Source organism: Aedes albopictus, chromosome 3, assembly GCF_035046485.1.
Source record: "Aedes albopictus strain Foshan chromosome 3, AalbF5, whole genome shotgun sequence".
Classification (NCBI taxonomy): Eukaryota; Metazoa; Arthropoda; class Insecta; order Diptera; family Culicidae; genus Aedes; species Aedes albopictus.
The window spans coordinates 434,569,872-434,641,960 of NC_085138.1; the positions used below are offsets into that span (position 1 = coordinate 434,569,872).

The following is a 72,089-nucleotide window of genomic DNA, read 5'->3' on the forward strand; positions in this document are numbered from 1 at the left end:
CCAGGAATTCCTGTAGGAATTATTCCAGGAATTCCTCCAGGAATTCGTCAAGGAATTTCTTGAGGTATTAGTCCGGGAATTTCTCCAGGAATTCGTCCAGGAATTCGTCCAGGAATTTGTACAGAAATTCTTCCAGTAATTGCCTCAGGGATTCCTACAGGAATTCCTTCAGAAAGTTATTCAGGTATTTCTTTAGTCATTCCTCCAGGCATTCTTCCAGACATTCTTCCAGAAGTTCCTTTAGATGCTCCTTTAGGAATTGCTTTATAAATTCTTCCAGAAATTTCTCCAGGAATTTCTCCTCTAGGAATTCCTCCAGAAATTCCTCTAAAAATTCCTCCAGGAATTCCTCTAGGAATTCTTCCAGAAATTCCACCAGGATTTCGTCAAGGAATTCCTCCAGGAATTGCACGGGAATTTCTCCAGAAATTTATCCAGGAATTCCTCCAGGAATTCTAGCAAGAATTCCTCCAGGGATTCGTCCAGAAATTCTTCCAGGAATTCCTCCAGGAATATCTCCAGGGATTCCCCCAGGAATTCCTTCTCGAATTTCCCCAGGGACTCTTCCAGGAATTGCTTTCACCCGGAATTCTTCTAGGAATTCTTCCAGGAATTTTTCCAGGAATTCTTCCAGCAATTCTTCCAGGAATTCTTCCTGAATCTGCTTCAGTGGTTCTTTAAGGAATTTATTACTTGTTTTTCTTATTCATCAAATTTGCTAGTTTAGTGGCTCAACTTAATAGAAACTTAACATCTCCCCATAAAGCAGAGGAATGCCCATTGAGTGAGCGAGACCTGTTGCACTCAGTGTTCTTGCCCGGCTAAGCACATCAATAGGTTTGTGAGGTGCTCGAGCAGTCAATGTGGCTCAATGATTAAAATGCACTAAATTTTCTCGGTACACGTATATTCCCCCCATATTGACATCTTCTTCTTCTTCTTAAGCTAGTATTCTCTTAAAACTATGGTACCTTGGTGCTTCTTCGCTGGTAGCTGCTGCTGCTGGACGGGGCCCCGTTGTGATCTCCGCTTCCAAGCGGAAAGTCGTTCGCACGCATCCGCTGATGCAATTCAGAACGCCGCACCGTTTGGCGGCTCAGCTTTCGAATTCCCGATTCATGGGAAACTTATCTCCACAACTACTACTTGCTCGCGGCGCTTACTGTCGTCACAGGCGACTCCTTCGTCGACGAGCACTCACGGAACATTCGGCCCCGCGGAAGCGGTGCTGCCCTAATGCACTTGTCGGCCGGTGTTCCTACCCACCCGAGGTGCTCGTTGTCGACACTCGCTCCTACTTCGCCGTGCTCATCGGATCACTGCACGATGCTACTCGCAGTATCAGCACACAGATGCTCGTCATCGCCTGACCATCCGTGGCACGATGGTATACAGGGTCGTTCGTGGAGCGACGTTACTCCGCAGTGCCTGGTGCTGCAATCCCACTGGACGAATGCTTGTATGTAGGACCGAGCGGGCCTACGCCGGTCTTCTGCCCTCTACCTCGAACTACGTGCTTCCCGCCTGGATAACGTCTGGGTCGGGAATCAGCTCCAGTAAAGAAGCCTTCTCTTTGAAGGCTTCTGCGTTTCTCCTAGGTGTTTTTTGCCCACAACCACGGTGATGATTTGACTCGTGGCCGGTCTGCTTATGCCTCGTTCGAATCGTGTTCGCACAGTTGGAATGATTTCCCACTGGCAATGTCCAACTGGAACATGTTCCAATAGGAATTATGCTCCTTCGCCGTTGGTTTTTATGTCTCGTGGATGACACGGGATCTTTTCGTGTGGATTTTGATCTTCTTGGTCGGAGTTTGATCACACCTCTGACCAAATCCGTGTCGATCCTGCTTCGCGATTGCCCCGGTCGCTGGAGAATTGAGCCGCTTTTATCTATCAGGTGGAGAAGTGGTTTTGCGTGTTGTTTATGGCTCTTTACACGAACTGGTGGCAATGCACGGCGGATTATTGTCGACGAGGCACAAGAATGGCACGATGAGCAGTGTTCCTTATTCGATGGCGGAGTTGAGAGCGGAAATGGTTTGTCGCAGTGATGGTAGTGTGTGTGCTTTTGCGAGATTATCAAGATAATGTTTTCGCCTAGCTGCTTTTCAAGCTAGAGAAGGGTTGCTATGCCCATACAGCAGTGTTTTACTGCACGGAGAAAATAGTACTGCGGATTTCTTGATTGTACTTTGTCGATGTAATCCGTAACACAACACCACATCGAGAGCGACGAAATTTTTGTGAAGCTGGCTACGCTTCACAAAAATTTCGTGAAATCTGCGTAGCGGCTTGATCCTGATGAGTCCAATTGTTGCGTGCTTATGTTATGCAATTCGGAAGATCTGGTTACAAATTTGTACCCCAAATTGCGTAGTGGTTCTAACAAAAAAACAATCTTCATGTCCATAAAGAAATATTTGCCCTCACTACAAGTTTAGTGACAGATATCGCAAAATACATAAATCAGCGTAGTGTCTACTACCTGAACAGAATTCTACTACCTAAAGCCTTATATTAGTTACAATCTAAGGGGTTATTACAATTGAAGTCTCCATGATCAGAGTTACTAGTTGGCTACCTGTGCGCTTAGCAACCAACACTAATGAATTACATCAAGAAAGTACCCATCTCCTATCTGCCTGTGTTACAAGTTATTTACAAACATCGATGCGGTAACATGTATTGAATAACTGTGTTTACCTCTTCTTCTTGTAGACTCATTCTTTTCACTTCGAGAGCGCGATTTTCAGAGCGCGGAGGGTCAGTCGGTTGCGCTGACCACCGTGGCGATAGTGAGTCTTGCGTAAGTGAGTCGTGTGTCTTGTGGAATGTCATGCTTCTTCTGATGCTTCGCTGAGCTTAAGGTGTTCTGCGAGGTTCTTCTGAAGCTGGTCCGATGCTATATTACGTTGGATGGCGAGGTTTCGCAACAAGTCTTGGGTCACATAGCCGAATCCGTTGAACGTGTTTTCGTGACGTTTGTTCTTTGTTGGCAGCGCTTCTGGTTTGCTGCGTGCATGGCTTGATTGTTGTCTTTTCCGAGAAATTTGTGCATAGCCGATGGCTGTGTTTGTTTGCAGCTGCCTTAGTTAGCTATTGTCGGCGTGAAGTAGCTGCAGATGTTCGCCAAGCTTGCTGAGCGTTGTAGCACTGCACGACGTAGCGTTGTGGTGGTGTGTTGACGCATTGGATGACGAGGTTTCGTGTAGCATGTTTTAGGGCCTCAAGTCGATCCGTCTCCGTATTTTGGTGACGCAGAGCGCTCGTTGTCAACAGCTGGCGGGATGCTGTATACATAGCTTGTCAATAAACCTCCCCGTTGAGGAACGAAGAAGGAAGTGTTGCACGAATGAATGTATAATATTCGTGCATACGTCACTGCCGAGTTATCGAGGAAGAGATCGAAGACTACGTTTGAAGTGCTGGGAAACGCCATGTCTGTGTAGTCCTTCCTGATGACCGGAATCCGTCTAGGATGAGGCACGATTCGCCATCAGCTGGTGTAAGACACTGTTGTCAGTTTCGATCTTCCATGTTGTCACGTTCGTGGTTATTGTGCGGATTGCACATTGTGGTGTTGCTTACCGTTGAAGGGCTTTTGTTGGCAAATAGTCGTTGTTGACAGCTCGGAGGCATGTTGACATAGCTGGCGGAATAGCTAACAAATAGCCTGGCACGTGTAATGCACTGGCCGGCTTTCGGTGGTAGAACTTCCGCGAAGCGTGTGTTGGGGTGATCTTGGTAGGTTCACTCTTCGTTGACAGTGGAAACTGTTCACATAGCTCTCGTACAGATTGTTGCTAGTCTGCTTTTATGTCCTTTGCATGGTATACGCCTTTCGCTGATGTTTTAACGTCCTCCAGTAGGTAGTTGTTGGCTCCATGCACTTCCCGTACGTAACAGGGGACATATTTCGGCCCTAGCTTCTTTGTTCGTTGGTCAATGGCTGAGGATTTCTGGAAGGATCTACGCCAGACGAGTTCACCGACGTTGAACTTTCTCTCCCGAGCCCGGAGGTCGTAGCGCTGTTTGCTTTTTTCGTGGGCTGCGCGGATCCGGTCTACTACGAATTCATGGATATTTCGCACGGCTTTCAGTCGTTGTTCCCGTGCTTCCGCCTCGTCAGCTGGTGTATTCATCGCGGCCAGGGTGTACTGCTCCGTGAACAGGATATGATTCCTGCCGAAGTTAGCGTAGTATGGACTGCATCCTAACGTTTCGTGTTTCGCAGTGTTGATCGCACAAACGATCTGTTGCAGGTGCTCATCCCAGTTGCGTTGGTCTTCATCAAGTAGGGCCCTGACACAGGTTATCAGGGTGCGGTTCGTACGTTCCGCCGCGTTACACATCGGCGTGTAGTAGGCTGTGCGCATGTGCGTGATGTTGTAGCGAAGTAGGAGAGAACGGAATGCGAGAGAGGTAAATTGGGTTCCTGAATCTGTCACGATGATCCTTGGCGTTGAGAAACGGAGGAATACGTAGCTTTCCAGGTATGATACCATCTGTTGTGCATTGGCTATCCTGAAAGGCTCGACAATCACGAACTTCGTAATCCAGTCCACTATGACGAGAAGCACTGTATTGCCGTTTCGAGATCTTACCATGGGACCTACCCAATCAATAGAGATGAGTTCCCAGGGAATCTTCGCGGGCTTTGTGGCTCCCATAGTGGGAGTTTGTGTCGATGTCGGCGGCTTTGATGCTTTGCAGATTGTGCAGGACTGAATATACTGCTTAATGTCCGTCGCCATCTTTGGCCAGTAGTAGTCATGCTGGATTTTGCTCAAGGTGCGATCATATCCTAGGTGAGCCGCCGTCGGAAGGTCGTGGAACCTCCGAAGGATGTCTTTTCGCATTGTACTCGGAAGCACACGTTTCCACCGATGACTTCGGATACCCGTCTCATCGGTATTCACACAGTTCTTATACAGCGCTCCTTCAGCGATTCGGAAATCGGGATACTGGTCTCCATCTTCTTCGACTCTTTTTCGCAAATCTTCATACCAGGTGTCCACAGCTTGCGTGACGTCTTGCGTTATTGCGTTAGCCTCTCCAATTCGGCTTAGACAGTCTGGGACGACGTTGACTGAACCTTTCCGATACTTGATATCGAAGTTGAAGGCGTTGAGGCGAAGGATCCAGCGAGCCATTAGCGGGGTTGGGTTCTTCATCGTTTTCAAATACGTCAGGCTTGAATGGTCACAGTAGACCGTGAAGTGGCTACCCTCTACGTATCCTCTAAATTTCTCGATAGCTTTAATAACCGCCAAGCATTCTCGTTCCGTGACGGAATACCTGCGTTCCGACGGAGCCAGTTTTTGTGACATGTAGCAGATCACATTCTCCTGACCGTCCGTCTCCTGCGTGAGAACAGCTCCCACCGCAATGTCACTCGCGTCACATGCAATTGAAAACGGTTTGGTGTAGTCCGGTGTGCTCAGGACTGGTGCACTACAAAGGTGCTGTTTAAGCGTATTGAAAGCTATCTCGCAGGATTCATTCCAAGCAAATTTCACGTTTGCTTTTGTCAACTCCGTTAACGGTGCTGCAGTGCGAGAGAAGTCTTTGATAAAGCGGCGGTACCATCCGCACATTCCGAGGAATCGCTGTACCTCCTTCTTGGATGAAGGAGTTGGAAATTTGTTGATAGCTTCGGTTTTTTCCTTATCGGTGTTCCATCCGTTGTCGTCTAGAACGTAGCCAAGATACTTCAAACTTCGTCGGCAGAAAATGGACTTAGTGGCATTGATTGTGAGTCCCGCGCAACGAAGTCTACGAGCGACTTCCTTCAATACTTGCAGGTGTTCTTCAAACGTATCCGTCGCGATTATGAGGTCGTCTAAATATACGAAGACTCGGGGTTCCATGTCGATGAATATGTGATTCATAACCCGGGAGAGCGCTTGGCTTGCGGTGGACAAACCGAATGGTACCACTCGGAACTGATAATGTCCCCGTTGCGGTATCGTGAAAGCAGTTTTCTGTTTGGAGTCTTCATCCAGTGGAATCTGCCAGAAGGCGGACTCTAAGTCTATCGACGAAAGGTAACGACTTCCACTGAGGTTGCTCATAATTGAGGCAATTTGTGGTATGGGATATGCCTCCTGGACGATTATTGTATTTAACCGCCTTGCGTCCAAGCACAACCTCATCGAGTTGTCTTTCTTTTTCACCGCTACAACCGGGTTATTCCAAGGGCAGCAAACTGCCTCTTCGATGACGCCAAGCGAGAGCATTCTGTTCACCTCCTTGTTGAGATCATCTAGCAGAAATTTTGAGATGGGGTAGTATTTCTGCTTGAAAGGTTGTGCTGTTCCCGTATCTATTTTATGCCGGTATAAGTTGGTGCGTCCTAGACTCCCTGTGTTTTCTGATGTAGGAAATAGATCAATCGTCTTCTTAAGCTGTTCTTGTTCCGTTTGGCTGAGAGTTGAAATCGCAGAGACGTTAGTGTCACTGGATACGTGTATACCGCATAGCGAGATTTGTACGCCAAATTTGACCCAAAAGTTCATCCCGAGAATAAGTGTTGGAGGAAGAGTCTCGACGCACAAGATCGGCAGAACTATCTTCTTGCTGTTGTACTCTATGGGAATGTGTGCGTAGAAGGATACGTCGTGTGATGTGTTGTCCGCTGTTTTGATGGCTCCCTGTACTGGGAATTTGGTGAGTCCCATATCATCTACGATGGATGTAAGTGAGCCTCCCATGAGGCTACAAGTAGCTCCACTGTCCAGTAAACCACGGATGGTTTTTTCCATGATTCTGACATCTGCGTACGGCCTGTTGTCCCCTGATGAAGTGTCGAAGACGATGGATGCGATGTTTCGAAAGTATTTCGTTTGCTGAAGGGAAGGGATTCTTGAAGCTACCGGAGATTCAACGCCCTTCATTGAAGAAACCCCGGACATGCGTTTCCCGGAGCAGTAGTTGCTTGTGGAACAGCTTGCGCTAATCTGGTGATGCAATCTGGGCAGTTACGCGAAATTGTACCCTTCTTGCCACAGTAGTAGCAGAATATGTAGGTTTTAGGGTTTTGGCAATTCGGAAACGTGTGACCCTGTTGCTCACACTGCCAGCAGGTAATGTTTGGGGGCTGTGCTGGTCTGGTAGATTGCGCAGTCGGTCTCGGTTGCCATATATTGCTTCTCAGGGCATTGATTTCTTGTGTCGCTGACCCCGAACCGGCTGAAATTTCGTTGTCGAGGTTCTCGGTTTGTAGGGCAGAAACTGCCTGTTCCGCGTGTTCTGGAAAGTCAACTTCTTCTCCTTCCAGCACATTTACCTGTTGTTGACGAGCTGGTGGTGGACGATTCCATGAATACCCTGCTGTCGCCGGCCTCATTACCCTTTGGGGAGCGTTGTTGGTTCCTTGGGGTGTGTTGAACGGCCTCTGAGTTTGTGATGATCGGCTACGATGAGAGTATCTTCGAGCTTCATCGTAGTCCTTGCAGACGCCGATCAACTCGTCTACCGAACCCGCTCGCGATGCCGACGCAATAGCTGCAAACTCTGGATTCAGGTTGGATTTCATAATGTAGAACCGGTCGTGATCTGAAAGCGGTGGTTCAACCACTTCAAAAAGCGCGAGAATGTCCCGATAGTACGCCAGGAACGATTCTTCCGGGCCTTGTAGGCGCCAGTACAGGTCACGCTTCATGTGCTGAGAGTACGCAAGGGGAAGGAATTCCTTTTTGATGTCTTTCTTAAAGTGCTCCCAGGTTGGCCAGTTGTGGTATGAGCGGATGTACCATTCCAACGCTCGTCCTCTTAGTAGATGTTTAACTCCACGTAGTAGTGATATCTCGTCTACTTCCTCCGTATCCGCGTAGGTTTTAACCCGATTCAAGAAAACCGCTAACTGCATTATGTTGGCCTCCCCCGCGTATGAGAACGGCCATTTGTGTATGGGTTGCGTGGAGCGGAAGCGTTGCGGCATATGGTTGACGGAGTTACGAGCTGGATCTCCTCGTCCCTGTAGCAGGTACCGTATTACTTCGTCTCGGACGTCGATCGGTTCATGATTCGCTGGCTGCTGCGCTTGCGCACCGGTTTGGTGTTGAAGCACAGGTGATGGATTCATCCTGGGAAATGCTGGCGTTTGTCCTCCGAAGATCTGCTGATCGTGTCTGGAACTTTCACGTGGAATTCGGGGCAGCTGGAGGTGTTCACCGCCCGGTGAATTCCCAAAGAGCGATTTGTGGGCTGTTTTGTGACGCAGATCGTTGAGGCTTGATTGTAGATTCGATTGTTGTAGTTGCTTCGCCAGCTCTTCCACCTCCGGTAGGATTGGGACATCCCCTGGAGCCTTTGTTGTTGGTGGTGGGCTTAATAGAGTGACACTGTTGAAGAAGTGTGTGATTCTCTGGAGCGCTTCATCCGTATAACTTTCCAGTTTTCGCACATACACTTCCAAATCCTTGTCTGTGATCATTGCTACCCTACCTCTGTAGTGTAACAACTTGCTTCTGCATACGGCCAACTCCGTCGAACTTTCCTGTTCTAGTGCCTTCGTCAAGCGGATATTGATGTTTCGTAGCTGCTTTTGACAGTAGTCGATATGTTCTGCTTGATTGAGAACATGATCCGCTGTGTCTGGAACCTCCATCGTTGATCGCTCCACCTCGATGATCGTACGCAACTTTCCAGTTTTCTCCCTTCTTGTTCTGCAACTGCTGGGGTCCTGCTTCCTGAGCTTGATCTCGAAGTCCAATTCGTCATCCGAAAGGTGTAGAATATCCATCCTTATGACACGACACGACTCACTAAGACACTCACTTGACTGATTTTGACTGATATCGACTGCCACTATAACGAGAAGTAGTGGATTTTTGAGTTGGGCGCCAATATTACTTGTTTTTCTTATTCATCAAATTTGCTAGTTTAGTGGCTCAACTTAATAGAAACTTAACATCTCCCCATAAAGCAGAGGAATGCCCATTGAGTGAGCGAGACCTGTTGCACTCAGTGTTCTTGCCCGGCTAAGCACATCAATAGGTTTGTGAGGTGCTCGAGCAGTCAATGTGGCTCAATGATTAAAATGCACTAAATTTTCTCGGTACACGTATATTCCCCCCATATTGACATCTTCTTCTTCTTCTTAAGCTAGTATTCTCTTAAAACTATGGTACCTTGGTGCTTCTTCGCTGGTAGCTGCTGCTGCTGGACGGGGCCCCGTTGTGATCTCCGCTTCCAAGCGGAAAGTCGTTCGCACGCATCCGCTGATGCAATTCAGAACGCCGCACCGTTTGGCGGCTCAGCTTTCGAATTCCCGATTCATGGGAAACTTATCTCCACAACTACTACTTGCTCGCGGCGCTTACTGTCGTCACAGGCGACTCCTTCGTCGACGAGCACTCACGGAACATTCGGCCCCGCGGAAGCGGTGCTGCCCTAATGCACTTGTCGGCCGGTGTTCCTACCCACCCGAGGTGCTCGTTGTCGACACTCGCTCCTACTTCGCCGTGCTCATCGGATCACTGCACGATGCTACTCGCAGTATCAGCACACAGATGCTCGTCATCGCCTGACCATCCGTGGCACGATGGTATACAGGGTCGTTCGTGGAGCGACGTTACTCCGCAGTGCCTGGTGCTGCAATCCCACTGGACGAATGCTTGTATGTAGGACCGAGCGGGCCTACGCCGGTCTTCTGCCCTCTACCTCGAACTACGTGCTTCCCGCCTGGATAACGTCTGGGTCGGGAATCAGCTCCAGTAAAGAAGCCTTCTCTTTGAAGGCTTCTGCGTTTCTCCTAGGTGTTTTTTGCCCACAACCACGGTGATGATTTGACTCGTGGCCGGTCTGCTTATGCCTCGTTCGAATCGTGTTCGCACAGTTGGAATGATTTCCCACTGGCAATGTCCAACTGGAACATGTTCCAATAGGAATTATGCTCCTTCGCCGTTGGTTTTTATGTCTCGTGGATGACACGGGATCTTTTCGTGTGGATTTTGATCTTCTTGGTCGGAGTTTGATCACACCTCTGACCAAATCCGTGTCGATCCTGCTTCGCGATTGCCCCGGTCGCTGGAGAATTGAGCCGCTTTTATCTATCAGGTGGAGAAGTGGTTTTGCGTGTTGTTTATGGCTCTTTACACGAACTGGTGGCAATGCACGGCGGATTATTGTCGACGAGGCACAAGAATGGCACGATGAGCAGTGTTCCTTATTCGATGGCGGAGTTGAGAGCGGAAATGGTTTGTCGCAGTGATGGTAGTGTGTGTGCTTTTGCGAGATTATCAAGATAATGTTTTCGCCTAGCTGCTTTTCAAGCTAGAGAAGGGTTGCTATGCCCATACAGCAGTGTTTTACTGCACGGAGAAAATAGTACTGCGGATTTCTTGATTGTACTTTGTCGATGTAATCCGTAACAAATTCTTTCAGTATTTGTCTAGGAATTCCTCCAGGATTTTCTCCAGGAATTCATCTAGGAATTTCTATTCCAGGGATACCACCAGGGATTTCTCCAGCAATTCCTCCAGGAATTCCTCCAGGAGTTCGTACAAGAATTCCTCCAGAAATTCCTTCAAGAGTTCCTTCAGAGATTCTTCTAGAAATACCTCCAGGGGTTCCTCCACGAATTCCACCAGGAATTCCTCCATGAACACCTCCAGGAATTCTTCCAGGATTTCGTCCAGGAATTTCTCCAGGGGTTCATCTACGAATGTTTCCAGGAACTCGTGCAGGAATTCCGCCTGGGATTCGCCCAGGGATTCCTCATGGGAGTCCATGAAATTGTTCAGGAATCCCTCCAAGAACTCTTCAGGAATTCCTCTAGGATTTCGTCCAGGAATTTCTCCAGGGGTTCGTCCAGGAATTTTTTCAGGAACTCATGCAAGAATTCCGCCAGGAATTCGTCCAGGGATTTCTAATGGAAGTCCCCCAGGAATTCATTCTAGAATTTTCCCAGGGATTCCTTCAAGATATCCTTTAGGGATTCTTCCAGGATTTTCTCCAAGGATTCTTCTAGAAATTTCTCCTGGAATTCTCCCAGGGATTTCTCCTGGAATTCTCCCAGGGATTTCTCCTGGAACTGCTTCAGTGATTATTCAAGGAATTCCTACAGTATTTCTCTAGGAATTTATCCAGGAATTTCTCCGGGAATTTATCTAGGAATTTCACTTCCAGGAATTCTTCAAGGAATTCCTCCAGAAATTCCTCCAGAAATTACTCCATAAATTGCTCCGGAGATTCTTCCAGGAATTCCTCCAGGAATTTCTCCTGAAATTCTCCCAGGGATTCCTCCTGGAACTGCTTCAGGGATTCTTCAAGGAATTCCTACAGTATTGCTTAAGCGATTCCTCCAGGAGTTTCTCCAGAAATTCATCTAGGAATATCAATTCCAGGGATTCCTCCAGGGATACCTCCAAGGATTTCTCCAGGAATTCATCCAGGAATTCCTCCATAAATTCGTCCAGGAATTCCTCCATGAATTCGTCCAGGAATCCCTTCAGGAATTCGTCTACGAATTGCTCCAGGAATTCGTCTACGAATTGCTCCAAGAATTCGTCTACGAATTGCATATCTCTTTATTGTTGATATTTCTCGGTGAACGAATTCGTTCACCGAGAAATATCAACAATAAAGAGATATTCTAGTTAACGGTGATTAAATCCAACAAGTCTACGAATTGCTCCAAAAATTCTTCCAGGAATTCCCCCAGGAATTCCTCCAGGGATTCCTTATGGGATTCCTCCGGAATTCCTCCTGGAATTTTCCCAGGGACTCCTTCTTCTCGAATTTCCCCAGGGACTTCACCAAGCATTCCTCTAGGGATTCTTCCGGGATTTCCTCTAGGGATTCTTCTAGGAATTTCATCTGGAATTCTAGGGATTCTCCAGGAATTCCTACAGGGATTCCTACAGGGATTCCTCCAGGGATTTCTCCAGGGTTTCATCCAGGAATTCGTCCAAGAATTTCTCCAGGAATTCGACCAGGAATTCCTCTAGGAATTCCTCCAGCGACTCCTCCAGGAATTCCTTTAGGGATTCTTCCGGGATTTCCTCCAAGGCTTCTTCGAGGAATTTCTCCTGGAATTCTTACAAGGATTACTCCTAGAACTGCTTCAGTGATTCTTCAAGGAATTCCTCCAGGATTTCTTCAGGAATTCCTCCAGGATTTTCTCCAGGAATTCATCTAGGTATTTCCCTTCCAGGGATTCCTCCAGGATTACCTCTAAGAATTTCTCTAGGAATCTGTCCAAGAATTCATCCCGGAGTTCCGCCAAGAATTCGTCCAGGAATTCCTTCAGAAATTTCGCCAGGAATACCTCCAGGAGTTTCTTCTAGAATTGCTTCAAAAATTCCTCGAAGAATCCCTCCAGGATATTCTTCAGGAATTCCTTCAGGAATACTCCCAGGAACTCCTCCAAGAATTTCTCCAAGAATTTCTCCAGGAATTGCTCCAGGAATACCTCCAGGAAGTCGTCCAGGAATTTCTTCACGAATTCCTCAAGGAATTTCTTCACGAATTCCTCCAGGAATTCGTCTAAGAATTCATCCAGGAATTCGTCCAGGAATTCGTCCAGGAATTCGTCCAGGAACTCGTCCAGGAATTCATCTAGGAATTCGTCCAGGAATCCGTCCACGAATTCCTAAAATAATTCTTCCAGGAATTCCTCCTTGGATTTTCCCAGGGACTCCTCCAGAAATTTATCCTGGAGTTCTTCCAGGGATTCCTCCTGGAAGTGCTTCAGTGATTCTTCAAGGAATTCTTTCAGGATTTCTCTAGGAATTCCTACAGGAATCTCTCGAGGTATTTTTCCAATGGTTCTTCAATTTTTTTTCCAGTGATTCCTTTCGAGATTGCTCTAGGGCTTTATCTAGGAATTCCTCTAGGGATCCTTCTAGGGATTGCTCTAGGAATTCCTTCAAGAGTTTCACCAGGAATTCCTCCAGAAATTTCTCCAAAAGTTGCTTCGGGGATTCCACCAAAAAAGGGTGATCGATCAAAAGGTAGACCAAAAAGTATTTGGAGTTTTAGGCGTGAAGTGTTCTGGACAATCCTCGATGGGAAACTAAAAATTGTATTAGATTGTCAAGAAAAATACAATGGTGATCTTGTAATTATCAGATTGAAATGAATAAAAGTATTCCGTTCATCAAAAATCTACACCAGGTACATTTTGAATAACATTCCTCTACCTACTGTGGCATGGTTTAGTACCACAAAGCGTGTGTGGTAAGGAGGAGGTAAAGAAAGCTTTCGTCTCTGAACAAAACCAGGACAGGACATCGAAATCACTGACTGTGAGCTTGTGTGTGGGTAATCGGTAATTGTGTTTCGGGATTAATGGGACATATTTTACGCTTGATGGCGATGAATAGTGAGCGAGCATGTGAAGGTCTCGGGTGGTGCAATCTCGTTTGGTATTGATGGCGTCTGTGGGACGACATATGGGTGGTATAACTTGCACCACTTACTTGATGGACGACTGCTTTTCATTCAAGGATCTAACAATTTATTTTAAGCAATCTAGACACATTTTTGTCAAAACAGCTGTATATTTCTAACTGGTATTAATCTTCAAAATTGCAAAGCTCAACGTGCTCAATTCATGCAGCAGAGGTCAAACCAATTAGCAAAAGCACGTTGTTTGTGTATATTCACGTTTTCCGTAAGCTCCATTAAAACACTATCCTATATTTTATTTGGCGAAATTGCATACATACCGTAAACGTTTTCCAACAACCTATGCGTTTTTTTTTTTGGTCACTGCCAACATGCACTACAATCCATTCCGTAGTTTACGATTCCACTCGAAAAAATAAAACTATGGAAACAGAATTCCAAATCAAGTAATGGACCGCGCTGAATGACCTTCTGACCGACCAAGCGTGCTGCACTAGGCCATAGAAATCCCCCTCCATAAAAAAAGCAGTACAATAAAATAAAATCTGCTGGATTGGCATTCCACCTAGCGTTATGTGTGCTGTTGCAGTGCAATTCCAGCAAATTTCATGTTCAAACGTCAACTATATGTAGGTTATTGGATTTGCGCACATAGCGTGCGCCGTTTTCACCACATTCACAGTACTGCACCGCACCCGGTGCAATTTCAGTTCCATCCAATGTTGGTGAATGCTGATGCTGAACCACGCGGAAATTCCTGATGCATAAAGTGAATTGAACTCCCACCTCCGCATCAGATCGCGAAACTCAATGCTGGCCCCGGGGTATCTGTTTGTAATTCGTTGAACGATAGAAGAGAAGGTTTGAACTGGATTCAAAAAATGGATGATTGAATTAGAAGCGATGCCGTTGCTTAAATTAACAACGGGGAAAGAGCCCCCCAATACCCCCAAGTGTTTGGTTCAGCATTTATGGTCAAAACGTTTAAAACTCTTAAAAAAAACCTGTTTGAGTTGTTTGCATTTAATTTCTAGTTGAAACCTGAAATTTACTACAGGTTTTTATTTTGTTTTTCACAAAAAAAATCTAAAAGGAGATCGTAAGCATCTATGAATTTGATAGCCTCAGGCAGGAGATTTTGAACCACTGAAAGAGAATCCCCATCTCCCAGAAAAAATAAGGCCATCATAACTCAAACAATTTTAGAAGGAATTTCCGAAAGATTTTTATGGGACTTTAAGAAAAAATAAACCTTGGTAGAATTTCTGAAGATATTCCTGCTCAGATTCTTGAAGAAACCTTGGAATGCTGAAAAAGTATCTAGAGATATTTCCAAAAGAATCTTTGGAGCAAATGTCCAAATGGATGTCTAAAGAAATTTACGAAGGAATCTTTAGTCGCATTCCTGTAGAAATCTTTGGAGGAATGCTTGATAGAATATCTGGAGCAATATTTGAAGAAACCCAAAATAATTGCCTGAAGAAATCACTGGAAGATTTTTTGGGAAAAATTCATAAAGGAATAGTTTAAGAAAAAAATACTTGGGGAAGCCTGATGGAAATCGAATCAGTATCTCTTGATATATGAAATAATACCTTACAATTCCACTTTCAATTTTCTGGAGATACGTCCACGGAATCTCGATAAACAAATAAATAAATGGATGGCAGATGAATATTTTAAAATTTTAAATGTGAAACTTTAGAAGAAACTCCTAGGAAATGTAAACAAATTTCTGAAGGAATTCTCCGAGGAAATCCTGAATGAACCTCTGAAAAAATCCTGCTGGAACTTCTGGAGGAATCCATGAAGAAATTCTGGGAGTATTTTTCAAAAGAATCAATGGAGAGAGTTTTGAATGATTTTTTTCCAAAGGAATTTATGGAGGAATAACTGAGGAAATCTATAGACGGTTTTCTCAAGGAATCCTTACAGAAACTTGTGAAGAAATCTCTAATTAAAATTTTAATGGAAACTCTAGATGAAGTTTTGAATACAATACTGGAAAAAAATCTAAAGAAATTCAAGGATGAATTTTTGAAGCAACCCATTGAGGATTTCTAATGAATACTTACCGAATTTTTTGGAGAAATCCCTAAAATAATTTCCAATAAAAGTTCTAGAGGAAAAGTTTTTGGAATTCATATACATTTTTATAATGAGATACTTACAGAAGTTTCTGGCGGGATCTGAAGTAATCCCTATAAAACTTCCTGAAAACCTCTTCAGGAGAGTTTCTAAGAATTACCTGTTGGATTTTCTAAAGGAATCCAAGGACGAATTTCTCCAAATCCATGGAAGCATTTGGAAAAGAATCTTTTGAGAGCAATTTCCAGAACAATTTCTGAAGGAATATCTGGCAGCATTTCTTTAGAAATTAACGGATAAATTTCTGGTGTAATCTACGCAAGATTTTCATAAATAGTTCCTTTTATAATTTCTGGAGGAATCATTACTAAAAAAAATCTGAAGGAACCTAGAGAGCTATTAATTTGATCTTGAAGTATTTGATTTTTTTCAGATATTCCAAGAACATTTTTCTGATACTATTTTCATATCTTTATACTTTATATCAAACAAACCAAAATAACGTTTTGATCGTCAGTACTTTTCCTCTACCCTGGAGCCTTTTGAGGAGTGGTAGTTTTCTTGAAAGATTTCTTCAAAGAATCCGTGTAGAAATTGTTGAGAATAAATTTTTGGAGGAATTCCGAAAAAAATTACTGATCGAATTCATTGAGAAATTTGTGTATGAATCTCTGAATGAAATTTTTGATTGCATTCTTGGCAGAAATTTGTGAATAAACATAGGGAATTTTTTTATAAACACCCCGGCAAAATATCTGAGAAAAAAAAACTCTGAAGAGTTTTCCAAAAAAAAAACGTGAAAAAGAGTCTTAATAAATATCTCAAGGAATTTTCGAACTGGATAATTTTTTGAAGATAATCATGGAGGAATATTTAAAGCAATCCTAACCAGGATCTCAAAACTAAATATTTTTTTTAAATTTCTTAAGTGATTCCTAGAGAAGTTTCAAGAATATTTCAGAAAGATATTTTAAAATGAATCCTTCCGTTCCGTTCCGTTACGTTCCGTAGGAATTTCTAGAGAAATCCTTGAGGCTGGAGTGTAGTGTTAGCTTCAAGTAAAAATACACATAAATGAAAAATCAACAAAAACACATCTGAAGAAATTTTTGAACGATTCCCGAAAACATTTCTGAAGAAATCTTTGAATTTTTTTCGGGAGAATACCCTATCCTTAATACTGAAGGTACATCTGGACAAATTTGTGAAAAAATCCCTGGAGGAGTTTCCTAGGAAAAACATGGGAGAATTTCTGGAGCAATCCATACAAGGTTTTCTTAAAACAATGTTTGTGAAATTTCTGTAGGAAGCCCTAGTAGAATTCCCGAAGGAATCATGGAGAAATTTTAGTAGCTACCTAGCTGAAGAAAATGTCCCATTTTTTTAGAGTAGGTGAAATAATGCCAGGGTGAATCTCACGATGAGTCCTTGAAGATGCTTTCGAAGGAATCTATGGAGAATACCTTTAAATCTTTCTTAAGATTATTTCCACATGCTTCGTTGGAGAATTTCTTGAAAAACTCCATGGAGGAATTTCTGTGATAATTTCTGAGAGAATTTCTGAAGAAACTTCTGAAGCAATCTATGCAAGATTTTTCGAATTCTTTGTAAAGTTTCTGTAGAGATCCCTTGTGGAATTTCTTAAAGAACTCCTGAAGGAAATTTCTGGATAAACTCTTGGGTGACCTGCTGAATAAATCATGGAAGAATCGTTGTAAAGAATTCCTGGAGGAATTTGTGAAGAAATATTTGAAAGACTTTCTTTATCATCCCGAATGAATACCTGAAAAAAATCTCAGAATGATTTTCAAAAGAAATCCATGAATAAGAGTCTGAACAAATATCTGAATGAGTTTTAAAAGCAATTACTGGATAAACTTCTGAAGGAATTCAGGGAAAATTTATTTAAGCAGCCCATGCCAGGTTATCAAAGCGAATAAGTTTGTAAAATTTTTGAATATTTAAAAATTCGTCCGAATGAATCCTTGTATGATTTATTGGAAAAAAAAATCCGTGAGGGTTGTTCTGCTCCTGTGGAAATTTTTGAAGGCTTTCTTGGAAAATGTTGCAAAGAAATCCCTGACGAAGTTCTGAAGATTCTGGAAGATTTACGGAATCATTTCTGAAGAAATCTTTGAAAATGTTTCTGGAGAATAACCTAGACTAACTACTCAAAGTACATCTGGACAAATTTGTGAAAGAATCCCTGAAGAAATTTCCTAAGAAATCCATGGAATTATTTCTGGAGAATTCAATACAAGGTTTCCCAAAAGAATTGTTTGTGAAATTTCTGAAGGAATTCCTAGAAGAACTCCTAAAAGATTCATGAAGGCTTCCCATTAAAAAAGTGTTTGATTTTTGTTAGAGGAAGTTAAATAATGCCTGGGAGAATTTCAGGAGGAACTGAACAACTTTCTGAGATTCCTTTAGCGATTCCTGTAGAATGCCTTATAATTTTTCTGAAGACTATTTTCACAGCGTTCCACATGGCCACAGCAGTCACGCAGTTCCGTGGGACAGACCCCATGTCCCGGCACCGTATACCAAAGCTGCGGAATTCCTATCGGTTAACAAGTGCAGTAAGCATCCTAACCCAGGATATTTTGCCACAGTACTTGGAGGCCGTACAGAACCTCGAGGATCTGCAGTTTAAGGTGTATTTAGCTGCGGTGGCTGTTGTCAAGACGCTGCACAGTGGGAAAAATCGACCCAAAAAACGGATCTTTTAACGCCGCTGGTTTCGGTACGTGAAGTTGACCATTTCTGACGTAAAAAAGTACGAGAAATCGATTGGTGCTAATTTCATTCACCGCACAGCATGGAAAGTGGTCCATTTGCCCCATTTTGCCCTTTTTTCATACAAAAAGAGAATCAAAATGTACTTTCAAACAACTGACACGACTGTAGATCATTGAAAATAGCTGCAGATGTAATTAGAGGTTAATAGAAATCATAAACATGTATGAAAGATCATTTTAAATGCTTATTTTGCCCCATATGCCCCAACAACTGCTGGAAATAGTGAATTTTACATGATTATGAATGAATTTTTAATGTTACTGATTTGAATTTCTTTTTTTTTTGCATTACAAAAAGCGCTAGATCTGTTATCACCAGAATCATCTTCATTAGTTGTCCAATTTGCCCCATTTTGACCTATTATCATAGAAAAATGAGTTTTCAAATGTCCATATTTATCAGAAACAGATACTGTTAATGGAACGTTGAAATTAGTTTTAGTTGCAATTGGAAGCTAATAGCTATGATGCGCATAAATGAAAGATATTTTCCCTATTTTGCCCTACATGCCCCTAAAACTGCTGGATGATAACATTTTTCCAATTGTTTTGTAATATCTCTGGTTGCAATACATGAAATCCCAGATTATTTTTATATATACAAATACGGTTTATCGATAAAATTTAGAATCATTTACGGGAGGGTACAAGTAGCTGCCCATTGTACCCCAATTTGCCCTGATTTGTTGTCGCCTCATGAATGAATTGATTTCCCCCATTTGCTTATGTCCGAATTGATAGACTTATGGTACTGAAACCAATGTAATCGAAAGGACAGTTAAAACATATTACATTAATGGGGAATACAGGGTACGATAAGCATTAACCATAATCTTATATTGTGGCAAATATACACACAACTGATTAGGGTTCGTTCAAATATTACGTAACGCAAAGAGGGGAGGGAGGGGGTCTAGCACTGTGTTACGCTTCATACAAAATTTCAAATTTTCCCATACAAAAGTTGTTACGTAGGGGGAGGGAGGGGGTCTAAAATTGTCAAATTTTGCGTTACGTAATATTTGAATGAACCCTTAAATGAAGCATCTTAAATATATTATTTGGTGCTTTGAGACGTTCTATTTAATCAGTATAGCGCATATTTTACATATTTTTTAAAATGCTCATTATGCCCCTAATTCCCAATCAAAAGCTGAAATTATAGAAAAAGTCATATATATGTCTTGTTGATAACATTGGTTTCAGTATCAATGGTAATAAGAGAAATTAATTTATTCATTCTACTTGAGAAAAAATCAGGGCAAATTGATTTATTCATTACATGACAAAAATCAGGGCAAATTGGGGTGAAATGGACAGCTATTTATACCATTCCGAGAATGATTCTAGTATTAATCGATAAACCGCGTTCGTATATATCAAAACTGATCCAGGGCTTCATGTTTTGCATCCAGCGACATTACAAAACCATACAAAATAGGCTTTTTCCAGCAGATTTAGGGGCATGTAGGGTAAAATAGGGGAAATATATTTCATATATGCGCATGATAACTGTTGGCTTCCAATTGCCCCTAAAAGTTATTTCAACGTTCCATAGCAGTATTTGTTTTTCATAAATACATTTTAAATCTAATTTTTTAATGAAAATAGGGCAAAATGGAGCAAATTGGACAACTTCCGAAGATGATTTTGTTTATGCCAAACAAATCAACTTCAAGTCAGTAACATCAAAAATCCAATCATAATTAGGAAAAAATGTGAATATCCGACAGTTATTGGGGCATATGGGGCAAAATAAGCATTTAAAAGGATCTTTCATGTATTCTCATGATTCCTATTAACTTCCAATTACACCTACAGCTATTTTCAATGATCTACAGTAGTGTTAGTTGTTTGAAAGAACATTTTGATTCTCTTTTTGTATGAAAAAGGGGAAATTGGGGCAAAATGGACCACTTCCCCTGCCGTGCGGTGAATGAAATTAGCATCAATCGATTTCTCGTAATTTTTTACGTCAGAAATGGTCAACTTCTCTTACCGAAACCAGCGGCGTTAAAAGATCCGTTTTTTTGGTCGATTTTTCCCACTGTGCGCTGGGATTACAAACGCGCCCGCAAGGAGACGGTGAAGATCGCACACGCCTCAGCAAACAAAAACCCGCGTGGATGCGACGTTTAGAGAACCGGATCGCTACATTGCGGACCAAGATTGGTCGATTAACACAGTAGTTCGTTATGTTGCTGAAATTGTGAAGCCCGCAGAACTCCGAGATCTCAGTCAACATTACGGAGATCCTCGACACCCATGTACAGCGGTTGAGTGCTACTGCGAAACGATCGCGGCGTTATGGAGAATATTCGAAGCGGAAAGAACAAAACCGGATGTTCAACAATAACGAAAGGGAGTTCTACAACTGCATCTGAAACGATAAGCCTGATTATGGACAGGGCCTTCCGGAGATTGGCGACGTCACACAGTTCTGGGCCAATCTATGGGAGAACCCTGTCCAGCACAGCGACGATGGGATGTGGTTAGCAGAAGAAGAGCGACAGTGTAATGAAGTTGGAGACATGACCGCGGTCGTAGTAACCGCCCAGGATATACGTGAGGCTACCCGGTATACCAGAAATTGGGCTGCACCAGGTTCCGATTTCGTGCACAATTTTTGGTATAAAAAACTCACGACGATTCACGGGCGGATGGCGGAATGCTTCAACATGGTGCTAGAAGACCCCACGCAGCTACCAGAGTTCATTACCCAGGGTATCACTTATCTTCTGCCGAAGGACCACAACACAGCTGACCCAGCAAAGTTCAGACCAATAACGTGCCTTTCAAGTCTGTACAAAGTGCTGTCGTCGGTAATAGCGAGGAGGATACAAGCCCACTGCGATGCCAACAACGTGATCACCGAGGAACAAAAAGGGTGTCGCAAAAACACGCAAGGCTGCAAAGACCAGGTCATCATAGACGCAGTCATTGTGGGTCAAGTCACCGAAAAGCAGAGGAACCTGAGCATGGCGTACATCAACTACAAGAAGGCGTACGGCTCAGTACCGCACTCGTACCTTCTTAAGGTACTGCAGTTGTACAAGGTAGACGGGAACGTCATCAGGCTGATGCAACACGCTATGGGGATGTGGAGCACGTCCCTACAATTACCGACGGAACAGCTGTGTTGCGGTCCAGAACTCTCAGCATCAGGAGGGGGATATTTCAAAGCGATACCTTTAGTCCGCTATGGTTCTGTCTTGCGATGAACCCCCTCAGCAGAGCACTCAACCAATGCAACTATGGCTCCCAACTGAAAAGTGGGGGAAGGAGTACAAGAATAACCCACACCTTCTTTATGGACGACCTGAAGCTGTTTGCGGAATCAGTACAGAGGCTGCATCAACTGTTGCAGCTTGTGACGGTGTTCAGCAACGACATCCGGATGGAGTTTGGAATTGAGAAATGTCGGCCAGTCCATCTTCGCCGGGGTCAAGTAGTGGACGCCAGCTGCTTCCGCGTCAACAAACAGGAGGAGATTCGGAATATGGTTGAAGGCGAAGCGTACAAATACCTCGGCTTCCTGCAACTGAGAGGTATTCGCCACACAGCGATCAAGAAGGAACTGCAGGACAAGTTCTTGCATCGTGTCAACTGTGTTCTGAGGAGCTTTCTGTCAGCCGGCAACAAGGTGAAGGCGATCAACACGTTTGCTGTGCCCCTGTTGACCTACAGCTTTGGGGTGGTAAAGTGGACCAAGACTGACCTCGAGGCGATAGAACGAGCAGTACGAGTGGCGTTCACCAAGCACCGCATGCGCCATCCAAAGTCGTCCATCGGGAGAGTCACCCTGCCACGCGCAGTAGGAGGAAGAGGCGTCACCAATATCCAGGCACTATGTGTCTCCCAGATCCAGCAGTTGCGGGCATATTTCAAAGAAAGCCAGAACCGTCATGAAATGTATCGCACTGTATGTGAAGCTGACCACGGTTACAGCGCCCTGCATCTGGCGCAGGAGGATTATCAGCTAAACTGCGACATCAACACCGTTGACGAGATGATCGTAGCGTGGAAGCAGAAGGAGTTGCATGGGACGCAACCCCATCAACTGGAGCTCGAGCACATCGATAAGGCGGCGTCGAACGCGTGGCTGGTGCGGGGTGACCTCTTCTCGGAAACAGAAGGTTTCATGGTAGCCATCCAGGACCGGGTAATTGCGACGAAGAACTATCGGCGGTACATATTGCACGAAGACGTGGAGGACCGCTGCAGGAAGTGCAATTCAGTAGGAGAAACGATCGAGCATGTCGTTGCAGGCTGTTCAGTGTTAGCTGGATCTGCCTACCTCGATCGTCACAACGAAGTTACACCAAGATTGTGCACCAACAGCTTGCTTTAAAGCACAACTTGGTCGACAGATTTGTACCCTACTACAAGTACCAGCCGGACCCGGTTCTGGAAAATAGTTGCATAAAGCTGTACTGGGATCGCGAGATCATTACGGACGTTCTCATTCGTGGCAACCGGCCCGACATTGTGGATTACGACAAAAGGATGAAGCGGGTAACCCTCATCGACATTGCTGTACCGTTAGACCATAATGTACAATCAACGTTCTCCGGCAAGATAACCAAGTACCACGACCTAGCGTAGGAGTTGAAGCAGATGTGGCACTTGGAGGACGTCCGTATAGTTGTCCGGAGAACCAGAGTTGTCCCTAAATCTCTCCTAAGGTCCCTAGAAGAGCTGGAACTGAAGAAGGACCTGAACAGCATCCTGAAAGCGGTGATTCTTGGAACCTGTAGTACGGTTAGGTGGTTTCTGAATCACCACAACTGAAATCCGAAGCAGACTCATTAGGATAAGCATAACAAACCGGCTAATGAGATCCACAGAGCCTAATCCCCTTTGGCATTCCGATTGCCCGGGGTAGGTGAAAGTTTCCAGCAATTTTTGCTGAGAAGTGCCAAAACTCTATAATAATAATAATAATAATAATAATAATAATAATAATAATAATAATAATAATAATAATAATAATAATAATAATAATAATAATAATAATAATAATAATAATAATAATAATAATAATAATAATAATAATAATAATAATAATAATAATAATAATAATAATAATAATAATAATAATAATAATAATTTTGTGAAAACTTCGAACCAATTCTCCTGCAATTTTTTAAAGAATATTTTTGGGAGGTATTTCCAAATGAATCCTTAGATGATTGCTAGCTAGAATCCATGAGGGATGTCCTGTAGAAATTTCTGGAGGAATCCGTGGATAAATTTTCTAAGGAATCTCTGGAGAAGTTTCTGGAGAAATTTTCAGAGGATTTTGAAAGATTCCCGTAAACATTTCTGAAAAAATCTTTGAAGAGTTTTTGAAAGAATACCCAAGACTATCTACTAATGATACTGCCGTGAATCGCAAGTCAGTCCCATCTGCATTTTGGGCAAAAATGAGTTAATGACCGTTTTCGAGCTTTCTTTGGATGATCTTTCAGCTACGTGCAAAATAATATATAGTTTGTTCAGTAAAATTGAAAAACAACACCAAGTCAGATTGTCCCATAATGAAATGTAATCGCAAGTCAGTCCCATTACGAACTTGTGCATCCTCCAGTACAAAACCTGACACTATTTTAGCCAGTTTTATATTTTTCACTGTTACGTTGTCACGTTTAAAACAATGTGTGAAAGTTTCATGATGATCGCAGAAGTTTTCAATTCATGGCGATATTTTAGAGTATCACATAGAAATCGAATTTGAAAACTTCAGAGGCCATTTTCTCAATGCCTACTTTTTACATATGGGACTGACTTGCGATTCACGGCAGGATAGGTCTGGACTAATTTGTGAAGAATCCCTGGTGGAATTTCCTAAGAAATGTCCGATTTTTGTTGGGAGATTTCTTGGGGGGATTTCAGGAGGACTCCTTGAAAAAAAAAAGCCGAATCCCTGGAGGAATAACTAAACTAAGTTCAAAGAATTTTTGAACATTTTCAGGAATGGTATATGAAAGGTTTCAAAAAGGAATCCTTAGAGAAATTTCTGAAATAAAAAAAATCGAGAGAATTTGTTGAATGAATCCTTAGACGAATTTTTGGAAGAATCTCTTGGGAATTTCTGAAATAATCCATGCTAAATTTTCTTATAGATTTTGTTGTCGAAATTCTCGAAGAAAATCCATTGGAATTTCCGATTGAATCCTTGGGTGTGTTTTCAAGAATCTGCTGGTGTTTTGTTTTAAAATTCCTGGGGGAATTTCTGGAGGAATCCTTGGAACAATTTCCAAAAAACTCCTTGGAAAAAAATTTAAAAAAAATCGTAAAATTTTCCCAAAAATCTTCGGAAGACTCCTTGGAATCTGATGGAATTCCTGAAAGAAATACTACTCCCAGAAATTTCTCACTTGTTAGGGGTACGAAAAGTGGTGAAAATACCCAGGCATTATTTTTTTTTAATTTGTAAGGAATTGTTTCCAGTCCTCAAAGAAATTTTTTCTTACAGTTATGGTGCACCGAACATTCACAAGAGATATCATTCTTGAATTCGTGAGAACGCAAAAATGATTTGACATCCAATTTATATCTAAATTTTATGAAACCGTATTCACGCGAATCAGTAATGCCTCGCCTTTTGAAGAAATTGCAAAGCAGCCAATTTTCTTAACGGCTTGTTGGGTTATATTCAATCGCAGAGGACGAATAAAGGCAAATTAAGACACTTGAGCAGTTTGTTATACAAATAAACGAAAATAAAACTCAATTCCTCGGACCGATCCTCACTCGTACCACACCAATCAAGCACGTCAATTCACAATAGTAGTTGAGCGAACGAGAATGATGGCGGGGCGGTGGCGCAACGTTGGAATTGAAAACTCCAAGGAGGAGATTATTGCATTTGTCAAATAAGATTAACTTTTGCTCAAGTGGGTTTGAGCTTTTTTTACATTTCCACTACCGCCCCCAGATGAATGATTTTCCAAGGGAGTTCGACGAGAGGGGAGGAAAAACCAACGATGACGACGACGGGTTGGTTAAATCGTCACGTTCTATTGGAGAATAAGTTTCCGGTTCAATTGAGTTGCCTTTTGTCGAGTTTTATGGTGAATTCGTGCCTCAGAATTTGAGGGTGAGTGCATTTTTATCGTCTGGGAATGTGGATTAGTTGCCATAAAGTTACATGGATTGAACATTTAGACCGAAATGTGTTTGTAGAATTAATTTTCAATCTAACTGGAAATAGAATAGGTAGGAATATTTAAACGGTTTTAAAGCGATAAGAAAAGGCTGTAGCTGAAAAAGCATCATCACAGTTACTGCAGCTGACTTTCATATAAATTTGTGCTTTGAGGGCTAAGAGTGTTTGTTCAGGGATTTCTCTTCAATTGTTGTACAGTTTCTAACTAGTTTTTTTACAGTCTCTGTTTAGGTTCTGTTTCTGCTCAGTTTCTATCCAGTTTTTGTTTATTGATTGTTCAGTTTCAGTTTATTTTCGTTTCAGGTTTAGTTTACTTTCAATGCAGTTTCAGAATTTTTCCTTCCCCCCTGTTGGATAAATCAAGCCACTGCCACTAGTCCAATTAACCGAGCTTTTGTGGCAGGTTTCAGTTCAGTTTAAGGTAATTGTCTGGAAGAAAAAGAAAAAATCATTAAATTGAATTTTACATAAACTAATATGCTAATCATTGAAACGTCTGTAGTTGTAGGTTTTTTCACGTCCTCTTAAATTCCCGGAACAAGTCATTCCCGGCTTGACTCGGCCATAATTTCCGCTAAGTGGTCGCGACCCAGTTCCGCATTCCGCCTGTAAACTTTTATCACACAGACTGACCCTTCGCGCGCGCGTGGGAGTGACCGAGTAATTCGTTATTTATTGAACGCCAATTAGTGCTGTTGCTGCCAGTAATTAATGGCCTTTCCAAGTATGTACGTGAAATGACCGTATCGCACTTTGCGGGCATCCGTCGTTGGCCAAGTTGCTGTCGAACACCGAGCAAACAAGCAAAAAAAACAGCGAGGGCCGTGGCAAGAAACATACAAATTACCTCATAAAATATGAAGAGCATAGGAGTGGTTATCGCACGAACCGACGAACGCTGGTGGCAACGTGAAAGCGTAAGGATGGCAAAAATAATTCCAGCGGAATGGATATTTCACTAATTCAGGGATGCTCTCAGCAGCGGCAGCCAACGAACGCTACGCTTAGCCTAGGATGATCTTCCACGCTGTATTTTTTCTGCAACGACGTCCTTCTTTTGCTACATGAAAAATCTCATTTCCCTAGGATAAACAAACTACCGCACCACTTCTACAGCTTTCGGCTCCTGATCCCGACTTATCTGCTGGAACGGTCGGTCTCGCTTGGCTGCCAGTGTGGGAGCATACAAGAGCCCCAGCGCTGGGCGTAATAAACTATAATCGTAATATATGGAAAAATATGTGATGCAATTAAGTCAGCCAGCCTGTCTGTAGGCAATTTTCCACATAAATTTTATTTCCAGCACTTTGCTTCCGGCTCTATTCGTCCAGACACCCCCAGCCTGACCCATTTATGGTCCCAATCGACCCAGGCTCCATGTAGAGCAACGAAGCGGAAGCTAGCTCCCGCGGCTTGACTTTCCTTTCCATCCCGACGACGAGGACGACGATGTCCTTACGCATGCTGCGGCTGGATGCCAGAGCAGGCGGCGGAGTTCAAGTGAGCCACCATTTGCCATCATTTTGCCATCTTCATCCAGATGGGAGGCTCCCGCATCACTACTGGAAGGTTTTATTTTTCTTTTCCTTTACCATACGTACTCCTATTTCTTGGGGGCAATCAGTTTGGCATCATAGTATCATCCTCGTCGTCGTTGTCGGCGGCGGAGTTGTCTGTCGTCGTCAGATCCCATTAGCAGGAACGTGTGTGCCGAGGGTTTTAACCGTTATGTGTCCGACAATTTTTTTGCTTTTTTCTACACCGTGCTTTTTAAATGGGTGCTGGGTACCCGGGTACCCTGTCGGCCACATAAGGGTTAATGCTATAAAGACATCTCTGGAGCTGATCTGGATGGGACATGTTTCATGCATATGTGGTGATATGCTGGATGTACTTGAATTAGACAGAGCTACAGATGTTTAATGTAAGACGGTGAGTTAGAATCAATGTACATCTAATATTAACTGAATAATAATAATGATGCTCATACATAGCATGAAATCTGGGTTATAATTGTAATAGTATGATTGTAATATGTTTGAAACCTTCCTAGAGTCTAATAAATAATTCCATATTACAAATTTAAATTATGCAGCCTAATTTCGATTCTGGTTTGTATGAAATCCAGTTACAATATATTTTATTTTCGATTAGCCTGGAAAGCTGTCTCAATTTGCTCAACACTTAGAACCGCCTGTTCCCAATAGAAGATGCATCTAAACTGGTGACCCCTATTTCATGATGGGATGCGTTTAACGCACTGCTCTCTGACAGAGTACCGTTCAATATCAGTCTTGTCAGTTGACTACTGATATTGTACTATTGTTACTATCACCAACCAATCAATTATAAGGCAATAATGACAGGTAATGGTTAGATTGACCCACACCCTAATTCACTATCATTGATTTTGTTGAGTGTAATAATTGTAAATCCAAATACATGTTAAGCTAGGTAGATTTTGTTGTGTAGAGTTTCTCCAAATTTGTGCCACAGTTGTCCTTGTCTCTCCATGTATCTTTGTATTATACCTAGTTTACCGATAATACCCGAACCCGAAGACGATTAGGGCTAGCTTGACATTAACAATGCAATAAACAGCTAATTGGCTTTTGACCACCGCACGATACGGTCGTTTTATTAAGTCCGTGTCTTTTTATACAGTGCCGTCCGAGTGTCCCGAAGTTCCTCGTTTTCCGTGGCCACGGTCCGCGCCGCGTGTGCAGCTAGTCGAAGAGTGAACATATAGAAGTGGTCCTTCGAACCAGATTTGTCCCGGATGTGACCCGTGGATCTGTGCTGGACGATTGAAAGTTCGGAGAAGTGACCACAGAAAACGTGGAACTCGGTCGAGTGTGCATGGGCATTGTGTGATTGTGAAATGGACGCTGGACATTGTGTGCGCTTTGTGAACGTGAAGTATTGAATGCGAACAGTTACCAATTTAAATTGGACACTGAAGAAGAAATTGAGCTTGTGCATGAGAAGAAATTGCATAATTGTGGAGAAAGAGTGGTCTTCGGACAAAAAGAAAGCGTACATAGAGTGGGGAATCGTGCTGTGAAGGTCTAAAGCCTGCGGTGTTGTGCGCCATTGAAGAATACCAGCTGGAGAATTGGTAAGCGTTAGAAATCATAAGATCGTGCAAGTGGGTGCGTTGTTTCCGGGAGTGAAGCCTAGCCAACAATGGCCGCCGAGAAGAAAATTCTCTTGTCCTCCTATTCTCGCCATGATGGACAGCATTAAGTCCCGTGCGGAAAAATTGCTCATTTTTGTGCGTTCTTTTGATTCCGAGAAGCAAAACAAGTCTCTTCTTGAAGACAAGCTACAGTCAGTAAATGAAATGCGTTCCTATTTCCATAAGACAGAAGTGAAGCTGTACGGGTTGCTCAAAGAAGATGAGGTCGAAGATTGGCAAATGACTAGTGAGGGGGTTGAAGACACGCTCGACGAAATCCGCCATCTTATCCGTAGCAAACTCCGTGATATAGATCCCCCAAAGCCAGTGTCAGCCCAAGTTTCTAGTGCAACTAGCCAAGATTCCCATCCCAAATTGCCAGACATTTCCCTTCCCCGGTTCAATGACCAACTGGAAGATTGGGTTAGCTTCAAGAACCAGCTCAATGCCCTTGTGAAGCGTCGTGAAGGTCTTTCGGAAAGTGAGAAGTTGTTCTACCTCAAAGCCGCCATACAAGATGGTGCCGCGCGCCATGTTCAGTCATCCGAGGATTCCTTCGCGTCCCTTTGGATGGCTCTTTGTTCGGAGTTTAAGAACAAAAGGATCCTAGCCGACAAGCATATTGCCCAATTGTTCCATGTGAAACCCATTCTCCGCGAATCTGGTTCAGCCTTGCGAAATTTGCTAAATGACGTCACGCGTAACATTCGAGCCTTAGCCAACCTCGAATTAAAACTCGAACCTCTTTCGGAGCAGCTTCTGATCCACTTGGTCTGCACTCGCCTTGATGCTCGCACTCGGAAGGATTTTGAGCTGCAATTGACCGACAACGCCCTGCCATCCTGGGATAAGTTGTTGGACTTCCTACAATCTCGCTGCCGCTGTCTGGAGAACATCTTGGAAAATATACTGCGCCTAATCAGTCTTCGCGTCTACCACCAGAACGCTCTGGGTCTCATGTGGTGAGAACCTTTCCCGAGAAAACATACGCCCAAAAACCCAGCTTCGGTAATGTCACCTGTTTCGTTTGCAAAGGTACACACTTTTTGAATCGATGCGACCAATTTCTGAACCTAGCTCCAAACGATCGCTTTGCCAAGATCAAGAGCCTAGGTATTTGCTTGAACTGCTTCAGCAATAAGCAGTACTCGCATGAATGCAAGGGTAGCTCGTGTCGTAAATGTGGTCGTCGACACCACACGTTGCTGCATGAATCCGATTCGAACTCGTCATCTTCTGCAAGAGATGTTCGCCACCAGATTCGCACCCCATACAACGATCTTCAACTGCTCCTACCCCCTCGTCGATCAACTCGGCGATCAGTCATATCTCTCCGGCGACTACACGATCACACCAATACGTGCTCTACACAGCTGTCGGGCTAGTAGAAGATGCTCATGGGAACTCAATTGAGTGTCGAATTTTACTCGATTGTGGTTCGATGCATAATTTGATCGCAGCACAACTTGTCAATGTATTGAAGCTACCGAAAACGAATGCGAATGTCAACATTCTTGGTGTCACTGGCTCACCTAAATTGATCAAAGACAAGGTCAGAGCAACGATTCGCTCCACCTTGACCAATGCCTCGTTCAATTTGGAATTTTTGGTCATAAAAAAGGTCACAACCGACCTACCAATAAAGTCGTTCCAAATAGATTCCGACCAGATTCCAGCAGATGTAGCACTGGCAGACCCTTCGTTCAATCGATCGCGACGAATCGATATGCTGCTAGGAATCCAAGTGTTCAATGAGCTATTCACAGGTCAATCGTTTTCGTTGACAGATGATCACACGTTCTGGTGTAAAGAGACCATTTTTGGAAGGGTAGTTGGTGGTGCAGTTAGCGAGCAGGGAGCAGAGCAATCTTCCTCGAAGATGTGCGGAGTCGTGACGAACGAAGCGTTGAGCGAACAGATGAGCAGGTTCTGGGAAACGGAAGCCATTCCCGAGCCTCGAAAGTTGACCGAAGATGAACTAGCTGCTGAACGAAGTTTCCAAGAGACATGTCGGAGACTACCAGATGGGCGATACGAACTTGGATTGCCACTCAAGAACAGCATCGATCAATTGGGCGAGAGCGAAACGATGGCACTGCGCAGATTTGTACAAGTTGAGCGACGATTGATACACAACCCGAACGTCTACGAGCAGTACCGAGCATTCATGGCAGACTATCACGATCAAGGGCATATGGTCAAGACAAACCAGATGGTCGAGGGAGCGTACTTCATGCCCCATCATGCGGTGTTCAACCCGGCGAGCACCACTACTAAGACGAGAGTCGTTTTTGATGCGTCGGCGATGACAACGACGGGGACGTCATTGAACGATCACCTTTTTGTCGGTCCTGTGGTCCAGCGAAAGTTAGCAGATACAGTCGTGCGATTCCGAATCCCAAAAATTGCGTTCACTGCTGACATCGCCCAAATGATCCGGCAGATCGTCATAAGGCCGCAAGATCGCAAATGGCAACAGATTTTTTGGCGTTCGCAACAGGTCGTTCCTTTGGAGGTGTACCAGTTGGCTACAGTCACTTACGGCACGGCATGTGCACCCTTCCTTGCGACACGTGTACTGAAGCAGCTGTGCGAAGACGAGAGTGAGCGTTTCCCCTTGGCATCGAAGGCGGGAACCGAAGACTACTACATGGACGACCTGTTGAGTGGGGCGAATACAGTGGAAGAAGCGATGGCGATGCACTGTGGCTGATTTCGTCATTTTAGCGCGCTTAATTAATAACTTTTCAACTATGACGTTTAGCGTCATGGTGTCTTCGAGAAAGTTTTTCACTATCACAAGGAGCTTCTTTTAAACTTTTGTGAAAAATGGTTAAACCCCCTAAAAGTGAGATACACTAAAACCTCCATTTAGGTAATGAGTCGGGACTGCCTAAATAGAATTTTTACCTAAATGGATTCATTACCTAAATGGATTCAGTTTATTACCTAAATGGATTACAAGGATACAAAGAAGTTCAACAAGGGAGAGTTACTAGGAGATTTAAAGGAGATCATGCGGAGTTTCAGATGGCTTTCAAGGAGTTTCAGGAGGGGGTGGGTTTCAGGAGGGGAGGGGCTTCAGGGGCGTTTTAGGGGGTTTTGGAGGGTCTTAGATCAGAATTGTCATTCAAATGACTAGCTGGGCACGAAACACGAAAATCCCTGCAAAATTCCGCCAGACTGAAAAATTGTTGAATGTCGGATCAAAGTCGGGTCAATTTTTATCGTATGTTGGGCCATTGTTGGACCAACATCAAACAACTGTTGAGTCTATGTTGGGTTTGGTGGCCAAAATAAAAACAGGTGAATGATAGGTTGATGTCGGGTTTGACGTCATCAATGCTGGAGCTAATATCAATGGAATGATGGAAGGATGGTTGATTATCTCAATTTCAGCTGGAAATGACGCTGGATACTGGCACTTTTCAACACTGCATGAGGGGGGGGGGGGGGAGGCAACCATGCACCCCCCCCCCATCCCCCCATACCCACCCCCTAACACCACTCACTACTTCTTTCCCATAAACCAATCTTATACCTAATCTTAAATACTCCAACTGATCTGAACACAATCAAATTCCATTTAGGTAACGTTACCTAAATGGAGGGACCTAAATAGATTTTACCTAAATGGATCCTACCTAAATGGAGGTTTGAGTGTAGAAAATTTATTTTTTGAATTTTTCAAGATACAAGGTTGGCGTCTTCACAAAAGTTGTAGAAAATGTTGTTTGGAGCAGCTTTGTCGAAGACGCCAAGTTTGTAACTCCGTTACTTTTCAAGATACGTTACGTTTTCTACAGTCAGCCCCTTGAAAAGGGTTTTTTCGCAATAACTTTCCAATAACTGATTCTACATTTTTCTCATGTTCTACAAAGTTATAGATAATGGTAAAATACACAATTTTGCCGAACATGACGATCCGCTTATTTCAAAAATAAAATAGTTACAACGGTTTTTATAGTGTTTTGGGCCATATTTCAAGCATATGTAACTCAGCTATAGGCAATTATATGCAAATTTCCTTTTACGCGTGTAAAAGTACAAGTAATTGTCTCTCTTAGAAAGCCAAAATCATTGAACTGTAAGAGACTGTAAGATGGTTTTTGTATATAAACTTACAACCATTTATGGAACTTTTATATGGGATTTATTTATATCTTTAACATATTTATTTGACAGTTGATGTCAGCTTGAATTTTTATTGTTATTGTAAGTGTGTGTGAATGTATAGAAAGGTTTGTGGTGTATTATGGAACATTCATGAAGTACATTACATGAAAACTTACCATCTACTTCTATTTTCTTAATAAGTGCTACACGTAGTCTATGAAAAGAGCGAACGAAGCGTCATTTCAATTTCCAAACTTGCGCGTGACATATTTTGTGAACGCTTCCATTAGTACATGTCTACATTGGTGATAGTAAATTATAAATCTTATTGCACTTTAAAGTAAGCTGCTGTTAAATTGTGATCTGACAAAAGAAGTAACACTTTATGCGTTATTTTCTTGGACTACGTGGAGCACTGTGAGTTAGTATGAAAATAGAAGTTGATGGTAAGTTCTCATGTAACGTACTTTATGAATGATCCAGAATACACCACAAACCTTTCTGTACATTACACACACTTACAATAACAATAAATATGCAAGCTGACATGAACTGTCAAATAAATATGTTGAAGATATAAATAAATCCCATATAAAAGTTCCATAAATGGTTGTAACTTTATATACAAAAACCATCTTACAGTCTCTTACAGTTCAATGATTTTGGCTTTCTAAGAGAGACAATTACTTGTACTTTCACACGCGTAAAAGGAAATTTGCATATAATTGCCTATAGCTAAGTTACATATGCTTGAAATATGGCCCAAAACACTATAAAAACCGTTGTAACTATTTTATTTTTGAAATTAGCGGTTCGTCATGTTCGGCAAAATTGTGTATTTTACCATTATCTATAAATTTGTAGAACATGAGAAAAATGTAGAATCAGTTATTGGTAAGTTATTGCGAAAAAACCCTTTTCAAGGGGCTGATTATAGAAAACGTAACGTATCTTGAAAAGTAACGGAGTTACAAACTTGGCGTCTTCGACAAAGTTGCTCCAAACAACATTTTCTATAACTTTTGTGAAGACGCCAACCTTGTATCTTGAAAAATTCAAAAAATAAATTTTCTATCTCACTTTTAGGGGGTTTAATCATTTTTCACAATAGTTTAAAAGAAGCTCCTTGTGATAGTGAAAAACTTTCTCGAAGACACCATGACGCTAAACGTCATAGTTGAAAAGTTATTAATTAAGCGCGCTAAAATGACGAAATCAGCCACTGTGCGATGCAATCCGAGTTCGTCGAAATGATGTCATCCGGAGGCTTTGTGCTACACAAGTGGGCCTCCAATCACCCTGCATTGTTGCAATGCGTTCCGAATACCGACGCCGAGCAAATCGCATTTTTTGAGGACGAGAAGACCACACGAACATTAGGGTTAACCTGGCAGCCCCGCAACGATGTGTTCCTCACCAAAGTACACGAGACTCAGTTCCATACCGGCCAACCAACGAAGCGAACTGTAAATTCGGACATTGCCAAACTGTTCGACCCACTAGGCTTGCTGGGTCCGCTGATCTTTGCTGCGAAAGTGAAGCTGCAGAAACTGTGGCACCTCGAAGTGGACTGGGACGAAGCTTTGAGCACCGAAGAGACCGAATCTTGGGAATGTTTCCGCAACCAAATCGTTCAAATGGGCGAAATCTCGATTCCACGCTGTGTACTCCCCTACAATTCACCAAACAGAATAGAATTGCACGGCTTTTGCGATGCATCTGACCTGGGCTACGGTGCATGCACCTACATTCGATCGGTCGATTCGAATAACGATTGTTCGGTACTATTGCTAACTTCTAAGTCTCGAATCGCACCCCTCAAAAACGCAAAACTGACTACCGCACGTCTCGAACTTTGCGGTGCGCTTGTACTTGCACGATTGATTTCTAACATAACGCAAAACTTGAGCATTACCTTTTCCAGAATCACTCTCTGGTCCGATTCCACGACCACTTTAGCTTGGATTAGGACCGACCCAAGCAGACTGAAAACCTTCGTCTGCAATCGCGTCATAGACATCCAAAACCTGACGCACGACATGGAATGGAGGTACGTCAATACCCTCGACAACCCTGCTGATGTCCTATCCCGAGGTCTATTATCGAGCGAAATCAAAGACTGCGAACAATGGTGGACTGGACCACCGTTTCTGCGAGAAACCGACACCTTTTGGCCGAACCAACCACAAAACACACCCGCTGAGCAGCTCCCGGAAACGAAAAACACCACAATTAGCCTCACAGTCACAGACCCTCCTGTAAAGTTCCGGTTGTTCGAGATCGAAAGTGAGTTCCGGAAAATGCAACGAAAAATGGCCTGGATGCTACGATTCATCGATCACGTTCGTAAGGGGCACCAGAAGGATCATCGATACGGAGAGCTGACCGTTCCAGAACTTCATCAAACAACAGTGGCCCTGACCAGCATTGCGCAGAGAGAAGCCTTCCCAGACGACATCCAACGCCTACGCTCTGGAAAGGTAATTCACCATAAAAGCAAATTAATCACCTATTCTGTGTTCGTAGAGAAGTCTCGGTTCAGCGTTTTGCGAGTTGGTGGAAGAATTCGCCATGCTGCCATTCCCGCAGCGCAGAAACATCCCATGGTCCTACCGTCTGGTCACCCGTTCACACTGGCCTTGATCAGAGCGTACCACGTCGAAATGCTCCACGCTCCTCAGCAAATGCTGCTAACAACGCTGCGACGACGATTTTGGGTTCTTCACGGGCGAAGCACTGTCCGACAAGTCATCCGAAAGTGCATCACGTGCTTCAGAGCGAAACCGATCTCCATGCAGCAACAAATGGGAGACCTACCGAAATCTCGTTTGGAGGGAGTGTACCCCTTCTTCAACACTGGAGTCGACTTTTGCGGGCCAATCTACATCCGTCAACATAATAAGCGATCATCCGTCACCTACAAGGCATATGTAGCGGTGTTTGTATGCTTCGCTACTCGAGCCATACTCCTGGAGCTGGTAGGAGATTTGACCGCAGATGCCTTCATTGCGGCCCTACACCGTTTCGTCTCCCGAAGAGGTAAATGCGCTAAACTGTTTTCCGATAATGGCCTTAATTTCGTCGGTAGCAAGAACAAGCTGAGGGAAATGTACGACATGTTCCGGTCACAACAACTTAAAACCAAGTTGGACGACTTTTGGCCAAATCAGCAATCGAATGGCACCTGATCCCACCTTCCGCCCAACACTTTGGAGGTTTGTGGGAGGCCGGCGTACGCTCTGCCAAATACCTCTTGAAGCGCATCACTGGAACCGCCAACATGAACTTCGAGGAGTACACCACCGTCCTCTCCCGCATAGAAGATCCCAGTGACATCAGCCCGCTAACTCCTGGCCACTTCCTGGTGGGACGTCCGTTGACCGACATTGCTGAACCCGACCTAACCGACCGCAAAGAGACTACACTTTCCCGCTGGCAACGACAGTGCCAAATGGTGCAACATTTTTGGGCCCGATGGTCGAATGACTACATTACGACACTGCAGAACCGCAACAAATGGGACAAACCCTGTGAAGCGTGGACAGTTGGTGATCATCCGAGAAGACAACCAGCCACCGATGAACTGGAAACTGGGGAGGATCGAGCAAGTGTGCCCTGGACTGGACGGACTGGTACGAGTGGCCAATGTACGATCTGGTGGCAAACTAGTTCGAAGACCAATTGCGAAGCTGTGCCTACTGCCGGTGGACGACAACGTTGTGCAGCCTGACGACGACCTCCACGAAGACGAGAACGACAGCGAATAATGAGATTGAAATTTATCAATTTCAATGGGGGCAGCTTGTTGAGTGTAATAATTGAAAATCCAAATACATGTTAAGCTAGGTAGATTTTGTTGTGTAGAGTTTCTCCAAATTTGTACAACAGTTGTCCTTGTCTCTCCATGTATCTTTGTATTATACCTAGTTTACCGATAATACCCGAACCCGAAGACGATTAGGGCTAGCTTGACATTAACAATGCAATAAACAGCTAATTGGCTTTTGACCACCGCACGATACGGTCGTTTTATTAAGTCCGTGTCTTTTTATACAGTGCCGTCCGAGTGTCCCGAAGTTCCTCGTTTTCCGTGGCCACAGTCCGCGCCGCCTGTGCAGCTAGTCGAAGAGTGAACAGATTTGATATTTTCGTGATTTTATAAAACAACTTTTTAATGACTTTCTTACTTTACCTTACCTTACCGATCAGACTAAGGCCTGAGTGTCCTCTGATGTACGTAGGACTTGGTCCATGGCTGTGCGTATCCAGTCCTACACTCTGCAAAGGGTTCGCAAATCGTCCTCCACTTGATCGACCCACCTAGCTCGCTGTACACTATATACGTCTACTTGTATCGGTTGGATTGTTCTCGAGTTTAAATTTTAATCTAGTTGATATCCGACATCCTGAGGAGAGACCATCACCTTGCCGTAAACCTTTGCGAGATTCGAAGGGACTCGAGAGTGTCCCTGATACTCGAACTACGCACATCACTCGATCCATCCGTCACCCTGATCATTCGTGTCAGTTTATCCGGAAATCCGTATTCGTGCATAATCTTACATAACTGATCTCGATCGATTGTGTCATACGCCGATTCAATATCGATGAACAATTGATGTGTGGGTACGTTGTAATTGCGGCATATTGATATTGATATTTGAGATGATTAATCTGAAACATTTGCACTTCTTCCTAGCACTTTCGTTTCTTGAGAAATTCTTCTGACCCGTGACGCCAAATTGGGAGCCACTGTTCTTTGCAATACAACTACATTTCGACAAGTTCTTACAGAAGTGTGTAATTCGAAACTTCTTTTCACTTCATCCTTACACCTTCGATTCATGAGAAATTCGCTTGGCCCATGACCGTAGAATGGGAACCACTGAGCTTAGGGTTCATTCGCATATTACGTAACGCACAATTTTCCAATTTTAGACCCCTTTCCTTCCCCATGTAACAACCTTTATATGAGGAATTTTGATTTTTGCTCGCTGCACTCTTAGGCGAACTCAGCATCTAGAATGTGGCCAAAGCCGGAATAGTACAGTAGGCTGGGTATGATGGAAGAATACCGGACAACACCCCTGCAAAATTGGGTCTCCTATAATACACTGCCACCTACTTTGAACCTATCTCAATTTCTCCGCTATCTTTCTACTGATTTTGTTAAATTTTCATAGGATAGAAAAATGCAGCGTCATACGCGCTAATTTCCGTCACATCAAACGGAAAATTACCAAGAATTAGAGGAGCGGATCTGGTTGGATGGATAGAACACTTGACTATCACGCCGAGGACCTGGGATCGAATCCCACTCCCGACAAACTCATAAAATGTGAGTTCTTCCTTCGGAAGGGAAGTAAAACGTGGGTCCCGAGATGAACTAGCCCAGGGCTAAAAATCTCGTTAATACAGATAAAAAAAACAAGAATTAGCTACTGATATTCGAACTTACCTTTGCCAATGCCTCATTAGATAGATGTAGATCATCGATAATAAGCCTCTGTAGCTTTGGAAAATAAATAACTACGCGTAGTTTCAAGTCTCACTCTACTTACGAGTTGACATTTTTTCTTATTTTTCGTATGACGAATGAAAGCCTGGTCAATTCACCGCTCAATTTTCTTTTCGCCACCTTCACTTGTTGAACTCACCTTTAAGTCGTACCCCACAAAAACTCTATGGCACTTCATAGTGACTTCAAAGTTGGAATTCACTCCTGCAAAATAGAGCAAAAGCTGCTCAATAGACCTGTTCACTTTGAAACTTTTTTTCTCCGATTCTCCGTGACACATCAAATTATCAATCCACATGTAAAACCAAGTCTTCAGTCCAAAATTGAGCCAAATTGATTAAGATTTAAAGGTGTATCAAATCGATTTTGTGTTTTTTTAGCCGTTTTCACAGAAATTTACTCAGAAATTCACAAAATTGCTCCGAAAAGATGCCGGAGATACCGTTAGGATATAGTTAGAACAATACTCTACAACTTTGCCGAAAACACTTCGGTGTTTAAATTGCGTATTTCGAAGTTATTCAACAATTTTAGTTGAAAAATCACGAAAAAACACGATATTTTTACGATTTTACATATAAAAGTCATGTAATTTTATATTGTTTTAAGTGACTAAATTGATTAGCGATTACTCCTTTGTGTAATGAACATTTCGTCCATACATCGTTTTTGTGTAGGAATTCATTTTCATTGACTAATTATCAAAAGTATGTCTCGTTGATACTAAAAATCGCACAGAGTTACCAGCACGAATTGAAACAAAGTTACCCATGATTAAGACGTCATGCCATCGTATTCTAATGTCTTTTGATTTAAGTATCAGAAATGGTGCAGATGGTAAGGCTCGAGCCTGCGGATCAGAAGGTCCCAGGTTCAAGCTCAATCCATGATAAATTTTTTTTTTATTTCTTTGTAGCAGTTAGGATGATGAACCTCCATGACTTACACGCAATCTCCCAAATAATAATGATCGGGATCTGTCAATTAAGCCCATTCCAGAACTAGCTAGATATTTAGTTTATACTTGTTGACAATAAATCGTGTCGACGAGATCAGCTGGGCGAAATATTGAGCATCTGTGTGATAATGATCAATTTAGCTAAAACAATTCAATACGATGATGGAACTGCTTCTGGATGCAACATTTTACAGACAACTGTGGGTGCGGCTTACTTGTTATCTATCTACCCACAAATCAGCACAACTACACGATGAAGGGAAACTTCATTCTTACTATGCACTCTACGGTTTCGAAACAATGCTATGATGCCAAATTGCAATGAGATGCAGTGCGTAGTTTCATCAACTTATAGCAGGATCGAGACGCAAAAAAAAGCTATTCCAGGACTCGAACCTTGAATCTTCGAATCCACAATCTCATGCTCAACCAACTGCACCAAATTTAAACTGACGCAGATGAGACAAAGAAGTGTAATGACGTTTAAATCATGGGTAACTTTGTTTTATTTTATGCTGGCAACTCTGTACAATTTTTAGTATCAACGTGACAAACTTTTGATAATTAGTCAATGAAAACGAATTTCTACACTAAAATGATGTATGGACGAAATGTTCGTAACACATAGGAGCAATAGCTCATAAAATTAGTCACTTAAAACAATATAAAATTACATGACTTTTACATGAAAAATCGTAAAAATATTGTATTTTTTCGTGATTTTTCAACGAAAATTGTTGAATAACTTTGAAATACGCAATTTAAACACTGTAGTGTCTTCGGCAAAGTTGTAGAGTATTGTTCTAACTATATTTTAACGGTATTTTTGGTACCTTTTTGGTGCAGTTTTCTGGATATTGGAGTACATTTTCGTGAAAATGCTCGAAAAAAACACAAAATCGATTTAATACACCTCTAAACCTTTATCAATTTGGCTCATTTTTGGACTGAAGCTTTGTTTTTGCATGTGGATTGATAACTTGATGTGACACGGGTAGGTCAAAAAAAGTGAACAGGTCTACTGCTCAATTATTCACATACATTATTTTTTCCCTTCGGTAAAATCTAAACAAATAAGTTTTTTTTCGTTTAAGGGAAGATGCAAGCGAATGTGTGCGTAGACTTTCTTCTTCTTCTTCTTCTTGGCGTAACGTCCTCACAGGGACAAAGCCTGCTTCTCAGCTTAGTGTTCTATGAGCACTTCCACAGTTATTAACTGAGAGCTTCCTCTGCCAATGACCATTTTGCATGTGTATATCGTGTGGCAGGCACGAAGATACTCTATGCCCAAGGAAGTCAAGGAAATTTCCTTTACGAAAAGATCCTGGACCGACCGGGAATCGAACCCGTCACCCTCAGCATGGTCTTGCTGAATACCCGTGCGTTTACCGCCTCGGTTATATGGGCCCTTATGCGTAGACTTTATGCATACTAAACATCGTGTTTCACAACTACATAGAAAGATTCGTTCGTTGCACTGTGATGTTCCGCAAATGAAATGCTTGACTCGTGTTAGGATAGCACATGAGCCAACGATCTGTAAAGTTTCTCTTCTGGTGAACCATCTAGTCCTTTAAAATTGCTGCACCTTTTCGACTGCGACTGCAGGCTTGTAGCTTGGCAGTGAATCCAGTAAGTGGTATTTAAAACTGTACCAAAAAGCACGCTTCACCAGTTTTACCACCAGGCCAAAATCGCATGGTGCATATAAACTAAGCACATTTCAACAAACACTTAGGTGAGTTTGAAGTGTGACTCGTCAATCCAAAAGTAGTTAGTTCAACACTGAGGAGGCGCGAATTGTTCCTTTTTTGAATTTGATCAAGTCACATGATATGAAACATTAAACCGCAGTAATGGTTCCCTCAAAACAAAAGTTCGTTCCCCAAATCTGGCCTTCTTGCCCAAAAACCTTCTTTGAAATACCATCTTGCTGGTGAAAAACTAAATGCTTTCAATTAAAGCTGAAAAAAATACAATTCTTAGAGTTAATTGGGCAGCAAAACTGCAACTCAATCACGGTAATTACACATGCCTATTAGCGTGGTTCAAAAAATCGTTTTTGCTTCACACCGCTTATTCGATTCTTAACCAGATTCTATGTCTCTCCCAAAAAATGAGCTGATTTGGTGAAAAATTGAGAGTGCACAAGCCCTTCAAAGTTTGTATGGGAATTACTATGGGAAAAGGACATTTTTCATACAATTGACCGTAGCATTTCCTCAAGTGCCCTAGAGTGTTAGTTGACCCTTGGTACTCCTAGGCTACTCTATCAGCTACAACTTTGCCGAAGACCATATTCAAATCGGACACCTCATTAATTAGTTATCGATTTTTATCCAACTGCAGAAACTTTAACAGTGATCGTTCAGCTTCCCAGCAGGCAACATTGCTGCACATGGCGCCAAAGATAGCACACAGAAATCATGGCTACTATGTTTCAAGGCAAATTGCAGTGATGCCCATCGAATAGTGATTTGATTGTGGTCTTCGGCAAAGTTGTAGCTGATAGAGTAGCCTAGGAGAACCAAGGGTCAAGTAACACTCTAGGGCAGTTGGGGAAATGCTACGGTCAATTGGATGAAAAATGTCCTTTTCCCATAGTAATTCCCATACAAACTTTGAAGGGCTTGTGCACTCTCAATTTTTCACCAAATCAGCTCATTTTTTGGGAGAAGACTTAGAATTTGGTTATGAATCGAATAAGCGGTGTGGAGCAAAAACGATTTTTTGAACCACGCTAATGCCTATCCGAGAATATCCAAACCGAAACCGAAACCAACTATTCGTTCCAAAAAAACCGAACCGTAAATATTTAAATTCAATCACACCGCAAACATTTAACCACACACTCGTTCGTCTCGGTTTGAGATTGCTGGTCGAATGAAAAACTCGATTCCGGAAGAGGGTCCTCTCGAAATTCTTGTTTCAATTTCACACTTACATCCTCCACTCTCCATCCTCCAACACACAACTCTCTCACCCCTCAAAGATGAGCACCGGGATGAAACATCATCGGGACAAAATGCTGCACCAACGACACGCATACAGTCCTTGTCATTGGGTACGGGGCAGCGAGCCGTGCGGCGGCACGACGGTATGCCGTACGGGACGCTGCCTCCACTATCAAAGTCAGCCCCCCGTAATGGCAACCGGAAATGAAAACGGAAAGCTCGAATGGAAAATCACTTGACGCTTTCTTGTTGTCGGTCGGACATACCAACGGCGGCGACGACGACGACGACGGCAGAAACAACTTGACTCGGGTACCCTTTCTTTCTGGTTGGTGGACTATCTCGCTACTGCTGCAGATGGCGATTTGGAAGATTCCACTATCAATTTCAGACATAATGTCAAATTTAATCCCAGTAAATAACCTGGCTGCAATCAGGGCTCGAGAAGAGGACAGTCAAGCGATTCTCGATTGAGCAGAGTATGGGTGAATTGCAGATAACGATAAAAAAAATCTGTCTTTGAATAATGTAGGAGTAGGAAACAGGCAAATCGAGATCGACATTCACCTAGCGAAGAAGATTGCGGCTGATTTCGAAAGCCTGGGACGTTCTAAATGTCTTCCAATTGAAACTTAGACATTGTGAATTGGAAGGAAAGCATAGAAAAAAAACATAAAGTAGAAGAAAAAAATGCGCCAGACACTAAAAATCTTATTCAATATGGTGGCTCCAGAGAGGATACGGAGGAATTCATACTGGTTCACGGCTGGGGTGTTATTACAATGATACCTCTCCGTCCGTAGTATAGCTATTGTACCAACTATTGAACGCTTCTGTCACCTGTTACAGACGTACAAACTTAGAGTATTTCAAAGATAACGACAAACCCTGCCGGGACCAAGAGGAGCCAACGATTGTTCCTTCTCTGACCTACCAAGGAGCCTTGAGACGATCCAAATGGCAGGAAGTTTGAATGTGAGGAAAATCAACTCGGAAATAGGCCATCACGTGAAATGTGTTAAACGAAGGACGTGCTCATACCGACTAAGACGACGAAGACGACGTTCCCGACCTGGCCAAGCAACAAGCCAACATGCCGAAGAAGAATTTTATTTCCTGCCTTGGATGGGAATGGCTTTTCGGGGCCTTTTCTTCTAAGGATTTTTTCCTTGCCCTACTCGCTTGACTTTGGTTCGTTTGGGTGGATGGGAATGCCTCCGAGCCAAGCAGCTCGTTACTTTCTATTTCAATCTGCGACGCCGAGAGAACCAAGAGGTCTTCCACAGTCGCAGGGCCTTCGAAAGGCCAACCGAACGAAAATGATGGCAGGTTCAATTGTGTTCCCTTGGTTCCTTTTGGGCAGGAAAATAAGGCACTTTTCCATCTCAATGTAATTTTTCCGTCTTTCTTTTTTTTTGTTCCCGAACGAAACGGCTGTCTCGTTGCCATCGTCATTGAGCAGCTTTTCCTTGAACTGACGAATATGTGCTGCCACTTTATCGCATTGAAAGGAAAAAAAAGTACAAAGGGAATCGAGCGAAATGAGACGAACATTGTTTGATAGCGAACAGATTACAAACAGCTTCTCCCGTAGGTAGGTACATCGCAGGCTTGCTTGTGCCTCTTGGTCCGTGCGATGTCGTTTTTGAGATCCCATTGTTCACAAGTGGCCTAACTTTGAAATTGTTGATCCTTTCCAATTTTTTTTTGGGGAGCCTTCTTGGTAATGAAATTGGTTGTTAGGGCATTCAGAGCTTCTCGGGCTAGGTGAATGGAAATTCTTTGTTGGTATGAAAAAAAAATGAAAACCAAACAAGAAATGTGTTTTTTATTGCATGGTTTTCATTTTTTTATTGTCCATTTTGTATTTCGGAAAATGTCCTTTACCCAATGGTTCATATGAATAAAAAGTTGTTTACTTGAGTTTACTATATTATTGGTATAAATACTACTTGTGGAACATGTTATTATGAATAAAAACTAGTTTACCACATTACAATTTTTGAGCATACTACAATCAAAGCGTTCGGTATGATTAACCCGGGAGAGGTCGCGTCGTGTACTGAGTACACGCGTGAGCGTGGCGTCGTTGCAGGTAGTCAAAGACGCGACTGCTCGAGGGTTAAAAGTGGTGTTTACTACAAGTTTTGAGGAGCAAGCTTAAGATATTGTTACTGGTGGTGTAAGGTACACCGGGGCAAGTTGAAACGCGAAGTTTTGAAATAGATTGCAATACAATTTGGAAATTTTCCTTTCGCCAAAAGATTGTTCGAATCAAAAACTATGTATTAAGGCATTTAATATGTTCACCATCATTGGATAACGTCATGTTAACCCGCTGTTTCATCTTGCCCCGGTGTACCTTAGTAAAGAAGGGATTTCGATGAAAATCCTAACGCAAATTGAAAATTTGGATGGAATATTAACAAGTTCGACTAAAAACGGATGGTACCGTAATATTCTTGACTCATTTGATGGATATACACAGCAAATAATTTTGTTATTTCCAGGCGCGTAATTTCTGGCGATGTATCCATTTTTGAACGTAATTTCATTTGGTTACATCGTTTTTCAACATTTATCACCCTCATCATGTAAACCCTGTTTGGCAACGGAAAGTATCAACAAACCCATTCCAGCAGATACCTAGAAGCAGTATCATATTTAACACCTGCCTTCTAACTCGGTGAAATGGCCGAGAGGTAAGGAATATGCCTCACAATCAACGGGTCCGTGTACGAAGCCATGCCAATATTTTACTTATATATGATTCATCTATCGTTCCGATTCTAGCGATTGCTAGACCCTCTGTCAAGCTGCGGTGGGCGGTGGCTTATTTGCTGCGTGGAAAGGATGTAAATTTGTACATCATTTTTACGACGCGACTGATGTGCAACAAAAATAATGTGATATCACAAGAATTTTTTTGCTGTGTAAGTAAACTCTGGAGAAAACTTGTGATCTTAAGAACTCCTTCAGTGATTACTATTTTCTTTGAAGATAATATGGGTATGCTTTGAAATCGATTTATAAATCGTCTCGCAATTCCTCTGAGAAATTTCTTGTCCGCCGGGAGTTGAGGAATTCTTCTTTGTATTCCTTCAATATTCCTCTAGTTTTTCCTTGAACTCCTGGAGGTTTGTTCTTTCGGACGTGAATCAAAATTTATATGTCACGGTTTTTTTTCGTTCTCGTGAATTTTGTACTTTTACACAGCGAAATTCCATATCGGTTAAGACTCTGAATATCCTGGATTTGAATACCTATCTAATTTTGTTCAGCTGAGGACGCAAGGGCCTTACTGGTGCATTCAGTGCGCGAATTATTTTCCGCTTTTGTGTTGGTATTTTTGGCTGGCAGTAGGATTTATTGGTTAATGAATGAACATACTCAATTGTTGTGCTAAGAAGCAAGTTATTACCCTTTTGTGGAGAAGCTGCTGCAACGCGAAAGAAACAGTGGAAGGTCAAAGGTCCAAGTGGATTCGGAATTCCGGCTTGCCATGGTGTTGCCGATGGAATGCTGGAAGTCAGAATTGACGTGTGGCCGTTGCAACACCTTTTGGACATTCATCATTACAACCGGTGAGATCTTTCTGATTTGATTTGTTTTGAGTAACATAATTGTGAAACATATTGATAATGGATCAAAATATGTGACAACACGTGATGGACACGCCCCGCTGGTTGTACCCAGATGCAGTGTGCTGCTCGACCGTGGTGATGCCCACGGTTGTTGTTGTTTTTTTTTAATTCGTTATAGTGTTTTAACCTTTTTTCAGTGATTGCTGTATTACTTTTCTGTTTCTTATAATGTGGCATATTTCATCCTGTACCATAATTGGGGAGTGGGTCATCATACTTTTTCTCGTTTCAGAGAGCGAGTAATGGCGCTTAAGCCTAGGCTTTCGAGCTTGGACATGAGGCTCAAATTCCTATGTCCCATCCCAGGAAGAAGAGCACCGACGGAGTGACATTAACCTTCTTAGCAAAGTCACTCCCAACGAATTTAATTAACATTCATACTACATACTATGCTGAGCGGTTGGTACGAGATGTCCCCGTTCTATAGCTTTATTGTGGCATCAATGTCCACATCAAGACGCTGCACAGTAGGCCTGGCCGCTTCAATTCTTGTACTACATCTCCGATGTGCTGCAAGCATTGATAATGACAAGAAAAATGATAGAAGTAGTCGAATCTATCATTTTCCAGGATTCTTTCAATGAATGGCTGCGTTTGTGTAGACTAGACTAGACTAGACTAGACTAGACTAGAACTCCTGGAGGTTTGTTCTTTCTAGATTTGTCAAGGATTTTCTTTCAAGACTCCATCCCGTTTTTTTTTCTCTATTTGCTTGCAGAGTTCTTCCCGGGATTTTTGTGCGTTCTTCCTGGGATTCTGTTAGTAATTTATGGGTTTTGTACATACCAAAATTCCTTCCAGAATTTTTGCAGGATTTTTTAGCATGGTTTATGCAAGAGCACTTCCCAGGATATCTTCCACAGTTTCTCAAGATGTGTGTTCCGGAAACCCTATCAAAATTATCATAAAATTCCTATTTCTATTGGTATTTTTCTGGGTTCACCTTGGGGTTTGTGCGATAATTCAGTAGCACTTCTTTTTCGAGTTTATCGCTAGACTTCTCCAGTAGTTCGTCTGAAATTTTCTCTTAAAAGTTTTCAGTCTTCTAGGGAGTCTTAAGAAACAGCGACATAGGGTCACATAGAGTTTGGGGGGGGGATGGGTTTTTGGGGGATTTCAGGGGGATTCAAAGGATTCAAAAGGGGTTTCAGTGGTACCTCGAAACTTTCATACGTATCTTGGAACGCGCCAATAAGCTTTTAGGGGACTTAGGGGGTTCTAGAGTACTTTCAAAGGAATTTCTAGGGGAGGTTCAAGGAGGTTATTAGATTAACTAGTTTCAGGTCTTGTACCGACTTTTCGAACCCACTAAGCAGAACACCCCTTCGAATGAGTGTAATCAGTTTTGTACCTTTTAATTCCACCTTATTTTGCTTATCCTTTGACAGATACGCGTATTTCGACTATCACTTAAAATCTTCCTCAATGTCACTTATAGTTAGGGTTTCTAAGAACTAAGAAGCCAGGCCCGTAGCGAAGCAGCTACACATTCACTTCATAAGTGGATGGTCATGGGTTCGATCCCAGCTCAGGCACTTGTAATTTTTCGTCAGTTGGTCTTCCCTCCGAGAGTAGCTGACACCTGACCCTCTTCAAAGCATTTGCTCAAACGGACCCAGAAACTTGGATATCATAATGACCCCCAATCGAACTGGAGAACAAACAAGAGCCACACATCAACATCCCTGTGCTCATCATTCTACCCATGGACAAAGTAGAAAAGTGACAGCAGCGCAACAGCAACCAGTTTGATAGAGTAGAATTAGAATAGAATACATTTAGGCGCTGCACAAAGTATAAGTTTGTATTTGTTTGAATTGGAATCGCTCACGCAGTGCCGTAGTGGACAAAAGAGCTGTAAATTAGGTTAAGTGGTTGAAAAAATAAATAAATAAGAAATTCTTAAATATCAGTTTGAGGGCGTAGAAGGGAATTTCAGAGGTGTTGAGAGGATTTCAGAGGGTTTTGGGAACGTCTTGGGGGATCTCAGAAGCATCCAGGAGGTATTTAGGTGCATTTCGATGGGTTCTATGGAGTTTCGGGGGGTGTCGAGGGTATCGAAGTTACTCTCAGGGAGTTTCAAGGGGTCTCAAATGGTGTTATGGAGTTTTCAGGGTCGTTTACGGGGTCTCAGGGCCTTTTTGAGTGTTCTCAGGAGGATTCAAAAGGATTCAGAGGGCTTGCAGAGGGTTCTGGGGATTTCATGGCTGTCAGGCGATTGCCGAAGCTTAAAGAATGATTTAGAGGGTTTCAGGTGTATTTTTTGCATTTTATGGGGTTTTAGTTACGACGTTTAAGGTTCTCAATCATTCTTGAAAGGCTTATTGAAAGCCATCAAATCTCAGGACAATCACAGTAAGAAGTCTCGGAAACAACTACGACGATTGGCCTGGAAAACCGAAAAGTGAAATAGTGAGACGAGCTGTAGGAAAAATATTAACAATAACTCCTGTAGTAATTCCAAGAGAAACGCTGAATGAGCCCCGGGAGAACCCTTTAGAGAAAGTCTGGGGTAAACTCTGAAAAACTCTGAGTGACATCCCGACAGCAATACTGAAAACAATCTTCTCAGATAAATTCCAGGAGCAACTTCGAATGATATCTCAAGAGGAACTTCAAGAGAAATCTCCCGAGAATCTTTAAGAAATAACCCGGGAGAAACTTCAGATTTATTTTGAAGGAACTGCAGGAGAAACTCCGGGTGTAATCCCATGAGGGATCCTGGCAACAATTCCTCCAAAAACCTCTGGAAGAAATTCCGGGATTATCTCCTACAGAAAACTACATGAAAAATTGTTGAAAAATCCGGGAGGAACTATGGTGTAGATCAGCGATCCTCAAGCCTATTTTTTCAACTGTTTGTATTGCACTTCCTAGATCCATTTTTAAGTTTGTTTTTGCTTATTGAAAAAACTACATTTCTTCAAAAATTTTTGGGAATTTTGCTAAAATTTAAGAAGATCGTCCGTAAAATTCGCCAAAATCTTAAATTTCATCAATCTGACGCAAAACATATATTCAGATGATCAAATGGTACTGTATTCAGCTTTCAATTTATGGAAAAAGATTTAAAATTGGTTGAACAAAACGCAATATATTTGAATTTTAGTAAATTCCATATTTTGAAAAGTTGCTAAACTCGATATTAGGCTGAAACTAAAAAACTGTTCTACTTAATATTTTTTGAAGGTCGGTTTCGAAACCAGCACTAAATTGTGCTTCAAAAATTTTGGTCGTTGACAGAAGTTCACGACTTTCGTTTTATTTTGTAAACTTGTGTAATCAAACTTTTTTATTTGCAAGAATAACTGTATACATTCTTCGGGGAAGTTGTAGATCTATCAATTCTGAGCAAGTTTGCTGAAGACACTTTTTATGTAGCTTTAAAATTGACCAATCTAGAGATTTTCTGGCGTTAACTTTTTCAGTTTCGATTTTTTATTCCAAGTCGCCCAGAAAGCACTTGTAGAGCATTTGAAGACGCGTCGTTTCGTGCGCTGAGATGGTCATTATCTCTTTTGGTTCAAAAGTTACAGGCGTTCTTCTTAAAAAAATCATAGTTTTTTGAAAAGGGTTTATGATGGGTTGGGGCAAACATAAACAACATCTTTTGCCCGCATTTAAAAGAAGAAGTGTTGTTATTAAACATATCAACAAATTAGAGGGGTGTTATTTTTGCACCTCAAGTGAAAAATACTTAAAAAGTGCCTATTTTTTCTAGAAAATCAACAATATCTTTTGAACGGAATGACGTAGCATCATTCTCAGCGCACGTTTTGCGCGTTTTTGGAAGTGGTTCTTAGGCGACTTTGACGAGAAATTTGAAACAAAAAAGATAAAGCAATAAAACGATTTGTTCTAGCATCACCCTATGAAAACTATGGGAAAATGCTCTAAATTTGGATAAAACAGTTTAAACGCTTTATATGTTTTGTTTCAAATTTCTCATCAAAGTTGTCTAAGAACCATTTTTAGAGCTTTAAAAAACGCACATTTTCGTGCGCTGAGAATGTTGCTGCGTCATTCCGTTCAAAAAATATTGATGATTTTCTGTTCGCGACCAAACCACGTTTTTTTATTTGGTATTTTTTACCGTCTGTGCTAAAACATATTTTTTTATGTCTTAAATTTATTAAATTAAAATTCATTCACCTCCAACAAACTGTTCTACAATTCTTGTAACAATCCAGTTAGCTTTAAATACTTCAGTGTTTTGATTTCAGCTTTTTTATTATTTCTTAATGCTTCTTGTAGATTGAACCTAATTCCTAATTTTTTTTCTTATATTATCAAATTTTCTACATCTTCTTAATATATGGTTTATGTTTAGTTCATCATTACATGTTTCGCAAATATCTTAGGCGCTGTCCATAAACTACGTAGACTTTTTTTCGGCCATCTCAGACACCCCCCTCCCCCCTCGTAGACTTTTGTTCATACAAAATTTTCGAAATTTGTATGGAGCGTAGACTTTGGCCAGACCCCCCCGTCCCCCCCTAAGAGTCTACGTAGTTTATGGACAGGCCCTTATGCAAGCTTTATAAAAATGTGGCTTTACGTTATTCTAGAATGTCCTAAACGACATCGATTGCGGGAACTATCGCGCGAGCACACATCTGAGCGCTGCCTGCAACTAATCTCTCAAATTTTATGCTGCCGTCTATCAGCGATTGTTAGAGAGTTCGAGGGGCAATATCAGGCTGGATTTATGGGTAAACGCGCTACAACGGACCAGATGTTCACCATCCATTAGGTGTTGCAGAAATGCCGCTAATACAACGTGCCCACACATGACTTGCTCATCGATTTTAAATCAGTGTATGATACAACCAATCGAGACCAGCTATGGCAGATTATGCACAAACACGGATTTCCAGAAAAAATTGATACGATTGATCACGAATGATCACGAAAAAATTGATCACGATGGCTGAAACGTGCATCCGACTAAAGAGTGAAGCCAGGCGAATCGGATTAGCCATTAATGTGTCGAAGACAAAGTTCATGATGGCAAAGGGCTCCAGGGAGGAAACACCGCGCCCGTCACCCCGAATTTCTATCGACGGTGATGAAATAGAGGCGGTTGAAAAATTCGTGACCGCCGACAACAACAACAGCAGAGAAATTCAGAGACGCATTGTGGCAAAAAGTTGAGCTTACTTTAGACTCCGCAGAATTCTAGAATCGAAATGGTTCGCCGTCACACAAGTTTAACTATACGTATTTACAAAACGCTGATTAGACCGGTTGTCCTCTATGGGCACGAAGCATGGACCTAGGCATGGACTCTTCATACAGAGAACCAACGCGCCCTTAAAGTTTTCGAACGGAAGATGCTGCATACCATCTACGGCGGAGTGCAGATGGAAGACGGGACTTGGAGAAGGCGAATGAACCACGAGCTGCATTAGCTGTGAGAGAACCAACCATCGTCTACACCGCGAACATCGGGAGGTTATGGTCTACGGGTCACGTTATCTGGATGTCGGACAGCAACCCCACTAAAATTGTTCTCGAGAGTCATCCGACCGGTACAAGAAGACGTGGAGCGCAGCGAGCTAGGTGGGTCGACCAAGTGGAGGATGATTTTCGGAGTGTGGAACTGGAAACGCACAGCCATGGACCGAGTAGAATGGAGCCGTTTCCTATGTACAGCAGAAGATACTTAGGCCTTAGTCTGACCGGTAAGGTAAGTAAGCTTATAACAAAAATGTGAAGCAAATACAGTATGAAACCACCACCAATATTCTCGATACAATATTCTCACTTTGCTGACTGCACTAATGAAACAACATTGCTGGAATAAAGTAATCAAAATTAGTGGCTATTGATTAATATTTTTATTTTCTATCAACAGGTTTATGTAACAACAAGGTCAAACACACAAACTTGCTCTATCTGAAAATTTGTTTCTGGCTATAATGTAGCATTCGCACTATAACCGGCTCGAAATAATGTTGTTACAGACCGCTGCTAATTTAGTCATGATGATTGGGCATTCAGCCCCAAACAATTTTGCAATTAAATCCGCCTGGTCACACATATTGTGGTCAAGCATCATGTTTCGATTACCCCATATGAGCAATCACCCCCTCCCCCCGTCTCACAGCATAACTACCAACTGTTGTTCATCCCAGTTCCATCGCCAAATGAACCATCTAATAAGTGCAATCAATAATTCCACACCAGGAACCACAAAACGAATTCAGGTGGTCCAGAACTAAGTCAATAGAGTGCACTGTACTGTACCGTTCGTACATTGGAAATTTAATTTTCCAATCACACACGCACACAATCATCCCTTTCTCGAGAACTGCCAACTGACCGACCGACAGACACAATATGGTACAAAGTGTACACAGTCGGTAAGGCAGCAGGAACTTTACCGGCAGAACCTGCAGAAGCGCTGGTGATGGTGGTGGTGCAGCACTATCCCTTTCCCCTTTTCCGGGTGATTTGGTTTGGCAGTTGTGTTTGTACTCCGGCATTGAAACTCCCGCCCCCGGTGCCTCCGGTAAATACCGTACGTACTCGAGTGGTGCACACATTCGATATTAATTCCTGTTTTACAATAAATTGTGCTTTGCATATAAGCCAGAGTTCTACAGCACTCTCAGGACTCGGAGTCATCGGATGGGGGCGAGACCGACAGCTGAAGCCGAAGTAATTGCTACTGCAATTCCCCTACCATCATCATCCATCGCTGGCTGGTGCAATACACTGGAGGGCCGCCACTGACTGCCTGGGAAGAGTGAAAGAAAGTTACAGAAACTGTGTTAGAAAAGAGGATAGGACGCTGGAGGTGATGTAGCTGGGGAACATTTGTTTGTGACCCACATCGTTTTGATCCTCCCCTACAGGATGTATCATGTGCCTCATTGATCACATGAGCATCCGAGCCATTAGAGTGATTCATAAAAATGAAAATGGTGGAGTTCCCAGGCGCCATTTTGGAACAAAAAAAAAACAACATAATATAGCTTTTCCAACCCAAAATACGAAGAAAAGGCTTTTTTGACTCGATATTTTTTAATTTGAATGAGATTATGTTCATGCACTGGATTTCGTGATTCATTGGCTTTTCCTTCAACACATAATCTTCCTAACTTTTGAACAGCGCGTATGAAAAACACAGAATTTTCTTCTTCAAAAAATTATAACTCGAAAATGGTTTGTGGGATTGAAATTATGCATTAAGATGCTTGAGGATGTTTGAAGGACTTAAAAATACAGTGAGAGTAACATTCATCGCAAATATGTGTTAGATGTCATATAAGTTCAATTCTCCAACAACCTTGCCTTTGTATTTGTTATATTATTTTTTTGTAGAAAGCTGACTCCCAACTTCAAAATTTGTCAAGTAAACCAGGAAGGTTAAACGCTTTTTACCAAAATTACTAAAAAATTGGGAAAAATTCAAGGCCGCCCATTTTCCCGAAAAAGTTGGTCGTTGTTTCCTGTTTTGCTTACTTTGAAAACTCATAACTCAGTTGCTATCCATCTCTCAGCAAAACCACACGCGTTCGGTTCTTTTCTGTTTCATTTCATTCTACCATCATGCCGGTTGCGAGGAAAAATTGTGTTGTGCTGGACAAATCGGTGCTTCCGAAATGGCCTGGCATTGCTGATTTAAAACAGTTTTTAGAATGTGAGTTGGAGTTGGATATGACGCTAGTAAAGAGCATCCAACCTCACATCGTACGGCATGTTGTCTATATGACTATGCAAAGTGAAGAGGCAACGATCAGGATTGCCTCAAAGTATCACCTGAAACACTACATGAATTGTGAAGGGAAGCGCCTTCCAATTCCACTGCCGATTTACATCGATAGCTGCGCTGTCGACGTTCGTCTACATGACCTACCGGAGCAGATTGAAAACCACACGATCACCACTCATATGCGGCAGTATGGCGAAGTGATTTCCATACGGAACGATGTCTGGGGAAACTACTTTCCAGGTCTCAGCAACGGGGTACGTGTGGTACGTATGCAGCTGACCCAACCTATCCCGTCATATATCACGGTGGCCGAAAAAACAACATATGCTTCTTATCCATCTCAAACACGTACCTGCCGAAATTGTGGTGGTAAAGATCACCCAAAACTGCGGTGCTCTGAAGCAGCAGCATCCACGACGAACAAACAGCCGACGCAGTGCAATAAATCTAACAAAGCACAAGTTCCATCATCGCTCGCCGAAAATCAATGGCCATCTCGCTCCAAGAAGGAGATCAGTGGTAAGGGCAAAACAAAACAAAAACAAGAAAACAATAAACCAGATCCCAAGCGACAGCGATCAGTCGACTCAGACACAGCAAGCACCAACGTACCCAAACGTATCGCACCACCTCTATCTATATCCAGCGTTGCTATCACTTTACGTAGCTGATTTAGATGTTTCCCCCGCTCCCGCACCATCGCGATACAGACGTGGTTCTTATTCGCACATCGACGACCCCGTTCTTCGACAACAGTACATCGAAGAGGAGAGCAGAAGGATCGATGAATTGGTCAGACAAGGATGTACTCTTGATTAAAATGTAATTACAAAAAGAATGAAAAACATTGGTGTTTAAATCATCTGTTTTTTAAATAGGTTGAAAATGGGTCCATATACTGAAGAAAGGTGCACTGCACATACCCTGTACTGAACTGCTTATATAAAGAAATATTCGAAGTAATAGAAGATGCAATGGCAAATTAACACTCCCACACATAGTATGTGACAGACCAACTGCATTACCTTCAATATCTCAGTGTCATTTTTCATCCGAATTGCAATATTTTGGAACCACTCAATTTGAAAGTGAGTTATTTAGAAAATCGGATGGACCTGGTTGGACCAAAGGTGTATTTTTGAGAACTCAGAAACACGTTTTTACGAGAATGATTTCCAATGTAAACTATTTTCCGTATATATATATGTTTTGAAATTAAATTTCCCCTATTGATGAGAATTATTGTCCAGAAAAGTTGTAAATAACAAAAATACTTAAAACTATAAAATATTTTAAAATACTTATAATATATAATTTCGGATTTTTTAATTCTCGGTTCAAATATAATATATTCCACGACTGAACATTTATTCAAATTGGCTAAAAACAATCCCATGTACAATAGCATATTTTTCCGGATATTTTGAGAGAACTTTCTCCAAAATTCTCAAGCATTTTGTCGAAAATTCGTTACCTTTAGTAAATTTTACGATTTTTTTTAATTTGTTAAGCATTTATTTCGTTTTTTTATAATTTGTCAAAGAGTTCATTTGGGGATTCCTCCGGCAATTTATTTGGCAGAGCTCTTAAATAACACTTTTGGAAATTTAAGATTCAACGAATTTGTGAATTAAAAATTCTCTTCGGAATTTTCTTTTAAAAAAAACCTTTGGAACATCCTCCTCAAATTTCTTCGGTAATTCCTTTAAAAAATATTTCGAAACTTCTTAAGAAGTTAACTTGGCGATTTCATCAATAATTTCCTTGGAAGTTGTTACTGGAAGTTCATCAATTTCGGGAATTTCCGAAGCAAACTTTATTCAATAACTTCTGCAATTCATTTAATAATTTTCTTAGGAATTGTTTTGACCATTTGTTTTCTGAAATTTCCCCAGCAATGGGTTTCTTCCTGCCCAAATGGTCTCAGACCCTATACGTGGAGTAAGCAATGCTGCCATGGTAAAATTGCATCTGGTTACTCAAGGTTTTTCAAATTTCAGCGCCCCTGTACTGGTAGGATTAAAGAGTCCTCTTAGAATATTTTTCCTTCACATGTACCTACATTTTGAGAATTTTCTCCGCGATTACTTTCGAGGATAATGCCCGAAATTCTTTCAGAAATTGTTAAGGGATTATTGAGGGATTTATCGAATATTTTCTAGAATTTGTATAAAAATAGGATTGTCACAGCATTTTTAAGAATGTTTTCGGCAACACTTCCTCTGAATAAATGGATTCCTGTTCATGTTTTTTTTCTTTGTAAGTTTCTCCTGAGAATCGTCCAGCTATTCTTCCAGGAATAAGTCCAGAAATTTTCTCTGGCTCTTCTTCAGTAGTTTCATAAAAAATAAACTCTCAAGAGTTTAATCTCGAAATTAGTGGACAAGTTTCATCAAAAATTCCTTCTGTAATTTCTCCTTGGATTTGTCAGGGATTCTTAAGGGAATTCCTTCAAGGATTACTGCACAAGTTTCTGCATGTATTCATATATGCATTTCTTCCAGCATTACAGAACAAATTCTTTATTAGAGTTCCTTCCAGCAGATTTATTTTTGGATTTTGTCAGGAATACTTTTAAAAAATTTTCTTAGAATTATTCAGTTACAGTACAGTTTCCTTAACACAGATTCTGAGATTTTTTTTCGCTGAAATTGATCAAAAGGTTCCTTCAATTTTGACTTAAAAGATGCAGGTACTCTCTCATTAATTGATTCAGAAATATCTCTAGTAAAAAATAGCGATTCTTCTGGAAGTTCTTCCAGGAGTTTCTAATAAATTTCTTCCAGGTGTTTCCACAGAGAATGACTTGGATTTATTCATCAGACTAGTTTTCAACGATTCTTTGAGATTGTTTTCCTCTGAAAATTTCTCTAGGGGATCCTCAAGGTTGAATGCATTTCAATTCATGCTTTTTCAGTGGAAGTTTCTCCGGGAATTCGGCCAGCAATTCTTTCAGGAATTCCTCTAGAAATTTCCCTGGCAAAAACTTAAAAGATTTATCTTGAAGCTAGTGAACGGGTTTCTTCCAAAATTTCTTCAGAAGTTCCTCCTGGGGTTTCTCAGGGATTCTTTAGGAAATTCTTTCAAGGATTGCTACAAAAGTTTCTGCATTCTGTATTCATTCATGTATTTCTTCAAACATATCTGAAGGAATTCTTCCATGAGATTTTCGTTGGTTGTTTCCAGGGTTTCGTCTGGAAATTTCTCAAGATTTTTTTCTAGAATTTGTCCAGGGGATTTTCCTGGAATTCCTTTGTCGATTTGTTTTTATTATGCTGTTCCAGTTTCCTCCACATACATTCTGAGTTTTTTTTTTGCTGAAATTTATCAAGAAGTTCCTTCAGGTTAGACTTAATATATATACAGGAATTCTCGCATTTAATGATTTCGAAATTTCTCTGGAAGAATTTATTGCGATTATTCTGGAAGTTCCTCCAGGGCTTGCTTCAGAATTTCCCTCAGGTATTTTCACAGGGTTTGCCTAAGACTCGTTTAGACTTTTCTTCAGATTTATTTTTTAAAAATCAGAAATGTCCGGAGATGCATTGGGACCTCTCCAAATATTCTCTTGGAAATTCTTGCATTTTTTTTTCAGAATCTATTCCTTGGCTATTTTGAGGGATTTTTCTAGAAATTGTTCATGCAGAAATTTGTTATTTTTCTAGAAATTATAAAGGTATGTGAGGAGTTTCTCCAGGTAATCTTCCAGATATTTATCCAGAAATCCCTCCAGAGATAACTCAGAAATTGTTGTCCAGGAATCTCTTCAGAAAATTTTCAAAAAGTTGTCCTTGGAATCTTCAAAAATATCACCAGGAATTTTTCGAGAGATACCTTCAGAACTTCTTTTAAGAATTATTCCAGTTTTTTTAGTTTCCAAATTTCTCCCGTTTTTTTATCAGTTGAAATATCTCTAATAATTGCTGCCGGAATCTCTACTGAAATCCCACAAGACATTTGAGAGGGAACTGGAAGAACAATTAAAAAAAATCGTTGTATGAATTTCAGCGAAAATTGCTGAAGGAATTCCTCAAGGAAGCCTCGGAGAACCCTTGGAAGAATTGCCGAAGGATTTTGTAGGATTTTTAAAGATTTTTTTTAAATAAACTTCATAATAATTACATCGAATAAACTTAGAAGAAATCTCTTGTTGAAGCGCCTCAAGAAAACATTGAATTTCTGAAGAAGCCCCTGTAAATATTTTTGAAGGAATCCCTGAAAGAAATTTCTGATGAAATCTCCGGTAGAATCCCTGTAGAGAATTCTCAGGAATTATTGAATGAATGAATGAATGAATTAATGAAGTTGCATGAATCTATAGAGAAATGTCTGAAGAAATTCCAGGGAAATTCTAGATGCAATCCCAGGAGGAAGTTCTGAAGAACTTCATGAAGAAATACTTGGAGACATTTTTCGAGAAACTTTTGGTGAAATTCCCAGAAAAGGTAATATGGAATGTGTAGGAAAATTCCTAGAAAAATCCTTGAATAAAATTCTCGCAAGATTTTCTGAGAGTAGTCTTGATCCAAACTGTTGACGTATTTCCGACGTATGCTAAGCTTCTGTGATAAAGTATATTGTGGTATTTCTGAAGCAATTCCTGAAGAAATTCCCAAGAAAGGTTTTTGGAGAAATTCTTAGATTTATGCCGGAGAAATTTTTGAAGAAATACATCCTGAAGGGAACTTCTGCAGGAAACTGTGGGGGAATTTCTGCCTGATTAATGCAAGTATTAATGTAAGACTTCATGCAAGTATTAATGTAGGACTTCGTAAGAAATTCGTGCAGGTTTTTCTGGATAAATACCTAAAGAAATTTCGGGACACATACCTGTAAAATTTTTCAATGGAAACCCTATATCAATTTCTGTACAAACCTCTGGTGGACTTCTTGAAAAAATATTTGTATGAATTTTTGAAGGATTCTCTAGAAGAACTTCTGGAGAAATAACTGGTAGAATCTATAAAATAATCTTTGAAAAAAATTCTAAATGAATCCCTAGAGATATTTCCGAAGTCCATAGAGAAATAACAAAATTAATGTTATTTTATTAGATTAGGAAGGGAGAATAAAAATTGAGGAAGTACAAATTTTGAAAAATGGCATTGGCAACATTTCTTAAATTTATGAGAAAGCAAACAATTTTGTAAACAAATAATCACATGGGCAATCGCTGTACATAATATAAGAGGCATTCGTCCTTCCAGAATCACAAAGCTGTTTTTTACACGGTTACCAAACGCAAGCAAAAAAGATAATATCAGAAAGGAAGTTATTCTTATGTGGACGCAAACATATCGAAAAAATTTAAGAGGTGATTTTCATAAAAATGAAACAAAAATTCCCCATTCCATGAATGAGTTTTTTGAACACCTAAGGGGGCGCAAAAGCTTGGACAAGGGCATTGCAGTCTTTTTCAAGTTTAAGTTTAATGGTAAGTACAGTTCAATGGAAGTATCTGATTGGCTAAGCAAAGAACTTTCCTTAAATAACGTAAAACATCCACTGTGCTGGTTTAGCCGCAAATATCGATAACTAATTGATAATGTCCTGAAATTTTATTTATCAGATTCCGCTGCACCCTATCAAAAATGTTCCCCTTACATATATCATTAGAATAACCAGCCACAGAAATCCAATGTCGCGACAGTTCGTGTGACTAACATCTAGTTTGCCTCGCTTTACAGCGTCAGTAGCGGTACTATAAGTGTCAAATTAATTTTGTTTACCAAAACATAAGGTCCTCTACAAGATGGGCACTTAAACATAATCAATTATTATAACTAAAGTTATTAAAATAATTAAATAGGAAAACTGAGTACAGCGCCATTGGCGTTCTAGTGTATTTCTATTCATATATCATAATAAAAATATTCCCTCACTGTTCAGATACCCATTGCGGAACAGTTGTTGGCAAAAGGTTCAACAAGGTGCCCATATATGAGAAAATGCACGTGATTAGAGTGTTTGCAATACTTCGTTGTACTCATTCATAATCATCATCAATTGATACGGCATTTGAGCCTTCACAATGCAATGCTCTCGAGTGTGCCGGCCGAGTCGACGCAGGTAATGGGTTCCTTCATTTGAAAATTGATACTGAGTAAGCAGAAAATAAAAGTGAATCGTTTGCAAAACGTTCGATAAATAACGGAAATGTAGCATTGATTCCAACAAGGGAACATTATTTTCGTAATGATCGAATTAAATGTACCTTCTGAAGTGGCTCAGCAGACCCTTTACCGTGTGCAAGTTTTAGTATTGCTGTAAGCACGCATGGAAATAATGATCAATCTCGAAAACACAAAATACAAGCTGCATTTCGTTTCCCCTTTTCAGTTCACCCGTATAGTCCCCAAATCAAATGGTAACCCCAACCATGCTCCGGTATTTGAATTTAAAGTGTTTAAACAGCACTCAAATCTGTCGTGTATGTTCCCAGTAATTTCCCCCCGGGTCCGAGGCCTAAATTGCCGAGGATGTCCTTCACTGATCCAACTAGGAAATCAGGACTCATTCGAGGGATACACCAGACCAGCAGCCGATGCACACACATGGGAAATCGAATTAATATCGATGATGTGTGTTGTAACATGTCAGCTGAATGCACTGTACACACTTAGGCACTCTTCGGAACCAACTCCTAGTAGCAAACGAGAACGCGCTCATTTGGCTGAGTGAGGCACATCCGTTCAGATCAATTATTCGAACAACAACGGATAGGTCGACGGAGAGTTGATTGCGGGAACCACTTGTAAGCTCGTACGTAGATACTGTGATTTGCGTGTCGAGTGGGGAACAATGGGCATTTGGCACCGTGATGGTTAGGGAAAATGTAAGCGATAGGGAATTTGCAAATGTGGGGTTTAAAACGATTCGAGTTCGAGCTTTTGTAAAAGATAATAGACATACATATGGATGCTGCTCTAGATCTCCAAAATCTGTTCTGTCCGTCTCATGGAATATTGAAACCTCATGTTGGCAAATAGTTCCTCTATTTGCGGCTGTATTGCCTTCATCGGCTAGGGAGACCACCACGACACGCCCACGCTCGTTTGATCGCTCTACAGGAGCGTATCACTTCCTTCTCGAGAGCCGACTGGCGCAGGCGGGTTACGGCTTCGGCTCCTCGTGATTACGCTCGCTCTATCGTGGCCTTGGTGTTGCTTCGCTCCTCTATCTTCCAGCAGATGTCATCTGTGATCCACTGTTTTCTCTGGGTACGTTGCTCACCCAAATTATTCTTGCCAGGGGCTATTATTGATCTTCTACGCCTCCGTCTTCTGGAATATGCACAGCATGGTTGTCCAGCATCTCGATGATGGACCTTTTCACCGCAGCGTCTTTCAGGCGCCCGATTTTCTCCTCCTTTTCTTGGAATGCGCAGCCGAAGCTCGTCGATTAGGGTCGATTAGGAGATGATGATCGAATGTAAAGTCGGCGCTACATTTCTTCCGCACATCGAGAAGGCTCCGTATCCATTTTCAGCCGATGTAGATGTGATAAATTTTGTTTTCCGTCAAGCCATCACTGGAAACCCATGTCACTTTGTTCACTGGTCGATGGGGAAAGAGCGATCCTCCAATCACCGTGTCGTTGTGGCCACGAAACTCTGCAAACAGGTCTCCGATCTCGTTCATTTCTCCAAGACCATGGCGTCCCATGATGTGCTCAAAGTCCGAGTTTTCGGAGCCAACCTTCGTGTTCAAGTTGCCCATAAGGATCTTGATATCATCTTTTGGAATCTTATCTACGACAGCATTCAGCTGACTGTTAAAGTTCTCTTTGTCATGCAATTCGTCAGCATCCCCGAGCAGAAGAGAATATCAACAGCATCATAAAATATGTTATTTTGGTAAAATAACTGTATAATAGAATCAGTAATTTTTATGTTTTTAGCATATCTTATTATGTTATAAACTTGTCTGTCATAAGTGGCAAAATAACAAAAATCATAACAAAAAACTGTTCCTGGAAGACCAATTTAATAACATGTTTTGTAAGATTCAATAACAACTTAATAACAATGAATATTGCAGTGAATTGAAAACTTGTTATTGTTGTGTTGTAGTTCTTCACATATATGTACATTTTCAATAGTAGAAAAATAATAATATATGGTCTACAACAAAGTATATTATTGAAATGTTATTTAGTGGATGAATCTCAATTACTTGATCATTACAAAATAAGATTGCCCAACAAAACATGTTATAAAAAAGAAATACTTTGATAAGTTAATAATAACAAGCTATGATATAAAAACAAGCTAAGTGATTCTGTTGTTATGAATTTGATATTCTCCTCTGCTCGGGTCGGTTCGGTTGGCGCGTAACATTGGATCATGGTAGGTTTCTAATCCGTGTTCTGAATCTGGCCACAATTATCCTCTCATTAATAGGTTCCCACTTCATGAACGCAGCGTGGGCTTGATGCCTTAGCAGGAAACCAACTTTACGGTGGCAAGGAGCGTTTGTTCACCTCGTAGGTCGGAGTATAACAGAATTTGACCCGACGCCAATCTGTGTCCTCCAAAGTTCGGCCAAGCTCAAGCTCCATACGGCATGCCTCATTGGCTATAGTCGTGCCACTTTACCATGCTCGGCTAGGGTTAGTACATTCCAAGTTCCAATTCTTCTCCGTTGTTTTGCGCTAAAAGTCATTGCCATTGAATCAGTTTGTAATCTTCTACAGAAAAACTTGTAGTTAGAAGGCTCAGAATGTTGCTAATTGACACATTGAAAGATGAATTTGTGAAAAATCGCGTTCTGGTGGGATTTGAACCCACGACCCCGTATTCGCTAGACCGGTGCTTTAACCAACTAAGCCACAGGACAGGTAATAATTCTGCGAAATAGAAAGCCAAACTGAACCCGAGCCCACACCATGAACAATCCTTTTTTTCACGAATCATCTCTCTTTCGGCTTAGATGTCAATACACAACACACCCACGTTTGTGCCCAATAAATACAAGTGAGAGCGAATTAATTTTATTTGAATCCGAGACCTACTCTCGCACTCCGCATACCTAGCCACCAAGCAGTCTGTTTGCTGTGTGTCTAATTCAGTATGCGTCGAGAGCTCGGCACGGTCGCACGCTCGACGACCAACTGCGCCGACGTAATTTTCTATTTCAGGTTTCTGTAACGGTTTTTGGGTTTTGAGAACAGTAGGTTGTTGACCTAAGGTCTCCTGTCCACATGGGCGTAGCCAGAGGGGGCAAGGGGGCCGTGCGCCCCCCCCTGACCGCCAGATTTATTTTTCAAAATTGAGCCAACTCAAAGAGTTAAAGAAAAAAGTATCACAAAAAATAAACTATTCTAATGATTAAGGTTTTTATCCACAATTATCAAACTTTATTAGTCGAGAACCACAGGACATTTTGCCAAGTATTTCTACAAGAGAACCACTTTAATCTTATCATAATCAAAGAATTTTATCAAAAAACAAGCTTGGTTGAATGACTAAATGTTGTGATGTTTATTCATGGAATACAAAACAGCATGCCAAATTTTCAAGATATACCGTAACTGGTTCCCGTACGACCTTGTAAAACCATATGCTACTATAGAGTGCAATGTGCTACTGCTACACGAATTTTCACTAGTAAATTTAAACAAACGTCATGCTAAGAGCAAAATACCTGGGATTTCTTTAGGAGTTCTTTCAAGGAACCTTCAGAAATTCCTTTAGTCATTTATCAGGATCTTTTCAGGGTTTTTTTTTTCAGAAATTCCAAAAGGAACACCTACAGGAGTTCTCCTTCGAGAATTCTTTCATGTGCATCTTTCAGGGTTCCGATAGTGATGGTTTCAGGGTTTGTTCCAAGAAATGCTTCAAGAATTCAGCCCACGATTCTTTCAAAAAATTTTACAGATACTTCTGCAAGGATGCATCGACGAATTCCTCCAAGAATTTTTCCATAGTTTTCTTCAGTGACTCCATCATTGATTGCTCCAGAGAATTTTTAAAGAATTCCTCTATGGGTTTCACCAGACATTCTTCCGGAAATTTCTCCTGGGATATCTATAGAAGTTCCTCCAGTAATTGTTCCAGTGCTTTCATCGATAATTCCTCCAGGAACTTCTCCAGGGATTCCCGTCAGCAGATTTTTTTTAGGTATTTCTGTAAGTGTTCCTTCAGAGATTTCTTCAGGGATTTCTCTATATATTCCTTCAAGAATTCCACTAGTGATTGCTCCAATAATTCAATCTGGAATAATTCGAAGTATTTTAGCAGGAATACCAGAATTTTACCAGAGATTAGCTAAAAATTAATCCAAGAGTTCCTTTTGTACAAAACATTCAAAGATTCCAGCAATAATTCGTCCAAAAATTATTGCAGACATGGATTTCATATTATTTTTTCCTACAGAAATTCTACAAAATTTATTAAGAAAGCTTTAATGGGATTTCCTAAGAATTTTCTTATAGGATTGCTTCCGGGATTCCTCATGGGATTTTTTCAGAAATTCCTCCAGGTTTTCCTTCAAGAATTCCTCCAGGGATTCATCCTGGAATTTCTTCTGTGTTTCTTTCAGGAACAACTCCAAGGATTTAAAAAAAATCCTCCAAGGATTCCTCCAGGAACACTTTTAAGAATTCCTTCAGGAGTTCCTCTTGAAATTATGTCAGGATTGTCAGGGACTCCTCCAGGAATTACGAATTAATCCAGTACATCCTGTAGGGACTGTTTTGGGATTCTCTTAGGAATACCTCTAGGAATCGCTTCTGAAATTTCTTCAGGAATTCTTCCTGGGATTCCTCCAGGAATTTCTCATTGGATTCCTTCACGAACTGCTTCAGAGATTCCTGCAGGAATTATTTCAGAGATTCCTCTGTGAATTGCTGCAGGGATTCCCATTAAAACTCATCCAGGGATTTCTTCAGAACTGCCTCTAGAGATTCCTCCAGAAATTTCTCCAAGAATTCTTCTAGATATTCCTTCAGGACTATTTCTAAAGATCCTTCCATTAATCCCTACAGGCATTCCTCTAGGGTATCCTCCATGGATTCCTCCAAGAAATTCTACCGGTCTTAACTCGGTAATTACTTCTGTGATTCTTTCTGGAACAACTTATTTAAAAAATTTCTCCAAAGATTCTCCCAGGAACTCTTCTTAGGATTCCCTCAGGAATTTCTCCTTGTATTCTTTAAGGAACTCCTCCAGGAATTACTCAGTACTTCCTCCAGGAACTGTTTAGGGATTCCCTTAGGAATCCCTCTTGAAATTGCTTCCGGGATTCCTTCTGGAGTTTCTTCAGGAACTCTTCTAAGGATTCCTCCAAAATTTCTCCAAGAATTCCATTTGCGGTTTCTTCAGGAACTGTTCCTGAATTTCCTCACTAGATTAATCCACGATTTTTTTCATGAATTCCTCTAGGATTTTTTCCAGGGATTCCTCTGAGAATTCCTGCAGGGATTTCTCTAAAAACTCCTCCAGGAATTCATCTGGATATTCCCCCATATATTCTGCCAGAAATTCCTCTAGAGATTTCTCTAGGAGTTCCTGTGAAGATTCCTTGAGGAATTCCTACAGACATTTCTCTAGGATATCCTCCAAGGATCCCTTGAAGAATTCCTACAAGATTTTTTTTCTCCAAAAAATCCTTCAAGGTTTCCTCAATGCATTCCTTCAGAGATTCCTGAAGTTACTGCTTCCGAGATTCTTCCAAGAATTTCGCCAGGAATTCCTACAGAAATTTATCCAGAAAATCCTTAAGGGATATCTACAAGGATTTTTTTTTTCAGAGACTTCTACAGGAATTCTTCCACAAATTTTCCAAGAATTACTTCAGAGAATCCTCCAGGAATTCCACCAGTAATTCTACTAGGCATTCTTCCAGGAAGGTTTCCGGGCAGTCTTTCAGAAATTCCTGCTTGGATTCTTGCAGAGATTTCTCGAGGATTTTTTTTTCAGCAATTCCTCCAGGAGTTGCTTCAGGGACTCCTTCAGAAATTCCTCCTAATTCTTTCAGGAGATTCCTTCAGAAATCTATGCAGGCATTCCTCCAGAATTTCATCCAGGAATTTCTCCAGGGTCTCCTCGAGGAATTCCTCCAGGAATTTTGCAGGGGATTTTTTCAGAAAATTCTCCCAGGGTTCATCTAGAGATTCCCCTAGCAATCCATCCAGTAATTGTTGCAAGAATTCCTCTAAAAATTCCTCCAGGAATTCCCAAAGGAAAACCACCAGGAACTCCTCTAGCACATTGTCCAGGAATTACCCCAAGAATTTCTTCAGGAATTCCTCCAACAATTTCTCTAGGAATTTGTCGGCGTTCAGTCAAAGTGGACCACGCGATTTTTTGGGCAGGTTAAGCGAAGGAATTCAATAACTCTGAACTTTTCGATGTTATTTTGATGCAGATGCTTCATTTCATAAAAGAATAATATTTTTTCAAAAAATAATGCGCTTGATTTGATATCCTAAGCCTCTGCTGGACATTTTCCCAAAATCATTGAAAAACAGATGGTCCAGTCTGACTTAACGCCGACCAATTTATCCAGGAATTGCTCCTGGACATCCTTCAGAAATTATGTCAGAAATTTCTCTAGGAATTTTTTCCAGAAAATCTTCTTGGAATATTTTCAGAAATCCTTCCAGGAAATTCTACAGGATTACCCTAAGGATCCTCTAAGGATTCTTCCAGCAAATCCGCTAGGGATTTCAAGAATCTTTTCCAGGAAATTCGCCAGGAATACCTTCAGGAATTTTTCAGGGATTCCTCCAGGTTCTCCTCCAGGAATTCCTCTAGAGATTGCTCCACGGATTTCTTCACAAGTTCCTTCAAAGATTTCTCCAGGGATTTCTTCAAGAATTCCTTCGAGGATTTCTCTCCGAATTCCTCTAAAAATTTCGCTAGAAATTCCTCCAGGATTTTCTCAAGGATTTTTTTTTCAGAAATATAAAAATAATACAAATCTCCCAGAATTCCTATGGCGATTCCTCTAGAAACTTATTCAGTTATTCTTTCGCGAATTCCTCTAGAGATTCCTCAAGGAATTTCATCATGGATTTCTCCATCAATTCCCACAGGAATACTTCAAGGAATTCCTCTAGGAATTCGTCCATGATTTTATGCAGAAATTTCTCCAGGAACTCCTTCAGATTTTACCCCAGGAATTGCATTTTCAGAAACTGTGTTAGCAATTCCTCTAGGGATTCTTCCAGGCATTTCTCCAGGCATCTCTCTCGAGATTTCATCAGGAATTGCTTCAGGAATTACTCCAGAGATTTCTCCATGAATTTTTTTCACGATTTCTTCTAGGGGGTTTCCCATGGATTCCTTCAGGGAATCCTCCAGAAGTTCCTCCAAGGATTCTTCCAGCAAATTCTCTATGGATTTCTTCAGAAATTCTTCCCGGAAGTTCTCCAGGAATACCTTCATGAATTTATCATGGGTTCCCTTAGGTATTCCTTCAGCGATTTCTCAATAAATTCTTCAAGGATTCCCCCAGGGTTTCTTTCAGAAATTCCTTCGAGGATTTTACCAGGAATTCCGCCAGAAGTTCCCCGGGAATTCTTCCAGCGATTGCCCCATGAATTCCTCAAATGATTTCTTCAGAAATTTCTCTCAGATTCTCTTATTAATTAATTTTTGAAAATTTCCGTAATCCTTCTATCATCTTTTCAGTGATGTACCCAAGATCTTCTCCAGGATTACCTGATGATTTCTCTTTAATTATTTCAAGATTTTCGGGAAGAATTTTTCCAGCGAAATTGGAAAATAATTTGAAAAGGATTAATACAGGACCTAGAAAATTCTTATTTAGTCCTCAAAAGAGTTCAGCTATAATTTCTCATGAATGTTTTATAGATATTAACAAAAAAATGCACGAGTAAATAAAAATCTTCAATCTTTCAGGAATTGGTCACCGCTACCAGAAACACGTCGATTTATGGAGATCTTTTTTCAACGTTTTGTACAAAATACAACAGAGTGACTGCTGAAGGGCTAAATAATTCTTTCAGAATATAATATTATTATATTCAATTTCATCATATTGCGTTAAGTTATGAAAGATAGTAGGTACAAATTTGCTAAGTGGGCTTGCCCCCCCCCCCCCTGACCGAAAAGCTGGCTACGCCCTTGACCGTTATGGGGCTGCCACCTTACACTCAGTGAAGTAAACTACCGAAATTCATCAAAATACCTTATGCAATTTAGTCATAACTGTTAAGTATGGATGCCATAAGAATACCTTATGAAAATTGAACATGCTTATTATGACCTAATTACATAAGATAAACTTATGAAAACAGCAGAAAATCCACAAAATGATGCAAGACTGGAATCGATCCATGAACGTCGAGATCACTGAGCTCGTGCCCAACCCACGCGGCTATCGACGCTTGAGAATATCGTGTAGCTAAATATGTATAAAAGCCAAACTGTGAGTCGATTCTGCGTCATAGACCGACCTTATGAAAATCGTTCTAGCCATTTCATAAGTTAGACCTAATGATAATCTTGGGTTTATTTGCCTGAGTGTAGGTATAGCTTCCGGTGGAGGAGCATTTCATACTCAGCCGCTGGATGCCATAACAGACGCTGTTTGAGTCGCACCTCCTTGGTGAACAGACGCTCAGGACGTACCTCCTTAATCTAGCTGATGTCAGAAGGACAACAGTGCCCAGGCTGCACTATCAGCTAAGCACACAACGCTTAGCTGGCGGTCTTTGTCATCGCTTTACTCGTGGAAGCATGAGGTAGGAACTTGTGAGGACCAGAGCTATGTTGAACGCTCTCCTTATCGACTCATTGTTTTGCAGCCCCCTCCCTCCCCTCAATTATTCTCAATCTTAAACCAAAACCGATTCCCTTTATTTGTTATCAATGTTCTTGACTGCTCCTCCACCTACAAATTTACAACAGGTTTAAATTTCTTCCTGAATTTCCGGAGTTGGACCAAGAAATTTCAAGTTACCGACCGTTCTCTTTGACGTATAACGTGCCGTAATAAAATTAGAGCTGCTAAACCATCAAAGAACGGAAGCCTTCGAGCGTTAAGACGCGACGGCGTTGCTACTGACGAGATGAAGTCGAATTATTCACGCGTGAAGGCCTATCATAAGACGGAAGCTGCAAGGAAATTATCCCCTCAGATGGTGATGATTACGACGCGGTGCAATCGATTTGTAGCCCCTTTTCGAAGAATTCAATCCAACGTTGTTGTGAAATTTGGTTACATATCTTGATGAAAAAGAAAACTTTCCACTCCTCGTTTCGATATGCATTGGGTATTAATCAACAATCGATGGAACCGCAATCAGAACGAGATACGCTCGCTAGATATCCTAGCCAACTCAATCAAAACTATTTCCCTCGCCGTTGATTTCCAATCACGTCAATGTAACCACATCCTGCAGCGCTACGGGTTCTGTGCGGGCAGAAAAGTTTTGCAACGATTGAGAGATTTGCGTGCATCATAGCTAAACAGACGATATGTAACTACTAGTTCCTAGATGCTTGGACGGATGCTTTTGGAACTTCAGGTGGTATTAGCTGCATACATCGCAAGTCAGCACAGATGACTGCTTGGAGCATTATCAGTGTAGAAGTGGTTAGTCAGAATGTGGATCAATGCAGCGAGAAGGACCACTCGTTTTCTGCATTTTTCAATCCTGTTGGCTGCGGCACAGGTTCGCTTCCGGTTAGTCGGTTGCCGACGCGGTACAAGTAATGTTATTTAGTCAGTTCAAGGAAAAGGCTAAACTTTAATAACACGAAACAAATAATATAGATTTAAATGTATTCTTGGTTGACATTGACCAAGCTACCGTTTTGTGTACAACTTCAGCACCATAGGAATCACATTCTCCTTCGACTCGCCCAAATGCAATCTACGGTTACTGCTGACGAACTACCGCTGGCTGCAGCAAGCACCACTACTGTAGTACTACTGAACTGATGCACCGCACACACCGGAGGCAGGCACACTGCTCTGTTGGTTGATGCAATTTACATATCAAAGAAACGCGCCGCATCCAAGAACGCTTCCATATAGGGGAAAGTGGGGCAATATGCCATTTTTCAAACTTTCATCGTTTTCAATGATATATAGCCTCATTTGTTAGGCTTTCAAAGTGGTAACAGCAACGAGACAATATTTGCTCGATGCTTCAGCAAAAATATTCACTAAATTATTGCATTTTCATTGATTTTTAGCGATTTCAAAAACTGGTTCGTAAAACGGAAGTGGTGCAAAAAGGCTATCTGCCATGGGGTAAGATGCCACTTCATGAAAACATTCAAAAATTACGTCCTTCAGTTTTCTGGCATTTTCGACACACTTTCACCTTTTTGTCACGTTTTTTCGTTTACTCAATACATGGAGTGTTACCCCCCTCCCCGCAAAACGATGATCGTAATATTTGAATGACCCCTAACATGGAAAGCGTAGACATCAACAACCATGCGACTCCATGCGGGCCTCAATCTCGTTGGAAACACTTGGCTGGTAATAAAATCACCAGAAAACCTTAATTGCAAGCACGGAAAACCGGAAGTTGCCAATTTTCATTGGGAAATCAAAAGATTTTCCGTGGGTTTGGCGGCCTAGCATCTAGAAGAATGTTCAATGCAAACATATCTTGACACCGTTCACCTCTATCAATGATCAAGTCCCATTCAGGAATGATTTTATGAGTTGGGCCATTTTACCCCATCTTGGCATTTTGGGCTCTGTTCCCCTAATATAACAAAACTTTTCAAATCAAGCGATCTGAAGTGTGCTGCTGAAGCAGTTTTCCGTTTCGTGCTACCAACACTACAGTGCACTGCAGTGCGGGGGCTAGATCGGGTTCGGGCGGGTACCATTCGGGACGCGACGGATGAGGATTTTCGCAACTAAATCAACTTGGTGCGCTACCGCCACCATACTCTGCGCTCCACTGTGCTACTGAAGCTGGCTTGCTGGGTGACGAGAGTACCTACAACAAGGATAAGCTGCCACACTTAGGAGCCAAGTTCGGAGATTGCGTGCCGTGAATAATGCATTCCCGAACTGAGACTATCTGCACATCTCCTTGGCCATCGTCAACGTCACCGTCACCGTTATGCTGCACTTGATGCCACAACACGGAGAGTTGTGTTTATTTGCGTTTCTGTAGATTGTGCATATGTACCTAGTTCGAAAATATAAGGTTTTAATGTATTTGATGTAAAAGGGCTATTTTCGGACTTGATGATTGCTACTACTGCTGATGCTTGCACAAAGTCAATGATTCATTTAATAGTTCATATTCTTTAAACCACTCTGGTCTTTCTATTTTTATCACAATCAGTTCATGTATTTATTTATTGTACATCACAACCATGTAAACGCCCAAGGTGTCTCACAATTTGAATGTCTATATAATATATGTGCTACCGACAGGCAAGCAAAGCAAGGAAAAATATGGAAATCTATGGAGTAGTTCGGAAAAAAAACTCAAGTTCTATTTCAGCACAGCGTTTATAGTTTCATTACATTCTGGTCCGTATAGATAAGACAATTTTAAAACGAGTGAAAAAGACGATCAAAGACTTCTCAAAAATAGCTTGAAAGGATTACATTGCATCTTATTAGACACTGCCAATCCAAAAATCTCTTATTTTGCTTTTACGCTCCTCTACTATTTAATCTAGTGTTAACTTGTAAGATCATGCTAAGAGTATCTGGTTTCAATTTCTGGTAGGTCCGGGAACCTTTCGTAAGGGAAAATCCATAAATCTGATTTGTTTTAACAGTTTTCGACATTTTACTGCCCCCTTGGAGCACGTTTTCTCACGTTCGTCACAGTATAAGAATCCCTGGAGGATTCTCAGCACAATTTCCTGATATAATCCATAACGAATCTGGAAGAAATCCCTTAGAGAATCTCCAAAGAAGTCCGTTTGAATATCCAACTGGAATCCTTAAAAAAAACAATCGGGAATCTCTGAAGCAATCCTGTAACAACCCCTGAAAGAACCCTAGAAATAATCACTGAATAAATAACTGAAGAAATAGCTGGATTAATCTCTGGAGAAATTTGAAAAAAAATGAAACTGAAGGAATCTAGGGAGGGATACATACATTGCTAAAGGAAGAATCAATGAAGGAACCATGGGGAAACTGTCATATTGGGGAGCAATTCTCATAGGAATTATTACTAAATTTGGGAAGAAATACCTGAAAGAGTGCTACAAGAGATGCCAAGAGAACCAATGAAGAAAGAATGTTGAAAGAAAATCTTAAGAGTCCCGATAAGAATCGTTGAAAGAATCCCCGTACAAATTTCTAAATGAATCTCTACGAGAAACTTGATACAAATGACAAAGGACAAAAGGAAGAATTCCTGAAGAACCCCCACAAGGAAGCTAGGGAAAAAAATATCTGAAGGAATCCCGGGAGATATCCCCGATGCAATCTCGAAAATAATCCATGGAAGATTCCTGGGATGAATAAGTTAAGGAACCGCAGGAGGAATGTCTGGAAACATCCCTGAAGAATCCCAGAAAAATTCGCTGAAACAATCCCGGGATAGATTAGAGAAATCTTACGCGCCATACAAAAATTTTTGGGTTCCCATACAAAAAATCTTACGAGGGGGGGAGGGG

General features: G+C 41.6%; 3 protein-coding genes across 3 annotated transcripts; 2 read left to right on the top strand and 1 right to left on the bottom strand.

Annotated features, from left to right (window-relative positions):
- Window positions 1-6,894: 6,894 nt before the first annotated feature.
- On the bottom strand, window positions 6,895-10,375 carry LOC115268026 (uncharacterized). Its single transcript, XM_029875920.2, has 2 exons — window positions 9,137-10,375; window positions 6,895-8,813 (listed from the first exon to the last, which is right to left on the bottom strand). The coding sequence occupies exon 2, from the start codon at window positions 8,746-8,748 to the stop codon at window positions 6,895-6,897; it is 1,854 nt and encodes a 617-aa protein (XP_029731780.2). The 5' UTR covers window positions 8,749-8,813; window positions 9,137-10,375.
- Window positions 10,376-28,758: 18,383 nt separating this feature from the next.
- Window positions 28,759-31,306, top strand: LOC115268205 (uncharacterized). Its single transcript, XM_029876260.2, has 3 exons — window positions 28,759-29,555; window positions 29,597-29,769; window positions 29,853-31,306. The coding sequence occupies exons 1-3, from the start codon at window positions 28,759-28,761 to the stop codon at window positions 31,304-31,306; spliced, it is 2,424 nt and encodes an 807-aa protein (XP_029732120.2).
- A 2,632-nt stretch (window positions 31,307-33,938) lies between these two features.
- LOC115268206 (uncharacterized) lies at window positions 33,939-35,897 on the top strand. The gene has a single exon (XM_062858332.1). It carries the CDS (start codon window positions 33,939-33,941, stop codon window positions 35,895-35,897), a length of 1,959 nt encoding a protein of 652 aa, XP_062714316.1.
- Window positions 35,898-72,089: the final 36,192 nt, after the last annotated feature.

Excerpts from the sequence above, each read along its gene's own strand:
- LOC115268026 (XM_029875920.2), bottom strand. The coding sequence starts at position 8,748 with ATGGATATTCTACACCTTTCGGATGACGAATTGGACTTCGAGATCAAG.
- LOC115268206 (XM_062858332.1), top strand. The coding sequence starts at position 33,939 with ATGCAATCCGAGTTCGTCGAAATGATGTCATCCGGAGGCTTTGTGCTA.
- LOC115268205 (XM_029876260.2), top strand. The coding sequence starts at position 28,759 with ATGCGTTCCTATTTCCATAAGACAGAAGTGAAGCTGTACGGGTTGCTC. Across the intron at positions 29,556-29,596 it reads AACGCTCTGGGTCTCATGTG|CTTCGGTAATGTCACCTGTT; the intron begins GTGAGAACCTTT and ends CCAAAAACCCAG. Across the intron at positions 29,770-29,852 it reads ATGCAAGGGTAGCTCGTGTC|ATTCGCACCCCATACAACGA; the intron begins GTAAATGTGGTC and ends GTTCGCCACCAG.